Source organism: Gossypium hirsutum, chromosome A06, assembly GCF_007990345.1.
Source record: "Gossypium hirsutum isolate 1008001.06 chromosome A06, Gossypium_hirsutum_v2.1, whole genome shotgun sequence".
Classification (NCBI taxonomy): Eukaryota; Viridiplantae; Streptophyta; class Magnoliopsida; order Malvales; family Malvaceae; genus Gossypium; species Gossypium hirsutum.
The window spans coordinates 25115049-25187137 of record NC_053429.1 but is presented as its reverse complement, the minus strand read 5'-3'; the positions used below and the strand labels follow the sequence as shown (position 1 = coordinate 25187137).

The window sequence follows — 72089 nt, the reverse complement described above, 5'->3', positions numbered from 1 at the left end:
TTGACTCTATTGATCATACTACTCAAGACTCTTTTCAGGAAATTGTACAAAAGGACACGACAGAACTGTATCCAGCTCAAGAAGAGGAGACAGATGATGAACCTAATGAGCATTCTTCAAGTCGAGTAGAATATGATAGCATTAAGATAAATGATGAACTTAAACAATTACCAAACCACTTGGAATACGCATTCTTTGGAAATAATTCTACATTGCCAGCTATCATTGCTTCTAACTTGCAACCCAAGGAGAAAGAGGAATTAATCCAAGTATTAAAAGAACATAAAAAGGCCATAGCTTGAAAAATTTCTAACATTAAAGGAATCAGCCCTTCTTTTTGCACCCACAAAATTTTGATGGAAGATGAATACAAATCGTGTGTGCAAGCTCAAAGACGACTGAACCCCAACATGAAGGAAGTTGTTAAAGCCGAGGTAATTAAACTTCTAGATGCTGGAATTATTTATCCTATTTCTGACAGTTCTTGGGTATGTCCAGTGCAGGTTGTCCCTAAGAAAGGAGGCATGACGGTTGTGACCAACGAGAAGAATGAATTAATCCCAACAAGGACAGTCACAGGATGGAGAGTTTGCATTAACTATAGGAAACTGAATAATGCCATAAGAAAAGATCACTTCCCCTTGCCATTCATTGACCAAATGTTGGAAAGACTATCCGGGCACATATACTACTGCTTTCTAGACAGACTCTCCGGTTACTTCCAAATCCCAATAGCTCCTGAAGATCAAGAAAAGACGACATTCACATTCCCATATGGTACGTTCGTTTATCGTAGAATGCCTTTTGGATTATGTAATGCTCCTGCCACTTTTCAACGTTGTATGATGGCCATCTTTGACGAACTCGTGGAAGATATCATGGAAGTATTTATGGACGATTTCTCGATATTCAGTAACTCTTTCCATCTCTTCCTTAAAAATATAAAACAAGTTTTAATAAGATGTGAGGAAACGAATCTTGTGCTTAACTGGGAGAAATGTCACTTCATGGTTCAAGAAGGTATTGTATTAGGGCATAAAATTTCTAGTAAAGGGATTGAGGTGGAAAAATCTAAAATAGAAACAATTGAAAAGTTACCCCCTCCTAGTTCGGTTAAGGCTATTAGAAGCTTTTTAGGACATGCTGGTTTTTATAGAAGATTTATTAAGGATTTTTCTAAAATAGATAAGCCTTTGACTAAATTGCTAGAAAAAGATATACCTTTTAATTTCAATCGGGAGTGCTTAGAAGCATTTAATACTTTAGAGGATAAATTAATTAATCCTCCAATTATGATTGCACCTGATTGGAACTTACCATTTGAATTAATGTGTGATGCGAGTGACTTTGCAGTAGGTGCAGTATTGGGACATCGAAGAGACAAGCATTTCCAACCTATCTATTATGCTAGCAAAACTTTGACAGCTGCACAAGAGAATTATACTACTACAGAAAAAGAATTGCTAGCTGTGGTTTTTGCATTCGATAAATTTCGATCATATCTCATATTGTCTAAAGTAGTTGTTTACACTGACCATTCCGCACTTCGCCACCTTTTAACTAAAACTGATGTGAAACCTCGACTCATTCGATGGATTCTTCTATTGCAGGAATTTGACTTGGAAATTCAAGATAAGAAAGGAGCTGAAAATCTCGCGGCTGATCATCTGTCTAGGCTTGAGAACTCCAATACCAAGGAACTAGATGAAGTTGAAATAAATGATTCGTTTCTTGAAGAACAATTTTTTGCTATATCTGACTCCGAGGTACCTTGGTTTGCAGACATAGCAAATTTTTTAGCCGCTAACATTAGCCCAAAAGGGTTAACACACCAGCAAAAGAAGCAATTCTTTAATGATGTGAAAAACTACTTTTGGGATGACCCCTTTCTTTTTCGCATATGTGCAGATCAAGTCATTAGAAGATGCGTTACAAGATCCGAGCATCAAAAATACTGGAACATTGCCACTCAGAGCCAATGGAGGACACTATAGTGGAACTAAGACCGCACATAAAATACTTGAATTAGGTTTTTACTGGCCCTTGTTATTCAAAGACACTAACAGGTACGTTACTTCATGTGACAAATGCCAACGGACAGGTAACATATCTAAACGTGATGAAATGCCTTAAAATTATATGCTTTCATGTGAAATATTTGACGTGTGGGGTATCAATTTCATGGGCCCATTCCCCAGTTCATTTGGGAATAAATACATCTTAGTAGCAGTTGATTATATGTCCAAATGGGTGGAAGCCCAAGCTCTACCTACTAATAATGCTACAGTGGTAGTACGTTTCCTTAAGAAACTCTTCTCGAGATTTGAAACACCTAGAGCAATTATCAGTGACAAGGACACTCATTTTTGTAATACCCAATTTGAAAAACCTCTTAAGAAATTTCATCATAGAACAACCACCCCATACCATCCTCAAACTAACAAACAAGTTGAACTAGCAAACCGAGAAATCAAACGGATCCTTGAAAAAACAATAGAATGAAACAGAAAAGATTGGGCAATGAAAGTAGATGAAGCCTTATGGGCTTACAGAACTACTTTTAAGACACCCATAGGGATATCACCTTACAGACTTGTTTATGGAAAAAGTTGTCATCTACCATTCTAACTAGAGCATAAAGCTTTTTGGGCTATTAAATTTCTAAACCTTGATCCTGAACTTGCAGGAAAAAACAAGTTGATGCAGCTAAACGAACTTGATGAGTGGCAAGCCAATGCATACGAAAACTAACGCCTATACAAGGAAGCAACAAAGTGGCTCCCTGACACTCGTTTAAAGCAACAACAATTTGAAGTTGGAGATCTTGCCCTCCTATACAACTCAAGACTCAAATTGTTTCCTAGGAAACTTAAATAGCGATAGTCAGGACCTTTCGTAATTCAATTTGTTCTTCCATATGGCACAATAGAGGTAAGTCACCCATCACACGGTACTTTCAAAGTAAATGGACATCGTCTCAAACTTTATCACGAGGAGAATTTTAAAAACGATGGAGAGGAGCTACGACTCCATAAACCGCCCTGAATAAACCAACAAGGTAACAGTCGAGCTTAGATTATAAACAAGCGCTTCTCGAGAGGCAACCTGGGTACTAACGGTTTTAAATTATTTAAATTTAAATTTTCAAACATCTAGGTCACTAACAAAGTCTTTGAAGCATAGGTTCCTAACTCCACACGACCTATCACACGGTCGTGCTTAAGGCCGTGTGACCGCCACGGACGGAAACACAGTCGTGCGAGACGGTCGTGCGAAAACAAAGGTACAAGTTATCTTTCCCGACACGGGATGCGATAAGTGGCCATGGGCGTGCGACCTAGCCATGGTCAAATCTTCCAAATGCACACAGGCGTGCGACACGCCCGTGTCTATCACTCGTGAACAACACTGTTAAAATAACACGGGTGTGCGCAGAGCTACACGACCGTGGGAGAAGCGAACCACATCACACACGGTCGTGTAACATGATCATGTAGCCACACAGCCTAGACACACGAGCATGCCCGAAGGTCGTGTGACAACATCTCACTTCGCGACAAACACTGGCGAGGCACGATTCCCACGAGCGTGTGAACTGGCTGTGCCACTTGGAAAAAAACTTTAGATTATCGATTTTATATTATTTATTTTTGAAAATTTTTTTAAAACGGCTTATCTTTATGATTACTATCAAATTATTTCCCTAATTGTCCTTTTGTCCTTCAGAATCATGTTTGTCCTCCAGTTGTATTTCCAGCAACTCGCTCTCGTTAATCCAGGAATTTCATCAATTTTCAATTTAGGAAGTTTCACTTCTCTCCCTATCTTATTTTTATATTGTTATATCTATCTTTGTACATTGAGGGCAATGTACATCTTAAGGGTGGGGGGTATTTATTTCATTATCAAAAAAATCCCTGAATGACTACCTTGTTCTCTTGAAAAACTCTCATATCATATTCAGGATAAATTTTGATTGATTTTGGATTTTTGTTGATATATCTTGAATTAAAACATAGGAAATTATGCATTGATTGTTTAAACTTTAAGACATTAGAGAATCAAGCATGATAAGTTGATTTTTAAGACTTTAAAATCATAGGTTGTTTCCCCAAAGTTTAGGTATTACTTTGAGTTGGAATTCACAAGTTTTAAACATCAAAAAGCCATAATTTTTTAGAGATTTTTAAGCCTTTGAGCATCTATTAATTCTTTCATGCTCACTTTTATTATTGCTTTGAGTGTGTCAGTATTGAACTGTTATTCTAGAACTTGCTTGATTATGCATTTCGAGACCACACCATTTGATTTGATATGTCAAAATGGTTAAGGCACTTAGGATTAACCCACTCATGCCATGAAAAGCCTACCTCCACGATCAACCCCTAGTAAACCCCCTTGAGCCTAACAAGCCATTTCTTATATTACCCTTAATATTAACCCTTAACCCATTATTGTTGAAATCCCCTAAATTAATTTGATCCCTATTTTTGTAGAGATTTGAGTTGAATAAATTGCATAGCTATGTCTTGTTCTTAATAGTTAGTCTATGTTATTTAACTTGTTCTAAAAAAAACTATGTATAAACATTAGTAATTCCATATTCTGAGAAGAAGCTCTGTTCTACGCAAGTGATATTAACTCTTTTTCTAGTTAGGAAATTTTTCAATTCAATCTCGATTCTAACCCTTTCTTTCAACTTGTGACCACACCCCCTAACCAAGCCTCATTACAACCCTCTAAAGACCTTTTGATTGATGTTTCATCTGAATTTATCAGTGGTGGAGATTTGATTTTCATGCAAGACTATGGTAATGACTTTTCATTATTGACTATTGAGTGCTTCATTTATTGTCCCTAAAACACCTCGAGTGATTTGAGTGAATCTTTAGTGAGGATGTGAAACTCTATGATATTCCGAACTAAAGGCAATTACTTAGATGAGGGGAGACACCTATGTTTACATAATTAAATACTCAACTTGGAACGTTTGAAACTTTTATGTTTTCTTTTAGTTGAATTCTCAATGTATGATTACCTATGAATTATTTTGAGATATTATCGATAGAAATCATAAGTTGAGGAGAATTTATTTTGATTATGAGTTGAGAATTTTGCTTGAGGGTAAGCAAATGCTTAAGTGTGGGGGTATTTGATAAACCGTAATTTATACATATTTTTACCCCATGTTTAACACATTTTATGGATGATTTCCTATTAGAATATTGGTGAATTTGATTCTCCTAATGCTTTAATTTCATATTTTATACTTAGGAGAGCATAGGAGAGTGAAAGGAAAGAGAAATGGTCCAAAACCGGAGAAAATGGCCCAAAGTACAAAATCAACATGGCCTGGACCTCCTCATACAGGCAGACCACATGGCCATGTCAATTTGGCATGCTCGAGCATGGCTTGAAGTAATCGCACACGGGCGTGTTACAGGGCGTGTCCCTACCGTGCCCAGGTTGAGTCCAATTCGGAAATTTTGAGGGCTCTTAGGCATTCCAAAGCCTATAAATACTCCCTAGAGGAGGAATAAAAGAGAGGCACATATAGGGAGTAATTACTCCAAGGAAGCTGATTGATCCATCTCAGAAGTCGGATTCATCATCAAGACTAAAGATCTCTCCTAAATTTCCCCTTCAAGAGTTTTGGGTTTTCTTTATGTTTTGTATTCTTTATTATTCTGAGATGTTTTCCTTTTTAGTTATGAACTAAATCCCTTAAATACCTAAGGGGAATGAAACCTAAGACGAATCTTGTTATTATTTTCTGAATTGTATGATAAATATTTAACTTGCTCTTAATTATGTGTTCTGAATTATTGTTTTGATATCCCAGGATACTGATTCAAGATAAGCTCTTATTCAGAGGAGGAATAGACCCTGTCTAAGAGTACATTTGTTATAATTAAGCGGAGTTGATTGCAGGCCTAGACATAGGGTGACAATATTTTGACGGATTAGGGTGAAACCTAATAAGGGGATCCATAGATCAAGTTAATGCAACCCTAGAGTGTTAATTAGAAAAAGGTCTCAATTATTCAATCTAGGTATTAGATGTTATTAGTCTTGAATAAGGATAATAACATAACTTAGGGATCTTTACGGAACAAGTTAAATGAATAAATTGTCCTATTCAGAGCCAGAATAACAAGTACAGTCTAGGTGGATTTTTCCTTAGGTATTGTCTTAATTCAATTGATTTTCCCAAAAGAAATTCCCCAATTCTATTCTCTGTGAATTCTTAGTTTAGATAATAAAAAGACAGTCATTACTAGAACTTTTAGTTCCTTTGGGTTCGACAATCTGGTCTTGCTAAATCTATACTACTGTTCGATAGGTACACTTGCTTACATCGCGATAATAGTTAGTTTCAAGAATGATTAATTATAAATATTTAAAATCTATCACGAATTAACGCGATCATCAACCTGAGCGAGTAATTTAAATACTCGAGGATATGCTTCGTAATTGCATATTAGAGTTCGAAGGCAGCTAGGAGAAATATTTGCCATTTGTTAAATTCGGGTGTAATAATAGTTATCAGTCGAGCGAAAAGATGGCACCGTATGAAGCTCTGTATGGTCGTAAATGCCAAACTCTGTTATACTAGACTGAGCTCCACGAGAAAAGGATACATGGGGTTGATTTAATTCGTGAGGCTGAAAAAAAAGTAAAAGTGATCCAAAATAGTTTGAAAGCAACTTCAGATCGTTAGAAATCATATGCAGATCTTAAACGTAAAAGCATAGAATTTCAAGTCACTGACAAAGTATTCCTGAAAGTATCACCTTGGAAGAAAGTTCTTCGGTTCGGTTGCAAAGGAAAGCTAAGACTACAATTTATTGGGCCGTATGAGATTACTAAAAGAATCGAACCTGTTGCGTATCGATTAGATTTATTGTCAGAACTAGAAAAGATTCATAATGTCTTTCACGTGTCTATGTTACGACGGTACCAATCTGACCCTTCACATGTTATCTCCCTAACGGATATTGAAATTCAACCTGATATGTCGTATAGTGAGGAACAGATCTGAATTCTGGCATAAGAGGTGAAAGAATTAAGAAACAAGAACATAGCTTTAGTAAAAGTTCTCTAGCAATGAAACGGGACAGAGGAAGCCATCTGGGAACCTAAGGAAGCTATGAGAAAGCAATATCTAAACCTCTTCTCTAGTAAGAATTTTCGGGGACAAAAATCCCTTTAGGGGGAGAGTTGTAATAACCCGTTTTCAGTGAAATCAGAATAGTGGTTTTAGGACCACATATCCAATGTAGAAATAATTATTTTATTAATATTATAGGTCTAGAGCATGTTAGTAGTGTCTTATAGAAATTTTATGGTTTACATGCTTAATTTGATAAAAAAATGACTAAATTGCATAAGGTATAAATTTTGAGTTCTAAAAGTAAAAAAGTGTCAAATTGCTATGAATTTTGAATGTGGGTGGCCTGAAATAGTAATTAGACCTTTAGCATTATTAGTGGACAAATATAGGCACTTATCTCATGGTTTTAAAAGTTATTACTTAAGGTTAAATATGTAAATTAGTAAATAAATGAAATTAAACTAAAATGAAAGGCAAATGTATCATCTTTCTAACTCATCTTAAACCAAGAAAAAAGAAGGAAAAACTCCATTTTTGTGCTTTCGAAGGTTCAGGCATAGTATCCTTGCATGTAAGTGATTTTTTGTCTCGTTTTTAATGATTTCTATGTTCTCAGGATCGCTGTAGCTTAATCTAGCTAGCCAAGGGACTAGTTTGCAAAACTGTTGAATGTCTAAGGTTTTACCATGAATGCATTTTAGTTGTTTGTGATGTTTAATGGAGGAAAATGAATCCTTATTGTTAGATAAATAACTTTTGTTAAGTGATTTTTGATAAATTTGTCAATTAGAGGTTAAATTTAAAAATGTGAAACATTCATGTAACACCCCTTACCCGTATCCGTCATCGGAACAGGGTACGAGGTATTACCGAATCATAGTACATACCATTAAATAAAACCAAGACAAAAATATGGCATACAATTAGATCATGAATCATTATAACATATGCCTTTAATAATATTAGCCAATTTCAAAGGCTTCGTACAAAATAATCGATCAAATACTATACTTAATATTTTAAAACCTAGACAATTATGACACGTAACAAAATAACTAAGTCTACTATACATGCCATAATTAAAAATGTTTAGTTCAAATACCCAAAAATATTGATAGTGCAGGCAGATCTTCAACGATGCTTGACTCCTGTGCAAGCTCGACGACACTATAAGACAAAAGAGAGAAAAGAAGATAAGCTTATAGCTTAGTAAGCAAGTATGTAAATAATGAATAAAGAATCTAATATGTTTACACAATAACTCAAGTGCATCTACTTTTAATTTTACCATTTACTCCACTTTGGTCAAGCTGTCTCTACTGCATAATACTCACTAAATAAATCATAACTCGAGTTACAAAACTTGAAATTCAAATCCGTAAAATTTTCCTGAAACTAGACTCATATTATTTCTTACTAATTTGTTTCTAGAATTTTTCGTCCAGCCAATTAGTACAGTTTATTAGTTAAAATGTCCCCTATTATACAGCTCGACTGATCTGACCTCTGTTCACTATGAATTAAAGTTCTCCCAGTACACAATTCAAATAGCCATGAAATTTGTTTCATTTAAAACTAGACTCAATAAGGAATCTATAAATATAAACTATATTTCTTAATTAGTTTCGTACAATTTTTAATGATTTTTAAAATTTAGAATAGGGGATCACATAGTCATTCTGCGCAATTCACACACAAATATAAATATCTCAAAATATAGAGTTCCTTTACTTGCTCTGTTTCTTTTACATGAAAATAGACTCATTAAGATTTAAATTAATATCTCATTCAGCCTCTAATTAATTTCCTACTATTTTTGGTGAGTTTTCAAATTCACATCACTGCAACTGTCCAAAACAATATTATTGCTAATTCACTCTTTCACACTTTCTTTGTATTTACCTCATTTAGCCTACATATCACAATTCACTTTCACCACATTTCATACATCACAAGTGTAGGTTCATGATTACAATGTCACTATAAAATCATCCCGTTGAACAATTCGGATCAATCCTCGATACTTGGTGGTTTCAGCACACAGCTCCACATCATATTTCATATAATTTGGCTCTCTTGTACACATGGTGAACACTTAGTACCACCCATGTGACCTAGCCAATTTATTTCGTAGCTCTCTTGTGTACATGGTGTCCTTCACTTGGAACCACACATGCGACCTAGCTACATTTATCCTCTCCCGTAGCTCTCTTGTCTACATAGGATACATCCCATATCACACATGTGACCTAGCTACTACATAGTATCTCTTAGCTCTCTTGTACACATGATGTGCACTCAGCACCATACATGTGACCTAGCTACATTTCATCTATATTATTTAATCTTTCCGAAAGTTCAACGGGATTTCTCTACTATTACTTATTTCTATTCTTCCAATAGTCGATTTATGATTCAAAATCTACTAAATTATATAAAATAGGCTGAAATACAAAAATGTAAATGAAGTTAATGTATTATTTACATACAACTTACCTCGGTGCAAAATATGGAAATTTTGCAATTTAGTCCAAAACCTTTTCCTTCCCCCGTTTGAGGTCGATTCCATGCCTTTCTTGATCTATAACAACACATTTAGCTCATTTAACACTCATACTATTTATTTCAATCCAAAAATCACATTATCTTAAAATTATATTTTTGCCCCCTAACTTTTACAAAATTATGATTTTGCCCCTAGGCTCGGAAATTTAATTTCATCCCTTATTCTTATGTTTTAAGACATGCTGAACATTTTTCTCTTCTATAACAACATCAAATTCTCACTCTAACATGTACTTATGAGCATTAAGTATTTTTACCGATTATACCGTTTTGCTCGTTTTCGCTAAAAATCGCTTAGAAAAGATCGTTCTCCTAACCTCAAACATTCATATTCTACCATCAAATATCAAAATACATGCATATCATTCATGGGTAAATTTTTAAACATAAACCCTAACTCGAAATAATGGTAGAAATAGGTAAACCAAGCTACGAGGATTTCAAAAATGTAAAGAACATTAAAAACGGGGCTTGAATGCAGTTACTATTGAGCTTGAAAGTTTGGAAAAACCCTAGCTATGGTGCCTATGAGAGTTTCGGCCAACTTGATGAAGATGATACCAAATTTTGGTTTTGTTTTCCCATTTTATTATTTTATTTACCAAATGACTAAATTACCCTTCATTAAAAACTATGATGTTTTATCTTCCTTTAGGTATTTTGTCCAAACTAGTATAATGGTCTAATTACTATACAAGGATCTCCACTTTAAAACTCATTACTCACAAGTACTTAGTTCCTTTTTGAACTAGAACACACATTTTACAACTTTTGCAATTTGGTCCTAAATATCAAATTGGACCCTCTATCGATAAAATTTCTAAACAAAATTTTCACACAGTCATGAAATCATGTCATAGACCTTAAAATGATAATAAAACTATTATTTCTATCTCGAATTTATGGTTTCAAAACCACTATTCCGTTTTGGCCCTAAATCGGGCTGTTACAACTCTCCCCCCTTTAGGGAATTTCGTCCCTGAAAATCCTACCGGTAAAGAGGTTTGGGTACTATTTTCTCATGGCTTCCTCCGGTTCCCATGTAGCTTCTTCTACTCCATGTCTTTGCCATAACACTTTCACTAAAGCTATGCCTTTCTTTCTCAACTGTTTCACTTCTCGAGCCAAAATCTTAATCGGTTCTTCATCATAGGTCAAGTCAGATCGAATCTCAATTTCTGTTGGAGAAATTATATGTGAAGGATTAGAACGATAACGTCGCAACATTGATACATGAAACACATTATGAATTCTTTCTAACTCTGCCGGTAAAGCCAACCGATATGCCACTGGTCCAATCCTTTCAATAATCTCGTATAGCCCAATAAAACACGGACTCAACTTGCCTTTTCGGCCAAATCTTAGAATCTTTTTCCATGGTGAAACCTTCAAGAACACTTTATCACCCACCTGAAATTCAATCTCTTTTCTTTTTAAATCTGCATATGACTTTTGTCGATCTGAAGCAGCTTTCAAGCAATCACGAATTACTTTTACTTTCTCTTCGGTTTCTTTAACTAGATCAACTCCGTAAATCTGTTTCTCACTAAGTTCGGTCCAATATAAAGGAGTCCGACACTTGCGACCATACAAGGCTTCATATGGTGCCATCTGTATACTCGACTGAAAACTGTTATTGTAGGCAAATTCAACCAAAGGTAGATATTTCTCCCAACTGCCTTCAAATTCCAAAACACAGCATCTAAGCATATCTTCGAGTACTTGGATTACTCTTTCTGACTGACCATCTATTTGTGGATGAAACGCAGTACTAAAGTTCAATTTTGTGCCCAAAGCTTCTTGTAACTTTTTCCAGAATCTCGAGGTAAACCTCGGATCTCTATCTAATATTATAGACATAGGTACCCCGTGCAACCTCACAATTTCAACAATATATAATTCAGCTAATTTATCAAGTGAGTAATCGGTACGTACTGGTATAAAGTGAACCGACTTTGTTAACCTATCAACCACTACCCAGACAGCATCCTTCTTTCTAGGAGTCAGAGGCAAACCAATTACAAAATCCTTGGTAATCTTATCCCATTTCCACTCAGGCACCATTACCGGTTGGAGTAATCCTGAAGGCACTTGATGCTCAGCTTTTACTTGTTGACAGATCAAACACTTGGTTACAAATTCAGAAATGTCCCTTTTCATGCCTGGCCACAAATATAATTTCTTTAAATCATTATACATTTTTGTGCTACCAGGGTGAACTGACAAACAGCCACTATGCGCCTCATGTAATATTTTCTGAATCAATTCGTCATTTTTCGGTACACATATCCTGTCTCGAAACATCAAACAGTCATCTGGTCCAACTCAAAAATCTGAGTCGTAACCTAATTCGTACTGAGTTCTCTAGGTTCGCAACTCACTATCGTTCTTTTGAGCATCACAAATCAGCTGGAGAAATAACGGTTTAGCCCTCATCTCTGCTAAGATTGACCCATCATCAAACAATGCTAACCCCGTATTCATGGCTCTCAAAGTAAAAAGAGATTTCCTGCTCAAGGCGTCAGCAACTACATTTGCTTTTCCCAGATGATAGCCAATCACTAGCTCATAATCCTTCAATAATTCAAGCCATCTCTGCTGTCGCAGATTCAAATCCTTTTGATTCATCAAATACTTCAAACTTTTGTGATCAGTAAAAATTCGGCATTTTTCACCATACAAATAATGTTGCTAGATCTTCAAGGCAAAGACAATAGCGGCCAATTCCAAATCATGTGTAGGATAGTTCTTCTCATGCGGCTTTAACTGTCTCGAGGCATAAGCTACCCTCTTGCATCAATACACATCCAAGGCCTGTCAATGATGCATCACTATAATTTACGAACTCCTTCCCTGGCTCGAGCTGTACTAAAATTGGTGCTTCAGTCAATCGTGCTTTCAGCTTTTCAAAACTCTGCTGACATTTATCAGTCCATTCAAACTTAACATTCTTTTGCAGCAACTTAGTCATAGGAGAGGCAATCATCGAAAATCCCTCGACAAAACGTCTATAATACTCGGCTAAGCCTAAAAAGCTTCTAACCTCGGATATATTCTTTGGCGGTTTCCAATCAACGATCGCGGAAATTTTGCTCGGATCCACCCGAATGCCATCACCTGAGACTATATGCCCTAAGAATTCGACTTCACGAAGCCAGAACTCACTTTTACTAAACTTAGCAAATAATTTCTTTTCTCTCAAGATCTGCAATATGGTTCTCAAATGTTCGGCATGCTAAGACTCGTCCCGAGAATAAATTAGAATGTCATCTATGAACACTACTTCAAACTTATCCAAATATGACCGAAAGATTCGATTCATCAAGTCCATAAATATAGCTGGAGCATTTGTTAAGCCAAAAGGCATCACAAGAAACTCATAATGTCCATACCTTGTCCTAAAGGCAGTTTTCGGCACATTCGACTCCTTAACTCTCAACTGGTAGTAACCGGACCTCAAATCGATCTTTGAAAACACTGTTGCCCCCTTTAACTGATTGAATAAATCATCAATCCTCGGTAACGGGTACTTGTTCTTTATAGTCACCTTATTGAGCTAACGGTAATCAATGCAAAGTCTCATTGAGCCATCATTCTTCTTTACAAACAATACAGGAGCACCCCAGGGAGAGAAACTCGGTCTCACGAATCCCTTGTTTGTTAACTCTTTCAACTAAGCCTTCAATTCTTTTAATTCAGTCGGAGTCATTCTATATGGAGTAATCGAGATCGGTACAGTCCCCGGCAACAAATTAATGACAAACTCTATCTTTCTGTCTGGAGGCAACCCTGGCAATTCCTCTGGGAATACATCTGGAAATTCACAAACTATCGGCACTGATTCAAGCTTCAATTCAGACATCTCAGTATTCATTACATAGGTAAGATAAGCTTCACACCCTTTCCTTATGTATTTCTGAGCAGACATGCACGAAATCACCATAGGCAACTTATTTGATTCATCTGTTTCAACCCACAGAATTTCACCATTTTCACATTTCAACTCTAGTGTTTTCTGTTTACAATTTACCTTGGCATTATACAATGTCAACCAATCCATCCTCAAGATAACGTCAAACTCATCAAATGGTAACAGCATCAAATTAGTCGGAAAATAGTGACCTTGAATCATTAATGGGCAATTCTTGCAAACCTTATCAACTAGCACATATTGGCCTAAGGGGTTCGACACTTTAATCGTAAACTCAGTATATTCAACAGGCAACTTCTTATTAGATATTAAATTCACACAAATATAGGAATGAGTAGACCCGGGATCAATCAATGCAATAACAATAGTATCATAGAGAGAAAATGTACCAGTAATGCCATCGGGAGATGATGCATCCTCTCGGGCACGTATGGCATAAGCTCTAGTAGGCGCTCTAGCTTCTGATCTTACTGCTGAATCTTTCATCACAGTTTTACTGCTAGCCCCACCTCCAGTATTTCTTGGTGGTCTACCCCTGCTAGCGGTAGTACTCTGTCTAGCACTCTGAAAATTTTCTTCTTTAACTTTCTCCGAACAGTCTCTGATAAAATGTTTGTGAGAACCACACCTGAAACAAGCTAGCTCGTTTCCCCAACACTCACCAAAATGTTGCCTGCCACATTATTGACATTCGGGCTTTCTAGGCCACACATTACCCACACTTGCCACTGATGTAGCTTGAGCTTTAAACCCCGAATATGCCTTACCACGATCTCTGTGTGAGTCCCCAGCTGAGACTGTCATTCGAGGGTTTGTCTCTTTGGACCTCTTTGATTAAGATTGAAATGACTTTCTTATCGGCCTCTTTCTGGCATCTCGAGCCTCAATAGTAGCATTTCTTCTTTCTTTGTTCAGTTTTTCAGCTTTAAGAGCTCGATCAACCAATACTACAAATTCTTTCAGCTTCAAAACTCCCACAAGCACTTTAATGTCCTCATTTAGCCCATCCACAAATCTCTTACACATAATAGCTTCGATGGACACACATTCCTGGGAATACTTGTTGAGTCTTACAAATTCGCGTTCATACTCTGCCACAGACATCTTGCCCTACTTCAATTCAAGGAACTCCTTCCGTTTTTGATCAATAAATTGTTGACTTATGTATTTCTTTCTGAATTCTTCCTGGAAGAAATCCCAAGTAACCTTTTCTTTGGCACCACTGCTACCAAAGTCTTCCACCAATGGTAGGTCGAATCTCTCAAAAGTGATACATCACACTATCACTATCACAGTATATTTATGGCATGTATAGCTAGACTTTTACACACACTTTATTAGTTTGAGAACCGACTAAACTATAGCTCTGATACCACTAAATGTAACACCCCTTACTCGTATCCGTTGCCGAAACAGGGTACAAGGTATTACCAAATCATAGTACATACCATTAAATAAAACCAAGACAAAAATATGGCATACAATTAGATCATGAATCATTATAACATATGCCTTTAATAATATTAGCCACTTTCAAAGGCTTCGTACAAAATAATCGGTCAAATACTATACTTAATATTTTAAAACTTAGACAATTATGACACGTAACAAAATAACTAAGTCTACTATATATGCCATAATTCAAAATGTTTAGTTCAAATACCCAAAAATATTGATAGTGCAAGCAAATCTTCAACGATCCTTGACTCCTGTGCAAGCTGGACGACACTATAAGACAAAAGAGAGAAAAGAAGGTAAGCTTATAGCTTAGTAAGCAAGTATGTCAATAATGAATAAAGAATCTAATATGTTTACACAATAACTCAAGTGTATCTACTTTTAATTTTACCATTTACTCCACTTTGGTCAAGCTGTCTCTACTGCGTCATACTCACTAAATAAATCATAACTCGAGTTACAAAACCCGAAATTCAAATCCGTAAATTTTCCTGAAACTAGACTCATATTACTTCTAACTATTTTTTTTTAGAATTTTTGGTCGAGCCAATTAGTACAGTTTATTAGTTAAAATTTCCCCTATTATACAGCTAGACTGATCTGACCTCTGTTCACTAGGAATTAAACTTCTCCCAGTACACAATTCAAATAGCCATGAAATTTATTTCATTTAAAACTACAGTCAATAAGGAATCTATACATATTAACCATATTTATTAATTAGTTTTGTACAATTTTTAATGATTTTTCAAAGTTAGAATAGGGGATCACATAGTCATTCTGAGCAAGTCACACACAAATATAAATATCTCAGAATATAGAGTTCCTTTACTTGCTCTGTTTCTTTTACATGAAAATATATTCATTAAGCGTTAAATTAACATCTCATTCAGCCTCTAATTAAATTCCTACTATTTTTGGTGAGTTTTCAAATTCACATCACTGCAACTGTCCAAAACAGTATTATTGCTAATTGACTCTTTCACACTTTCTTTGTATTTACCTCATTTAGCCTACATATCACAATTCACTTTCACCACATTTCATACATCACAAGTGTAGGTTCATGATTACAATGTCACTATAAAATCATACCGTTGAACAATTCGGATCAATCCTCAATACTTGGTGGTTTCAGCACATAGCTCCACATCATATTTCATTTAATTCGTCTCTCTTGTACACATGGTGAACACTTAGTACCACCCATGTGACCTAGCCAATTTATTTCGTAGCTCTCTTGTATACATGGTGTCCTTCACTTGGAACCACACATGTGACCTAGCTACATTTATCCTCTCCCGTAGCTCTCTTGTCTACATGGGATACATCCCGTATCACACATGTGACCTAGCTACTACATAGTATCTCGTAACTCTCTTGTACACATGATGTGCACTCAGCACCATACATGTGTCCTAGCTACATTTCATCTATATTATTTAATCTTTCCGAAAGTTCAACGGGATTTCTCTCACTATTACTTATTTCTATTCTTCCAATAGTCGATTTATGATTCAAAATCAACTAAATTATATAAAATAGGCTGAAATACAAAAATGTAAATGAAGTTAATGTATTATTTACATACAACTTACCTCGGTGCAAAATATGGAAATTATGCAATTTAGTCCAAAACCTTTTCCTTCCCCCGTTTGAGGTCGATTCCATACCTTTCTTGATCTATAACAACACATTTAGCTCATTTAACACTCATACTATTTATTTCAATCCAAAAATCACATTATGCAAAAATTACATTTTTGCCCCCTAACTTTTACAAAATTATGATTTTGCCCCTAGGCTCGGAAATTTAATTTCATCCCTTATTCTTATGTTTTAAGACATGCTGAACATTTTTCTCTTCTATAACAACATCAAATTCTCACTCTAACATGTACTTATGAGCATTAGGTATTTTTACCGATTATACCGTTTTGCTCGTTTTCGCTAAAAATCGCTTAGAAAAGATCGTTCTCCTAACCTCAAACATTCATATTCTACCATCAAACATCAAAATACATGCATATCATTCATGGGAAAATTTTTAAACATAAACCCTAACTCGAAATAATGGTAGGAATAGGTAAACCAAGCTACGAGGATTTCAAAAATGTAAAGAACATTAAAAACGGGGCTTGAATGCAGTTACTATTGAGCTTGAAAGCTTGGAAAAACCCTAGCTATGGTGCCTATGAGAGTTTCGGCCAACTTGATGAAGATGATACCAAATTTTGGTTTTGTTTTCCCATTTTATTATTTTATTTACCAAATGACTAAATTACCCTTTATTAAAAACTATGATGTTTTATCTTCCTTTAGGTATTTTTGTCCAAACTAGTATAATGGTCTAATTACTATACAAGGATCTCCACTTTAAAAACTCATTACTCACAAGTACTTAGTTCCTTTTTGAACTAGAACACACATTTTACAACTTTTGCAATTTGGTCCTAAATATCAAATTGGACCCTCTATCGATAAAATTTCTAAACAAAATTTTCACACAGTCATGAAATCATGCCATAGACCTTAAAATGATAATAAAACTATTATTTCTATCTCGAATTTATGGTTTCAAAACCACTATTCCATTTTGGCCCTAAATCGGGCTGTTACAACTCTCCCCCCTTTAGGGAATTTCGTCCCTGAAAATCTTACCGGTAAAGAGGTTTGGGTACTATTTTCTCATGGCTTCCTCCGGTTCCCATGTAACTTCTTCTACTCCATGCCTTTGCCATAACACTTTCACTAAAGCTATGCTTTTCTTTCTCAACTGTTTCACTTCTCGAGCCAAAATCTTAATCGGTTCTTCATCATAGGTCAAGTCAGATCGAATCTCAATTTCTGTTGGAGAAATTATATGTGAAGGATTAGAACGATAACGTCGCAACATTGATACATGAAACACATTATGAATTCTTTCTAACTCTGCCGGTAAAGCCAACCGATATGCCACTGGTCCAATCCTTTCAATAATCTCGTATAGCCCAATAAAACACGGACTCAACTTGCCTTTTCGGCCAAATCTCAGAATCTTTTTCCATGGTGAAACCTTCAAGAACACTTTATCACCCACCTAAAATTCAATCTCTTTTCTTTTTAAATCTGCATATGACTTTTGTCAATCTGAAGCAGCTTTCAAGCAATCACGAATTACTTTTACTTTCTCTTCGGTTTCTTTAACTAGATCAACTCCGTAAATCTGTTTCTCACTAAGTTCGGTCCAATATAAAGGAGTCCGACACTTGCGACCATACAAGGCTTCATATGGTGCCATCTGTATACTCGACTGAAAACTGTTATTGTAGGCAAATTCAACCAAAGGTAGATATTTCTCCCAACTGCCTTCAAATTCCAAAACACAGCATCTAAGCATATCTTCGAGTACTTGGATTACTCTTTCTGACTGACCATCTGTTTGTGGATGAAACGCAGTACTAAAGTTCAATTCTGTGCCAAAAGCTTCTTGTAACTTTTTCCAGAATCTCGAGGTAAACCTCGGATCTCTATCTGATATTATAGACATAGGTACCCCGTGCAACCTCACAATTTCAACAATATATAATTCAGCTAATTTATCAAGTGAGTAATCGGTACGTACTGGTATAAAGTGAACCGACTTTGTTAACCTATCAACCACTACCCAGACAACATCCTTCTTTCTAGGAGTCAGAGGCAAACCAATTACAAAATCCTTGGTAATCTTATCCCATTTCCACTCAGGCACCATTACCGGTTGGAGTAATCCTGAAGGCACTTGATGCTCAGCTTTTACTTGTTGACAGATCAAACACTTGGTTACAAATTCAGAAATGTCCCTTTTCATGCCTGGCCACCAATATAATTTCTTTAAATCATTATACATTTTTGTGCTACCAGGGTGAACTAACAAACAGCCACTATGCGCCTCATGTAATATTTTCTGAATCAATTCGTCATTTTTCGGTACACATATCCTGTCTCGAAACATCAAACAGTCATCTGGTCCAACTCGAAAATCTGAGTCGTAACCTAATTCGTACTGAGTTCTCTAGGTTCGCAACTCACTATCGTTCTTTTGAGCATCACAAATCAGCTGGAGAAGTAACGGTTTAGCCCTCATCTCTGCTAAGATTGGCCCATCATCAAACAATGCTAACCCCGTATTCATGGCTCTCAAAGTAAAAAGAGGTTTCCTGCTTAAGGCGTCAGCAACTACATTTGCTTTTCCTAGATGATAATCAATCACTAGCTCATAATCCTTCAATAATTCAAGCCATCTCTGCTGTCGCAGATTCAAGTCCTTTTGATTCATCAAATACTTCAAACTTTTGTGATCAGTAAAAATTCGGCATTTTTCACCATACAAATAATGTTGCTAGATCTTCAAGGCAAAGACAATAGCGGCCAATTCCAAATCATGTGTAGGATAGTTCTTCTCATGCGGCTTTAACTGTCTCGAGGCATAAGCTACCACTTTACCCTCTTGCATCAATACACATCCAAGGCCTGTCAATGATGCACCACTATAAATTACGAACTCCTTCCCTGGCTCGAGCTGTACTAAAATTGGTGCTTCAGTCAATCGTGCTTTCAGCTTTTCAAAACTCTGCTGACATTTATCAGTCCATTCAAACTTAACATTCTTTTGCAGCAACTTAGTCATAGGAGAGGCAATCATCGAAAATCCCTCGACAAAACGTCTATAATACTCAGCTAAGCCTAAAAAACTTCTAACCTCGGGTATATTCTTTGGCGGTTTCCAATCAACGATCGCGGAAATTTTGCTCGGATCCACCCGAATGCCATCACCTGAGACTATATGCCCCAAGAATTCGACTTCACGAAGCCAGAACTCACTTTTACTAAACTTAGCACACAATTTCTTTTCTCTCAAGATCTGCAATATGGTTCTCAAATGTTCGGCATGCTAAGACTCGTCCCGAGAATAAATTAGAATGTCATCTATGAACACTACTTCAAACTTATCCAAATATGGCCGAAAGATTCGATTCATCAAGTCCATAAATATAGCTGGAGCATTTGTTAAGCCAAAAGGCATCACAAGAAACTCATAATGTCCATACCTTGTCCTAAAGGCAGTTTTCGGCACATCTGACTCCTTAACTCTCAACTGGTAGTAACCGGACCTCAAATCGATCTTTGAAAACACTGTTGCCCCCTTTAACTGATTGAATAAATCATCAATCCTCGGTAACGGGTACTTGTTCTTTATAGTCACCTTATTGAGCTAACAGTAATCAATGCAAAGTCCCATTGAGCCATCATTCTTCTTTACAAACAATACAGGAGCACCCCAGGGAGAGAAACTCGGTCTCACGAATCCCTTGTTTGTTAACTCTTTCAACTGAGCCTTCAATTCTTTTAATTCATTTGGAGTCATTTTATATGGAGTAATCGAGATCGGTACAGTCCCCGGCAACAAATCAATGACAAACTCTATCTTTCTGTCTGGAGGCAACCCTGGCAATTCCTCTGGGAATACATCTGGAAATTCACAGACTATCGGCACTGATTCAAGCTTCAATTCAGACATATCAGTATTCATTACATAGGCAAGATAAGCTTCACACCCTTTCCTTATGTATTTCTGAGCAGACATGCACGAAATCACCATAGGCAACTTATTTGATTCATCTGTTTCAACCCACAGAATTTCACCATTTTCACATTTCAACTCTAGTGTTTTCTGTTTACAATTTACCTTGGCATTATACAATGTCAACCAATCCATTCTCAAGATAACGTCAAACTCATCAAATGGTAACAGCATCAGATTAGTCGGAAAATAGTGACCTTGAATCATTAATGGGCAATTCTTGCAAACCTTATCAACTAGCACATATTGGCCTAAGGGGTTCGACACTTTAATTGTAAACTCAGTATATTCAACGGGCAACTTCTTATTAGATATTAAATTCACACAAATATAGGAATGAGTAGACCCGGGATCAATCAATACAATAACAATAGTATCATAGAGAGAAAATGTACCAGTAATGACATCGGGAGATGATGCATCCTCTCGAGCACGTATGGCATAAGCTCTAGTAGGCGCTCTAGCTTCTGATCTTACTGCTGAATCTTTCATCACAGTTTTACTGCTAGCCCCACCTCCAGTATTTCTTGGTGGTCTACCCCTGCTAGCGGTAGTACTCTGTCTAGCACTCTGAAAATTTTCTTCTTTAACTTTCTCCGAACAGTCTCTGATAAAATGTTTGTGAGAACCACACCTGAAACAAGCTAGCTCGTTTCCCCAACACTCACCAAAATGTTGCCTGCCACATTACTGACATCCGGGCTTTCTAGGCCGCACATTACCCACACTTGCCACTGATGTAGCTTGAGCTTTAAACCCCGAATATGCCTTACCACGATCTCTGTGTGAGTCCCCAGCTGAGACTGTCATTCGAGGGTTTGTCTCTTTGGACCTCTTTGATTAAGATTGAAATGACTTGCTTATCGGCCTCTTTCTGGCATCTCGAGCCTCAATAGTAGCTTTTCTTCTTTCTTTGTTGAGTTTTTCAGCTTTAAGAGCTCGATCAACCAATACTACAAATTCTTCCAGCTCCAAAATTCCCACAAGCACTTTAATGTCCTCATTTAGCCCATCCTCAAATCTCTTACACATAATAGCTTCGATGGACACACATTCCTGGGAATACTTGCCGAGTCTTACAAATTCGCGTTCATACTCTGCCACAGACATCTTGCCCTACTTCAATTCAAGGAACTCCTTCCATTTTTGATTAATAAATTGTTGACTTATGTATTTCTTTCTGAATTCTTCCTGGAAGAAATCCCAAGTAACCTTTTCTTTGGCACCACTGCTACCAAAGTCTTCCACCAATGGTAGGTCGAATCTCTCAAAAGTGATACATCACACTATCATTATCACAGTATATTTATGGCATGTATAGCTAGACTTTTACACACACTTTATTAGTTTGAGAACCGACTAAACTATAGCTCTGATACCACTAAATGTAACACCCCTTACTCGTATCCGTTGCCGAAACAGGGTACAAGGTATTACCGAATCATAGTACATACCATTAAATAAAACCAAGACAAAAATATGGCATACAATTAGATCATGAATCATTATAACATATGCCTTTAATAATATTAGCCAATTTCAAAGGCTTCTTACAAAATAATCGGTCAAATGCTATACTTAATATTTTAAAACTTAGACAATTATGACACGTAACAAAATAACTAAGTCTACTATATATACCATAATTCAAAATGTTTAGTTCAAATACCCAAAAATATTGATAGTGCAAGCAGATCTTCAACGATCCTTGACTCCTGTGCAAGCTGGATGACACTATAAGACAAAATAGAGAAAAGAAGGTAAGCTTATAGCTTAGTAAGCAAGTATGTCAATAATGAATAAAGAATCTAATATGTTTACACAATAACTCAAGTGTATCTACTTTTAATTTTACCATTTACTCCACTTTGGTCAAGCTGTCTCTACTGTGTCATACTCACTGAATAAATCATAACTCGAGTTACAAAACCCGAAATTCAAATCCGTAAATTTTCCTGAAACTAGACTCATATTACCTCTTACTATTTTTTTTCTAGAATTTTTGGTCGAGCCAATTAGTACAGTTTATTAGTTAAAATTTCCCCTATTATACAGCTAGACTGATCTGACCTCTGTTCACTACGAATTAAACTTCTCCTAGTACACAATTCAAATAGCCATGAAATTTGTTTCATTTAAAACTACACTCGATAAGGAATCTATACATATTAACTATATTTATTAATTAGTTTTGTACAATTTTTAATGATTTTTCAAAGTTAGAATAGGGGATCACATAGTCATTCTGAGCAAGTCACACACAAATATAAATATCTCATAATATAGAGTTCCTTTACCTGCTCTGTTTCTTTTACATGAAAATATATTCATTAAGCGTTAAATTAACATCTCATTCAGCCTCTAATTAAATTCCTACTATTTTTGCTGAGTTTTCAAATTCACATCACTGCAACTGTCCAAAACAGTATTATTGCTAATTGACTCTTTCACACTTTCTTTGTATTTACCTCATTTAATTCGTCTCTCTTGTACACATGGTGAACACTTAGTACCACCCATGTGACCTAGCCAATTTATTTCGTAGCTCTCTTGTATACATGGTGTCCTTCACTTGGAACCACACATGTGACCTAGCTACATTTATCCTCTCCCGTAGCTCTCTTGTCTACATGGGATACATCCCGTATCACACATGTGACCTAGCTACTACATAGTATCTCGTAACTCTCTTGTACACATGATGTGCACTCAGCACCATACATGTGACCTAGCTACATTTCATCTATATTATTTAATCTTTCCGAAAGTTCAACGGGATTTCTATCACTATTACTTATTTCTATTCTTCCAATAGTCGATTTATGATTCAAAATCAACTAAATTATATAAAATAGGCTGAAATACAAAAATGTAAATGAAGTTAATGTATTATTTACATACAACTTACCTCGGTGCAAAATATGGAAATTTTGCAATTTAGTCCAAAACCTTTTCCTTCCCCCGTTTGAGGTCGATTCCATGCCTTTCTTGATCTATAACAACACATTTAGCTCATTTAACACTCATACTATTTATTTCAATCCAAAAATCACATTATGCAAAAATTACATTTTTGCCCCCTAACTTTTACAAAATTATGATTTTGCCCCTAGGCTCGGAAATTTAATTTCATCCCTTATTCCTATGTTTTAAGACATGCTGAACATTTTTCTCTTCTATAACAACATCAAATTCTCACTCTAACATGTACTTATCAGCTTTAGGTATTTTTACCGATTATACCGTTTTGCTCGTTTTCACTAAAAATCGCTTACAAAAGATCGTTCTCCTAACCTCAAACATTCATATTCTACCATCAAACATCAAAATACATGCATATCATTCATGGGTAAATTTTTAAACATAAACCCTAACTCGAAATAATGGTAGAAATAGGTAAACCAAGCTACGAGGATTTCAAAAATGTAAAGAACATTAAAAACGGGGCTTGAATGCAGTTACTATTGAGCTTGAAAGCTTGGAAAAACCCTAGCTATGGTGCCTATGAGAGTTTCGGCCAACTTGATGAAGATGATACCAAATTTTGGTTTTGTTTTCCCATTTTATTATTTTATTTACCAAATGACTAAATTACCCTTCATTAAAAACTATGATGTTTTATCTTCCTTTAGGTATTTTTGTCCAAACTAGTATAATGGTCTAATTACTATACAAGGATCTCCACTTTAAAAACTCATTACTCACAAGTACTTAGTTCCTTTTTGAACTAGAACACACATTTTACAACTTTTGCAATTTGGTCCTAAATATCAAATTGGACCCTCTATCGATAAAATTTCTAAACAAAATTTTCACACAGTCATGAAATCATGCCATAGACCTTAAAATGATAATAAAACTATTATTTCTATCTCGAATTTATGGTTTCAAAACCACTATTCCATTTTGGCCCTAAATCGGGCTGTTACAACTCTCCCCCCTTTAGGGAATTTCGTCCCTGAAAATCTTACCGGTAAAGAGGTTTAGGTACTATTTTCTCATGGCTTCCTCCGGTTCCCATGTAGCTTCTTCTACTCCATGCTTTGCCATAACACTTTCACTGAAGCTATGCTTTTCTTTCTCAACTGTTTCACTTCTCGAGCCAAAATCTTAATCGGTTCTTCATCATAGGTCAAGTCAGATCGAATCTCAATTTCTGTTGGAGAAATTATATGTGAAGGATTAGAACGATAACGTCGCAACATTGATACATGAAACACATTATGAATTCTTTCTAACTCTGCCGGTAAAGCCAACCGATATGCCACTGGTCCAATCCTTTCAATAATCTCGTATAGCCCAATAAAACACGGACTCAACTTGCCTTTTCGGCCAAATCTCAGAATCTTTTTCCATGGTGAAACCTTCAAGAACACTTTATCACCCACCTGAAATTCAATCTCTTTTCTTTTTAAATCTGCATATGACTTTTGTCGATCTGAAGCAGCTTTCAAGCAAATCACGAATTACTTTTACTTTCTCTTCGGTTTCTTTAACTAGATCAACTCCGTAAATCTGTTTCTCACTAAGTTCGGTCCAATATAAAGGAGTCCGACACTTGCGACCATACAAGGCTTCATATGGTGCCATCTGTATACTCGACTGAAAACTGTTATTGTAGGCAAATTCAACCAAAGGTAGATATTTCTCCCAACTGCCTTCAAATTCCAAAACACAGCATCTAAGCATATCTTCGAGTACTTGGATTACTCTTTCTGACTGACCATCTGTTTGTGGATGAAACGCAGCACTAAAGTTCAATTCTGTGCCCAAAGCTTCTTTTAACTTTTTCCAGAATCTCGAGGTAAACCTCGGATCTCTATCTGATATTATAGACATAGGTACCCCGTGCAACCTCACAATTTCAACAATATATAATTCAGCTAATTTATCAAGTGAGTAATCGGTACGTACTGGTATAAAGGGAACCGACTTTGTTAACCTATCAACCACTACCCAGACAGCATCCTTCTTTCTAGGAGTCAGAGGCAAACCAATTACAAAATCCTTGGTAATCTTATCCCATTTCCACTCAGGCACCATTACCGATTGGAGTAATCCTGAAGGCACTTGATGCTCAGCTTTTACTTGTTGACAGATCAAACACTTGGTTACAAATTCAGAAATGTCCCTTTTCATGCCTGGCCACCAATATAATTTCTTTAAATCATTATACATTTTTGTGCTACCAGGGTGAACTGACAAACAGCCACTATGCGCCTCATGTAATATTTTCTGAATCAATTCGTCATTTTTCGGTACACATATCCTGTCTCGAAACATCAAACAGTCATCTGGTCCAACTCGAAAATCTGAGTCGTAACCTAATTCGTACTGAGTTCTCTAGGTTCGCAACTCACTATCGTTCTTTTGAGCATCACAAATCAGCTGGAGAAATAACGGTTTAGCCCTCATCTTTGCTAAGATTGACCCATCATCAAACAATGCTAACCCCGTATTCATGGCTCTCAAAGTAAAAAGAGATTTCCTGCTCAAGGCGTCAGCAACTACATTTGCTTTTCCCGGATGATAATCAATCACTAGCTCATAATCCTTCAATAATTCAAGCCATCTCTGCTGTCGCAGATTCAAATCCTTTTGATTCATCAAATACTTCAAACTTTTGTGATTAGTAAAAATTCGGCATTTTTCACCATTCAAATAATGTTGCTAGATTTTCAAGGCAAAGACAATAGCGGCCAATTCCAAATCATGTGTAGGATAGTTCTTCTCATGCGGCTTTAACTGTCTCGAGGCATAAGCTACCACTTTACCCTCTTGCATCAATACACATCCAAGGCCTGTCAATGATGCATCACTATAAATTACGAACTCCTTCCCTGGCTCGGGCTGTACTAAAATTGGTGCTTCAGTCAATCGTGCTTTCAGCTTTTCAAAACTCTGCTGACATTTATCAGTCCATTCAAACTTAACATTCTTTTGCAGCAACTTAGTCATAGGAGAGGCAATCATCGAAAATCCCTCGACAAAACGTCTATAATACTCGGCTAAGCCTAAAAAGCTTCAAACCTCGGGTATATTCTTTGGCGGTTTCCAATCAACGATCGCGGAAATTTTGCTCGGATCCACCCGAATGCCATCACCTGAGACTGTATGCCCCAAGAATTCGACTTCACGAAGCCAGAACTCACTTTTACTAAACTTAGCAAACAATTTCTTTTCTCTTAAGATCTGCAATATGGTTCTCAAATGTTCGGCATGCTAAGACTCGTCCCGAGAATAAATTAGAATGTCATCTATGAACACTACTTCAAACTTATCCAAATATGGCCGAAAGATTCTATTCATCAAGTCCATAAATATAGCTGGAGCATTTGTTAAGCCAAAAGGCATCACAAGAGACTCATAATGTCCATACCTTGTCCTAAAGGCAGTTTTCGGCACATCCGACTCCTTAACTCTCAACTGGTAGTAACCGGACCTCAAATTGATCTTTGAAAACACTGTTGCCCCCTTTAACTGATTGAATAAATCATCAATCCTCGGTAACGGGTACTTGTTCTTTATAGTCACCTTATTGAGCTAACGGTAATCAATACAAAGTCTCATTGAGCCATCATTCTTCTTTACAAACAATACAGGAGCACCCTAGGGAGAGAAACTCGGTCTCACGAATCCCTTGTTTGTTAACTCTTTCAACTGAGCCTTCAATTCTTTTAATTCAGTCGGAGTCATTCTATATGGAGTAATCGAGATCGGTACAGTCCCCGGCAACAAATTAATGACAAACTCTATCTTTCTGTTTGGAGGCAACCCTGGCAATTCCTCTGGGAATACATCTGGAAATTCACAGACTATCGGCACTGATTCAAGCTTCAATTCTGACATATCAGTATTCATTACATAGGCAAGATAAGCTTCATACCCTTTCCTTATGTATTTCTGAGAAGACATGCACGAAATCACCATAGGCAACTTATTTGATTCATCTGTTTCAACCCACAGAATTTCACCATTTTCACATTTCAACTCTAGTGTTTTCTGTTTACAATTTACCTTGGCATTATACAATGTCAACCAATCCATTCTCAAGATAACGTCAAACTCATCAAATGGTAACAGCATCAGATTAGTCGGAAAATAGTGACCTTGAATCATTAATGGGCAATTCTTGCAAACCTTATCAACTAGCACATATTGGCCTAAGGGGTTCGACATTTTAATCGTAAACTCAGTATATTCAATAGGCAACTTCTTATTAGATATTAAATTCACACAAATATAGGAATGAGTAGACCCGGGATCAATCAATGCAATAACAATAGTATCATAGAGAGAAAATGTACCAGTAATGACATCGGGAGATGATGCATCCTCTCGGGCACGTATGGCATAAGCTCTAGTAGGCGCTCTAGCTTCTGATCTTACTGCTGAATCTTTCATCACAGTTTTACTGCTAGCCCACCTCCAGTATTTCTTGGTGGTCTACCCCTGCTAGCGGTAGTACTCTGTCTAGCACTCTAAAATTTTTCTTCTTTAACTTTCTCCGAACAGTCTCTCATAAAATGTTTGTGAGAACCACACCTGAAACAAGCTAGATCATTTCCCCAACACTCACCAAAATGTTGCCTGCCACATTACTGACATTCGGGCTTTCTAGGCCGCACATTACCCACACTTGCCACTGATGTAGCTTGAGCTTTAAACCCCGAATATGCCTTACCACGATCTCTGTGTGAGTCCCCAGCTGAGACTGTCATTCGAGGGTTTATCTCTTTGGACCTCTTTGATTAAGATTGAAATGACTTGCTTATCGGCCTCTTTCTGGCATCTCGAGCCTCAATAGTAGCTTTTCTTCTTTCTTTGTTCAGTTTTTCAGCTTTAAGAGCTCGATCAACCAATACTACAAATTCTTTCAGCTCCAAAATTCCCACAAGCACTTTAATGTCCTCATTTAGCCCATCCTCAAATCTCTTACACATAATAGCTTCGATGGACACACATTCCTAGGAATACTTGCCGAGTCTTACAAATTCGCGTTCATACTCTGCCACAGACATCTTGCCCTACTTCAATTCAAGGAACTCCTTCCGTTTTTTATCAATAAATTATTGACTTATGTATTTCTTTCTGAATTCTTCCTGGAAGAAATCCCAAGTAACCTTTTCTTTGGCACCACTGCTACCAAAGTCTTCCACCAATGGTAGGTCGAATCTCTCAAAAGTGATACATCACACTATCACTATCACAGTATATTTATGGCATGTATAGCTAGACTTTTACACACACTTTATTAGTTTGAGAACCGACTAAACTATAGCTCTGATACCACTAAATCTAACACCCCTTACTCGTATCCGTTGCCGAAACAGGGTACAAGGTATTACCGAATCATAGTACATACCATTAAATAAAACCAAGACAAAATATGGCATACAATTAGATCATGAATCATTATAACATATGCCTTTAATAATATTAGCCAATTTCAAAGGCTTCGTACAAAATAATCGGTCAAATACTATACTTAATATTTTAAAACTTAGACAATTATGACACGTAACAAAATAACTAAGTCTACTATATATGCCATAATTCAAAATGTTTAGTTCAAATACCCAAAAATATTGATAGTGCAAGCAGATCTTCAACAATCTTTGACTCCTGTGCAAGCTGGATGACACTATAAGACAAAATAGAGAAAAGAAGGTAAGCTTATAGCTTAGTAAGCAAGTATGTCAATAATGAATAAAGAATCTAATATGTTTACACAATAACTCAAGTGTATCTACTTTTAATTTTACCATTTACTCCACTTTGGTCAAGCTGTCTCTACTGCGTCATACTCACTGAATAAATCATAACTCGAGTTACAAAACCCGAAATTCAAATCCGTAAATTTTCCTGAAACTAGACTCATATTACCTCTTACTATTTTTTTTCTAGAATTTTTGGTCGAGCCAATTAGTACAGTTTATTAGTTAAAATTTCCCCTATTATACAGCTAGACTGATCTGACCTCTGTTCACTACGAATTAAACTTCTCCCAGTACACAATTCAAATAGCCATGAAATTTGTTTCATTTAAAACTACACTCAATAAGGAATCTATACATATTAACTATATTTATTAATTAGTTTTGTACAATTTTTAATGATTTTTCAAAGTTAGAATAGGGGATCACATAGTCATTCTGAGCAAGTCACACACAAATATAAATATCTCAGAATATAGAGTTCCTTTACCTGCTATGTTTCTTTTACATGAAAATATATTCATTAAGCGTTAAATTAATATCTCATTCAGCCTCTAATTAAATTCCTACTATTTTTGCTGAGTTTTCAAATTCACATCACTGCAACTGTCCAAAACAGTATTATTGCTAATTGACTCTTTCACACTTTCTTTGTATTTACCTCATTTAGCCTACATATCACAATTCACTTTCACCACATTTCATACATCACAAGTGTAGGTTCATGATTACAATGTCACTATAAAATCATACCGTTGAACAATTTGGATCAATCCTCAATACTTGGTGGTTTCAGCACATAGCTCCACATCATATTTCATTTAATTCGTCTCTCTTGTACACATGGTGAACACTTAGTACCACCCATGTGACCTAGCCAATTTATTTCGTAGCTCTCTTGTATACATGGTGTCCTTCACTTGGAACCACACATGTGACCTAGCTACATTTATCCTCTCCCGTAGCTCTCTTGTCTACATGGGATACATCCCGTATCACACATGTGACCTAGCTACTACATAGTATCTCGTAACACTCTTGTACACATGATGTGCACTCAGCACCATACATGTGTCCTAGCTACATTTCATCTATATTATTTAATCTTTCCGAAAGTTCAACGGGATTTCTCTCACTATTACTTATTTCTATTCTTCCAATAGTCGATTTATGATTCAAAATCAACTAAATTATATAAAATAGGCTGAAATACAAAAATGTAAATGAAGTTAATGTATTATTTACATACAACTTACCTCGGTGCAAAATACGGAAATTTTGCAATTTAGTCCAAAACCTTTTCCTTCCCCCGTTTGAGGTCGATTCCATGCCTTTCTTGATCTGTAACAACACATTTAGCTCATTTAACACTCATACTATTTATTTCAATCCAAAAATCACATTATGTAAAAATTACATTTTTGCCCCCTAACTTTTACAAAATTACGATTTTGCCCCTAGGCTCGGAAATTTAATTTCATCCCTTGTTCTTATGTTTTAAGACATGCTGAACATTTTTCTCTTCTATAACAACATCAAATTCTCACTCTAACATGTACTTATGAGCATTAGGTATTTTTACCGATTATACCGTTTTGCTCGTTTTCGCTAAAAATCGCTTAGAAAAGATCGTTCTCCTAACCTCAAACATTCATATTCTACCATCAAACATCAAAATACATGCATATCATTCATGGGTAAATTTTTAAACATAAACCCTAACTCGAAATAATGGTAGAAATAGGTAAACCAAGCTACGAGGATTTCAAAAATGTAAAGAACATTAAAAACGGGGCTTGAATGCAGTTACTATTGAGCTTGAAAGCTTGGAAAAACCCTAGCTATGGTGCCTATGAGAGTTTCGGCCAACTTGATGAAGATGATACCAAATTTTGGTTTTGTTTTCCCATTTTATTATTTTATTTACCAAATGACTAAATTACCCTTCATTAAAAACTATGATGTTTTATCTTCCTTTAGGTATTTTTGTCCAAACTAGTATAATGGTCTAATTACTATACAAGGATCTCCACTTTAAAAACTCATTACTCACAAGTACTTAGTTCCTTTTTGAACTAGAACACACATTTTATAACTTTTGCAATTTGGTCCTAAATATCAAATTGGACCCTCTATCGATAAAATTTCTAAATAAAATTTTCACACAGTCATGAAATCATGCCATAGACCTTAAAATGATAATAAAACTATTATTTCTATCTCGAATTTATGGTTTCAAAACCACTATTCCATTTTGGCCCTAAATCGGGCTGTTACAACTCTCCCCCCTTTAGGGAATTTCGTCCCTGAAAATCTTACCGGTAAAGAGGTTTGGGTACTATTTTCTCATGGCTTCCTCCGGTTCCCATGTAGCTTCTTCTACTCCATGTCTTTGCCATAACACTTTCACTAAAGCTATGCTTTTCTTTCTCAACTGTTTCACTTCTCGAGCCAAAATCTTAATCGGTTCTTCATCATAGGTCAAGTCAGATCGAATCTCAATTTCTGTTGGAGAAATTATATGTGAAGGATTAGAACGATAACGTCGCAACATTGATACATGAAACACATTATGAATTCTTTCTAACTCTGTCGGTAAAGCCAACCGATATGCCACTGGTCCAATCCTTTCAATAATCTCGTATAGCCCAATAAAACACGGACTCAACTTGCCTTTTCGGCCAAATCTCAAAATCTTTTTCCATGGTGAAACCTTCAAGAACACTTTATCACCCACCTGAAATTCAATCTCTTTTCTTTTTAAATCTGCATATGACTTTTGTCGATCTGAAGCAGCTTTCAAGCAATCACGAATTACTTTTACTTTCTCTTCGGTTTCTTTAACTAGATCAACTCCGTAAATCTGTTTCTCACTAAGTTCGGTCCAATATAAAGGAGTCCGACACTTGTGACCATACAAGGCTTCATATGGTGCCATCTGTATACTCGACTGAAAACTGTTATTGTAGGCAAATTCAACCAAAGGTAGATATTTCTCCCAACTGCCTTCAAATTCCAAAACACAGCATCTAAGCATATCTTCGAGTACTTGGATTACTCTTTCTGACTGACCATCTGTTTGTGGATGAAACGCAGTACTAAAGTTCAATTCTGTGCCAAAAGCTTCTTGTAACTTTTTCCAGAATCTTGAGGTAAACCTCGGATCTCTATCTGATATTATAGACATAGGTACCCCGTGCAACCTCACAATTTCAACAATATATAATTCAGCTAATTTATCAAGTGAGTAATCGGTACGTACTGGTATAAAGTGAACCGACTTTGTTAACCTATCAACCACTACCCAGACAGCATCCTTCTTTCTAGGAGTCAGAGGCAAACCAATTACAAAATCCTTGGTAATCTTATCCCATTTCCACTCAGGCACCATTACCGGTTGGAGTAATCCTGAAGGCACTGGATGCTCAGCTTTTACTTGTTGACAGATCAAACACTTGGTTACAAATTCAGAAATGTCCCTTTTCATGCCTGGCCACCAATATAATTTCTTTAAATCATTATACATTTTTGTGCTACCAGGGTGAACTGACAAATAGCCACTATGCGCCTCATGTAATATTTTCTGAATCAATTCGTCATTTTTTGGTACACATATCCTGTCTCGAAACATGAAACAGTCATCTGGTCCAACTCGAAAATTTGAGTCGTAACCTAATTCGTACTGAGTTCTCTAGGTTCGCAACTCATTATCGTTCTTTTGAGCATCACAAATCAGCTGGAGAAATAACGGTTTAGCCCTCATCTCTGCTAAGATTGACCCATCATCAAACAATGCTAACCCCGTATTCATGGCTCTCAAAGTAAAAAGAGATTTCCTGCTCAAGGCGTCAGCAACTACATTTGCTTTTCCCGGATGATAATCAATCACTAGCTCATAATCCTTCAATAATTCAAGCCATCTCTGCTGTCGCAGATTCAAATCCTTTTGATTCATCAAATACTTCAAACTTTTGTGATCAGTAAAAATTCGGCATTTTTCACCATACAAATAATGTTGCTAGATCTTCAAGGCAAAGACAATAGCGGCCAATTCCAAATCATGTGTAGGATAGTTCTTCTCATGCGGCTTTAACTGTCTCGAGGCATAAGCTACCACTTTACCCTCTTGCATCAATACACATCCAAGGCCTGTCAATGATGCATCACTATAAATTACGAACTCCTTCCCTGGCTCGGGCTGTACTAAAATTGGTGCTTCAGTCAATCGTGCTTTCAGCTTTTCAAAACTCTGCTGACATTTATCAGTCCATTCAAACTTAACATTCTTTTGCAGCAACTTAGTCATAGGAGAGGCAATCATCGAAAATCCCTCGACAAAACGTCTATAATACTCGGCTAAGCCTAAAAAGCTTCTAACCTCGGATATATTCTTTGGCGGTTTCCAATCAACGATCGCGGAAATTTTGCTCGGATCCACCCGAATGCCATCACCTGAGACTATATGCCCCAAGAATTTGACTTCACGAAGCCAGAACTCACTTTTACTAAACTTAGCAAACAATTTCTTTTCTCTCAAGATCTGCAATATGGTTCTCAAATGTTCGGCATGCTAAGACTCGTCCCGAGAATAAATTAGAATGTCATCTATGAACACTACTTCAAACTTATCCAAATATGGCCGAAAGATTCGATTCATCAAGTCCATAAATATAGCTGGAGCATTTGTTAAGCCAAAAGGCATCACAAGAAACTCATAATGTCCATACCTTGTCCTAAAGGTAGTTTTCGGCACATCCGACTCCTTAACTCTCAACTGGTAGTAACCGGACCTCAAATCGATCTTTGAAAACACTGTTGCCCCCTTTAACTGATTGAATAAATCATCAATCCTCGGTAATGGGTACTTGTTCTTTATAGTCACCTTATTGAGCTAACGGTAATCAATGCAAAGTCTCATTGAGCCATCATTCTTCTTTACAAACAATACAGGAGCACCCCAGGGAGAGAAACTCGGTCTCATGAATCCCTTCTTTGTTAACTCTTTCAACTGAGCCTTCAATTCTTTTAATTCAGTCGGAGTCATTCTATATGGAGTAATCGAGATCGGTACAGTCCTCGGCAACAAATCAATGACAAACTCTATCTTTCTGTCTGGAGGCAACCCTGGCAATTCCTCTGGGAATACATCTGGAAATTCACAGACTATCGGCACTGATTCAAGCTTCAATTCAGACATCTTAGTATTCATTACATAGGCAAGATAAGCTTCACACCCTTTCCTTATGTATTTCTGAGCAGACATGCACGAAATCACCATAGGCAACTTATTTGATTCATCTATTTCAACCCACAGAATTTCACCATTTTCACATTTCAACTCTAGTGTTTTCTGTTTACAATTTACCTTGGCATTGTACAATGTCAACCAATCCATTCTCAAGATAACGTCAAACTCATCAAATGGTAACAGCATTAGATTAGTCGGAAAATAGTGACCTTGAATCATTAATGGGCAATTCTTGCAAACCTTATCAACTAGCACATATTGGCCTAAGGGGTTCGACACTTTAATCGTAAACTCAGTATATTCAACAGGCAACTTCTTATTAGATATTAAATTCACACAAATATAGGAATGAGTAGACCCGGGATCAATCAATGCAATAACAATAGTATCATAGAGAGAAAATGTACCAGTAATGACATCGGGAGATGATGCATCCTCTCAGGCACGTATGGCATAAGCTCTAGTAGGCGCTCTAGCTTCTGATCTTACTGCTGAATCTTTCATCACAGTTTTACTGCTAGCCCCACCTCCAGTATTTCTTGGTGGTCTACCCCTGCTAACGGTAGTACTCTGTCTAGCACTCTGAAATTTTTCTTCTTTAACTTTCTCCGAACAGTCTCTGATAAAATGTTTGTGAGAACCACACCTGAAACAAGCTAGCTCGTTTCCCCAACACTCACCAAAATGTTGCCTACCACATTACTGACATTCGGGCTTTCTAGGCCGCACATTACCCACACTTGCCACTGATGTAGCTTGAGCTTTAAACCCCGAATATGCCTTACCACGATCTCTATGTGAGTCCCCAGCTGAGACTGTCATTCGATGGTTTGTCTCTTTGGACCTCTTTGATTAAGATTGAAATGACTTGCTTATCGGCCTCTTTCTGGCATCTCGAGCCTCAATAGTAGCTTTTCTTCTTTCTTTGTTCAGTTTTTCAGCTTTAAGAGCTCGATCAACCAATACTACAAATTCTTTCAGCTCCAAAATTCCCACAAGCACTTTAATGTCCTCATTTAGCCCATCCTCAAATCTCTTACACATAATAGCTTCAATGGACACACATTCCTGGGAATACTTGCCGAGTCTTACAAATTCGCGTTCATACTCTGCCACAGACATCTTGCCCTACTTCAATTCAAGGAACTCCTTCCGTTTTTGATTAATAAATTGTTGACTTATGTATTTCTTTTTGAATTCTTCCTGGAAGAAATCCCAAGTAACCTTTTCTTTGGCACCACTGCTACCAAAGTCTTCCACCAATGGTAGGTCGAATCTCTCAAAAGTGATACATCACACTATCACTATCACAGTATATTTATGGCATGTATAGCTAGACTTTTACACACACTTTATTAGTTTGAGAACCGACTAAACCATAGCTCTGATACCACTAAATGTAACACCCCTTACTCGTATCCGTTGCCGAAACAGGGTACAAGGTATTACCGAATCATAGTACATACCATTAAATAAAACCAAGACAAAAATATGGCATACAATTAGATCATGAATCATTATAACATATGCCTTTAATAATATTAGCCAATTTCAAAGGCTTCATACAAAATAATCGGTCAAATACTATACTTAATATTTTAAAACTTAGACAATTATGACACGTAACAAAATAACTAAGTCTACTATATATGCCATAATTCAAAATGTTTAGTTCAAATACCCAAAAATATTGATAGTGCAAGCAGATCTTCAACGATCCTTGACTCCTGTGCAAGCTGGACGACACTATAAGAGAAAAGAGAGAAAAGAAGGTAAGCTTATAGCTTAGTAAGCAAGTATGTCAATAATGAATAAAGAATCTAATATGTTTACACAATAACTCAAGTGTATCTACTTTTAATTTTACCATTTACTCCACTTTGGTCAAGCTGTCTCTACTACGTCATACTCACTAAATAAATCATAACTCGAGTTACAAAACCAGAAATTCAAATCCGTAAATTTTCCTGAAACTAGACTCATATTACTTCTTACTATTTTTTTTCTAGAATTTTTGGTCGAGCCAATTAGTACAGTTTATTAGTTAAAATTTCCCCTATTATACAGCTAGACTGATCTGACCTCTGTTCACTACGAATTAAACTTCTCCCAGTACACAATTCAAATAGCCATGAAATTTGTTTCATTTAAAACTACACTCAATAAGGAATCTATACATATTAACTATATTTATTAATTAGTTTTGTACAATTTTTAATGATTTTTCAAAGTTAGAATAGGGGATCACATAGTCATTCTGAGCAAGTCACACACAAATATAAGGGCACGTTTGGTTCGCTGTATTGGATTAGAGGTGTATTGGATTAGAGGTGTATTGGGATTAGAGGTGTATTGGATTAGAGGTGTAATAGCTAATCCACTGTTTGGTTGAATGTAATGGAATAGAGGCGTAATAGTAATCTTGTGTTTGGTTGAATGGAATAGAGGTGTAATAGCATAATAGAAAAAACTAAAATGACTAGAATACCCTTAGCATAAATTTGTTTTGGTAAATGATTTTTGTTATTGTTATTTAAATTATAACAAGATTTTTATTATCAATAATAAATAATTTAATCATATTTAAACATAATTATTATTAAATATATTTTAATTAAAATATATAATTTAATAAAATTCTTAATAATTAATATTCTTATATTAATTTACTGAAATCATAATATATGATACTGTAAAATATAAATTAACATAATTATTATTAAATATATTTTAATTAAAATATATAATTTAATAAAATTCTTAATAATTAATATTCTTATATTAATTTACTGAAATCATAATATATGATACTGTAAAATATAAATTAACATAATTATTATTAAATATATTTTAATTAAACTATATAATTTAATAAAATTCTTAATAATTAATATTCTTATATTAATTTACTCAAATCATAATATATGATACTGTAAAATATAAATTAACATAATTATTATTAAATATATTTTAATTAAACTATATAATTTAATAAAATTCTTAATAATTAATATTCTTATATTAATTTACTCAAATCATAATATATGATACTGTAAAATATAAATTAACATAATTATTATTAAATATATTTTAATTAAAATATATGATTTAATAAAATTCTTAATAATCAATATTCTTATATGAATTTACTAAAATTATAATATATGATACTATAAAATATAATTTGAAATAATTATTATTAAATATATTTTAATTAAAATATATGATTTAATAAAATTCTTAATATTAAATATTCTTATATGAATTTACTAAAATCATAATATATAATACTATAAAATATAATTTAAAATAATTATTATTAAATATAATTTTTCTAAATATAATTTAATATTTTTTTCTAAATATTTTGTAAAAAGAAATAAATTTAGTGGCAGCTTACTTAGTGTTAAAAGTCAAATTAAGCCGCAAAGAAGAGTAATTTGTGTTAGTGAAAATTACATTTCTCTAAGATCCTATAAACTGTGGCAGCATATACTCATTGAAACATTTATAAATTCCAACTTTAAATATGAACTTATGGAAATCAAAGGCATTTATGCAGCAAGTATATTATGGGAATCTAATATAAATTTGCTGCTTTATAGTGAGCTTGTTAATTTTGAATAACTTTAACACTTCCACACTCCTCAAAGTTTTACAAAACCTATGGCATTCCATAAACCAACAGCATCTCTCTAATGCTTCAAACAAACAACATCAAGTAACCCGTCCTGGAGCATGCGACGAACCAAAACCGTTTCCCGATCGCTTTTCTCATGAGTCATCATATTCTGGATCTGCTGTACAATCTGCCAACAAACTGAAAATTAGTACCATGGCAACAAATTCACCATAATCGATTCTTCCATTCTGTAGAAGCAGAACATAAATTGCTACAAAGTAAAGACATTAACAACATGAATGCAGTAACGTCTCAATATCTGAATTGCCAACATATCAAAATTTATATAAATATAGAATATTTTGAATACAATTACGGCACAGCAATATATATATATAAACATGATACGGATACAACAGTAAGTCTCATGATTCAATCATTCTCATTAGTCCCCTACCTAGAGGAACACAAGCAAAATCAGACTCGTTAATTTCCAAAGGAAGGCCTTATAATGGCTACTTCCTCCACAATAAATAAAAGAAATAGAAGACTATTTTCCTTCAACATGTAACTGTCATAAACTACCATTAATATATATATAAAGAAAAAATGAAAAAGAAAACAAATAATACTAAAATGTTCTACTAAAATCTGTGCAGCCCAAAAACTTTTGAGTACTGCTCCAAAAGGTTTCAGCAGAATACAGAAATTGATCAATTCTGAATAATCTGCAAACAGTAACTTGAAAGATTCCAGTGGTTCCAGGCAGTTAAATGAAGAGGCAAACATCATAAAATACTGTAGAATTAAGTCCAATCAACTTGGAACCAAACAAGCAAATGTTGAGAGGATCTGCACTGACCAAACGGATAGGAAACCTCTAGTTCCAGTCTAGATTCTTTTCTAACAACTCTAAAACAACAATACATGGAACCTGTGAGTGTTCATATCTGTGTTGACAGTGCAAGCATGTGAGATGTGCATCGAATCTCATGGATAACCAGTTCTGATGAGAGCTCCTAAATCAGATATAAACAGGTTTAACATCATTGGCACCAAAGCTTGCAGCACAAACCGGACACTTGCGGTGACGATTTTCGGTGACTTTATGCACACAAGGGTTGCAGAAGAGATGGTAGCATTTTGTAATAACAACCTGAAGAACGGAATAATCTATAAGCAAATTTGGAAATAGATGGAGAAAACAGGCCAAATAAAAAACAGTGTCCAAAACAGAATCGAACAAACCATAGCTGTATGCTATGTTACTTGAACTTGGGAGTGTGCATCAGATAGGGGCATGTGCCCAACACAAGTATGGCCAATTTTTCTAAGTTTTTCCATATACTTGGAGAATCATACCGACACCGTAATATGTTTCAGATACTGCTGTCGGACAAAGGTAATTCAAGGAAAATGAGGAAAGCAACATAGGCTACATGTTATGAAGTATTTCTTCTCTAAGTAACAGGTACAAAACCATTCTTAATGTAGTCAAATGGCACAGAAGCAAGTTTTTCCAATTGTCAGGAAATGAGAACAAGAGCTCAAACTACAACACTGAAGAGCCTAGTTGAAGAACTGCTACCTTGAAATACTAGATCATAATCTGTCTTTAAATTAAAATTACAAGATCAACATCATTTTTTATTTTTGCAAATTTCAGTAATGTTTGGGCCAATAAAACCCTCATCCTTGATATATTTGGAGGAGTTAGGCTATTCAAAAATCTCAGTGCCTGCCAAAAATAAATGAAATCTCAATAAAATTTTACATTAATGAAAATGGGCACTTAGTTATCACAAGTCCAACCAATCATATCAGATGACCAGCCAAAGAGAATACCTATGAATCTTCACACCGACAACTAACACCCAAATGGAGACCAAGAACTGAACCCAGCTTCCCAAGTTCTATCTCATGTTTAACTCAAGGGAAATGATGATTGTTAGCTTCTGTGATTGGTTACCAAGTAAAAATTTCTATTCCATGATCAAACATCTATGAGTATATGAAGCACCGTTCACCTCTAAGTACACGGCTGGCAGTGGTAGCTAGTGACAACTGGATGCTTGAGGGTTTAAAAAAGGCAGAGTTATACAAAATCAATTTAAAACTAGTCAGCATAAAGACATAGTTACAGAAAACTTATCAAGAGACCATCGTTTTATGGCAGTAAGTAGCAAAAAAGGAAAAAAAAAGAAAGAAAGAAAGAAAAGGGTACAATGATGCTAGTGCATAAACTTTCAATGGATCTCTGAATATCATAAACCAAATAATTGATTACCTTGATGTTATAGTCATCTCTTTCAGTAATTTGCTGCAATAGCTACTGGTTTTGAGTTTGCATATCATCATATGCCTGTCCAATTGACTGAGGAAAACCAAACTAATGGTGTAATGAAAACATCATGAAAGTACCAAAGGCAAAGCCAAGACTAAATGACAAGAAGCTAACCTCTATTTCAGATAAGTAAGCCTCATTTTCTTCAATTTTGGCTTTTAAAGAATCAGTAAGCCTAGATTTATCCCTGAAATAACAGCATAATTAACACTTTTCACTTGCTAGGCGTAAACCCATTGTTTGATAAATGAAGGTAGCGACAACATAAATACCAGCTACACAATTTCTAATACATCTACATTCTGGTAATGAGAATTTCAACAGAATAATGTGTGGTGGAATTCTCTAGGCACATCAAATAAACATTTTACGAATAGCAGCAGGTTTGCAGAGATCTAGGCAAAATCCGCTTCCAGAAAGAAAAGGAATATTAAAATAATAAACCTGAATCAGTGACATCAAAAGGTAATCTAATATAAAGAAAAAGAAACAAGTAAACTGTAACCTCTTAGAAGCCTCCAATTTGTGTCGCAACTCAGCAATTTCAGCTTCTGCAGCAGCCAACTTTTGCTGGGATATTGCTTCAGCTTCATTAGCTGTCTTAACACGCAATTCCAAATTATGCTCATCAAGACAGGATTTCAAACTTTGAACATGCGCCCATGCCTTTTATACGATTGAATGTACAAAAACAGGATCAGATCAAGCAAATCAGCACCAACGGAATCAACATCGTCGAAGCGCGAGGTGACGAGAAGGTCGGATTCGGAGTGAAGCACCGAGGCGAGAGTGTCGAGGACGAGACATGCATGGTCCAAAGAGATCTCGAGGGCGTCAGCGAGGGCCGCCGAGTCGACTCGTTGAGTGGAGGAAGATACGAGCTTTTGCTTCAGAGAGGTTAGGGCCTGGAGTGGGTCAGTGAATAGAAATGAAGGAAATCGGATGAAGGAACAGAAGAGAAACAAGGGGATGGGGGGAGGGCAAATCAGGGAGGTGATGTTCAATCGGTAGCTAATCTGGGCAAAGAGGAGGGAATAGAAATCGGTGGTTTTCACCGATTAAGAAGGTAATGGATTAGGTGCGTATTACCAATACATCAAACCAAACGACGTGTTACACCCGGATTAGGTGGGGCCCACCGATTAGGGGTGTATTGGCTATGCCAATACACCAAACCAAACAAGCTGTAAATATCTCAGAATATAGAGTTCCTTTACCTACTATGTTACTTTTACATGAAAATATATTCATTAAGCGTTAAATTAATATCTCATTCAGCCTCTAATTAAATTCCTACTATTTTTGCTGAGTTTTCAAATTCACATCACTGCAACTGTCCAAAACAGTATTATTGCTAATTGACTCTTTCACACTTTCTTTGTATTTACCTCATTTAGCCTACATATCACAATTCACTTTCACCACATTTCATACATCACAAGTGTAGGTTCATGATTACAATGTCACTATAAAATCATACCGTTGAACAATTTGGATCAATCCTCAATACTTGGTGGTTTCAGCACACAGCTCCACATCATATTTCATTTAATTCGTCTCTCTTGTACACATGGTGAACACTTAGTACCACCCATGTGACCTAGCCAATTTATTTTGTAGCTCTCTTGTATGCATGGTGTCCTTCACTTGGAACCACACATGTGACCTAGCTACATTTATCCTCTCCCGTAGCTCTCTTGTCTACATGGGATACATCCCGTATCACACATGTGACCTAGCTACTACATAGTATCTCGTAACTCTCTTGTACACTTGATGTGCACTCAGCACCATACATGTGTCCTAGCTACATTTCATCTATATTATTTAATCTTTCCGAAAGTTCAACCGGGATTTCTCTCACTATTACTTATTTCTATTCTTCCAATAGTCGATTTATGATTCAAAATCAACTAAATTATATAAAATAGGCTGAAATGTAAAAATGTAAATGAAGTTAATGTATTATTTATATACAAACTTACCTCGGTGCAAAATATGGAAATTTTGCAATTTAGTCCAAAACTTTTTCCTTCCCCCGTTCGAGGTCAATTCCACGCCTTTCTTGATCTATAACAACACATTTAGCTCATTTTACACTCATACTATTTATTTCAATCCAAAAATCATATTATGTTAAAATTACATTTTTGCCCCCTAACTTTTACAAAATTATGATTTTTCCCCTAGGCTCGAAAATTTATTTTCAGCCCTTGTTCTTATGTTTTAAGACATGCTGAACATTTTTCTCTTCTATAACAACATCAAATTCTCACTCTAACATGTACTTATGACCGTTAGGTATTTTTACTAATTATACCGTTTTGCTCTTTTTCGCTAAAAATCGCTTAGAAAAGATCGTTCTCCTAACCTAAAACATTCATATTCTACCATCAAACATCAAAATACATGCATATCATTCATGGGGAAATTTTTAAACGTAAACCCTAACTCAAAATAATGGTAGAAATAGGTAAACCGAGCTACGAGGATTTCAAAAATGTAAAGAACATTAAAAACAGGTCTTGAATGTAGTTACTATTGAGCTTGAAAGCTTGAAAAAACCCTAGCTATGGTGTCTATGAGAGTTTCTGCCAACTTGATGAAGATGATACCAAATTTTGGCTTTGTTTTCCCATTTTATTATTTATTTACCAAATGACTAAATTACCCTTCATTAAAAACTATGATGTTTTATCTTCCTTTAGGTATTTTTGTCCAAACTAGTATAATGGTCTAATTAGTATACAAGGACCTCCACTTTAAAAACCCATTACTCACAAGTACTTAGTACCTTTGTGAACTAGAACACACATTTTACAACTTTTGCAATTTAGTCCTCAATATCAAATTGGACCGTCTATCGATAAAATTTCTAAACTTAAAGATTATGACTGTTCGCTTGAATACCATCCTGGTAAGGCCAACATGGTGGCCAATGCATTGAGCTGTCGGGCTATGGCTGATCTAAGAGTAATGTTTGCTCATCTTAGTTTGTTTGAAGGTGGTAGCTTGTTGGTTGAGCTTCAAGTTAAACTAGTGTGGTAATGCTGTCATTGGGTCTTCGGTTCTGTCAGATCGAGAATGGTAATGCTGTGGATTTTAGGCTAAATAATGAAAGGGTACTTTGTTTCTCAAGGCAAAATTTGTGTACCTAAGGATAGTGATTTGAGGTAGACTTTACTGTGAAAGGCCTATAGTAGCCCCTATGTTGTGCACCCAGGGGAAAATAAGATGTGTAAAGATCTCTGTGAGATTTATTGGTGGCCGAGTCTTAAGTGAAAGATAACCAATTTTGTGGGGAAATGTCTGACTTTCCAACAAGTTAAAGCAGAACATCAGTTGCCTTCTGGATTGCTTCAGTCAATTAAGATTCCGCTATGGAAGTGAGAAAGAGTAAATATGGATTTTGTGAGTTGGCTAACCCTAACACCTTCTAAGAAAGATTCAGTATGGGTTATCGTGTATCGGTTGACCAAAACTGTTCATTTTATATCGGTTCGCACAGATTATTCATTACAGAAACTGGCTAAGCTGTATGTATCCGAGATAGTGAGACTGCATGGGGTACCAGTTTCTATAATATCATATAGAAATCCTCGCTTTACGTCTCGGTTCTGGAAGAACTTAAATGAAGCTCTAGGTACACGGTTGGTCTTCAGTACTGCGTTCCATCCTCAAACAGATGGTCGATCGGAGAGGGTGATTCAGATACGGGAGGACATGTTAAAAAGTTGTGTAATTGACTCCGAGGTAGATGGGAGCAGTTCTTGCTACTAGCAGAGTTTACTTATAACAATAGTTACCAGTCTAGCATACAGATGGCACCTTACGAAGCACTATATGGTCGTACGTGTCGCACTCCATCATATTGGACTGAGTTGGCCGAGCGGTGTGCTCTGGGTCTTGAGTTAGTATCTGATACCAAGGATAAGGTCAGATTAATTCGGGATCGACTGAAGACGGTATCAAACAGGAAGAAGTTGTATGCGGATTTAAGGCGTAAAGAAATTGAATATTCTGTGGGAGATTTTATGCTTCTGAAGGTCTCACCATGGAAGAAGATATTGAGATTTGGGCGTAAGGGCAAGTTGAGCCCAAAGTTTATTGGGCCTTACCGTATATTAAGGTGAATAGGACCAGTTGCTTACCAGTTGGAACTACCTCCGAAATTAGAGTGGATTCATGATGTGTTCCACATCTCTATGTTGAGACGCTATCGTTCTGATCCTGCTCATGTTGTGCCGATTGAGGAGATTGAAGTTAGACCAGATCTGACATTCGAGGATAAACCAGTCCAGATTTTGGATCATGAGGTAAAGGTCTTCAGGAAGAAATTGATTCTGTTGGTGAAAGTTCTTTAGTAGAATCACAGTTCTGAGGAGGCTACGTGGGAACCCGAGGAGGCTATGCGAAAACAACACCCTCATCTATTTTGATTAGGTAAATTTTGAGGCCGAAATTTTCTTTAAGGAGGGTAGAATTGTAACGCCTCAAATCTCGAAAACCCTGTTAAAATTCTTCTTGGGTGTTTGCGATATAGATGTATGTCTGATTTAGTGGTTTGGTGTTATGTGAGTATCTGTGAAGTCGTGGGTTCAAGCCTTGGCTTGAACAAAGTTTGTGCTTTTACTTTAGTTAACCTTTGTCTCCTGATAGTAGGCTTCTTAAAATAATGTGAGTGTGGCATGACAAGGTAGGGCCTGCAAGTCCAGTGGTATGTGGCGTGTGTAGTGCTTCTTGAGGTCTGGGGTTTGAGGTGTGGCAACGCTTAGGAGCCTATTATTTTGCTATGGTGCCATGGGAGTGTCCTTAGTTGACCGAAATTATTGTTGGAAGGAAAATGGAGGTAAGTTAGGAGGGGATCATGGGATATGGTGGGTGGTTGGAGTGAATTTAGGAGAATTTTGAGGGATTTTGAATGACAGGGGGGTTGTGGTACCGAATTTGAATTCCTAGAGAAAGAGTTTCGGTTAAGGTTGGAAAGCTGGGATGAGGCAAGTATGCAGTTTCTGTAGGGGCCTTGCTAAACTTGGAGTAGCTTTTTGTCAAAATCGGCATTAGTTACTCTTTGCCTTAAGTGCCGAAAGTGAGCCTCTATGGTATTTTTTTTCCTTTGCTTCTCGTTTTGGTATTCGCCTCTTTTTGTATTTCTTTTCTTGGTTGACTACTTCGGATTTTTACTTCTTTTTTTTCTGTCTCTCTCGGTCGTTCCTCTCTTAGACCGAGCATTCTTTGCTTCCCCTTAAGCATGTGCCGAATTCTTGGTAACACTCTTTCTTTTGGTTCTAAGTCGGCATCACCATCTTTTGTGCTTGTGTTGGATATCCTTGATCCTTTTCCCTATTTTCTTATTCGGCTTCCTTCAAGTTCTCCCTTCATTACTAGCCGAGTCTCTCCCACATTGGTTACGGTAATTGAGCTTTTGTTTTAGGTTACCAAATTCTTAGCCATAACTGAATCTTGCTATTGCCGTCATCTCTGTGGGGGTTCACAATTGATTTGTTCTCTCTTTCTTTTTCTGGGTCGTAGTAGTTTTCTCTCTAACTTTTTCTTCTCCCTGTCGATTACTGCCAAGGGTGTGACTGTGCCATTGCGTATCTCGATAGTAGGGTGTTGTAACGCCTCAAATTTTGGCCTAGGAGTATTGGGCCTTGAGTATGGGTCCGTAAGGAGGTTATATATAAGCATTTAATTGCACAAGGAACTGACACAATTAAATGTCTGCTTTGGTGGTTAATGGTCCTAAGAAGTGTTGGAGAAATATTGGGTTCAAACTTGGGCTGTAGCAAAAATTTTGGTTTTAAGTGAATAAAACCCTGGGTGCTTGGATGAAGGCCTTTTAAATTATTGTGGTAAATAAATGACACAAGGAAGCTTGTGGTCTAGTGGTTGTGGCGTCGTTAAGGTTGCAACGGAGCCTGGGTTCAAGTCTTGGCTCTTGCAATTTATTTTGGTTTTTCTTTTAAAGAAACCTGGACTTTGGCCTATAGACCTTATAATTAATTGAGGATAAAATTGACACAAAAAGAGCTTGTGGTGGAGTGGCAAGGTGGCGTGTTGTGTAACTGTGAGGCCTAAGGTTCAAGTCTTGGAATGCGAAATGGAGTATTTTTTTTGCTGTTTGAGCTGTGTAAGGGGTGGAGTTGGACTAGAACTCTGTAGTTGAAGTGGTCATAAGAAACTAAGGAATTTTCTTAGTGGTTGAAAGTAATCCCACATCAGGAAGCTAACATGAGAATTGGTGAGAAGTTGGCTTTAAATAGAGCGAACCAATGAGATGGGGAGCAAGACTCAATGCAGGATGTGCCAAGGTTGGTGATCGTGGACTTCGGCGCATTCTCATAAACAGGTGTGTATTTCACACAACTCTAGCTGCAGAACGGCAAATGCCGAAATGCCTGTCACACGTCTATGGCAGCCACTTGAGCATGCGAGCACACGTGTGGGAGCTTTGACGTGATGGTTGAGGCCATCATGAGTGCTCTCGTGGGCTTAGGTTACTTTGGGCCGTGTGGGCCCACAGGCCCAAGTGGATAAATTCTATAATTGTGTAGTAAATATTGGATTGGACTATGTGAATCTCATATCTGTAGGCTAGTATTACTGAAATGCCCTTGTAGGGTAGAATTACTGAAATACCATTGGTTTACAAAATTACCAAAATACCCTTGATTAGTAAAATTACCAAAATACCCCTAGTTTGGAAAATTACTGAAATACCCCGATTTGTAAAATTATTGAAATACCCTTGTAGTGTAGAATTACCGAAATACCTTCGATTTGTAAAATTAACGAGATACCTTTGATTTGTAAAATAACCGAAACACCCTCGTAGTGTAGAATTATCGAAATACCTTCAATTTGTAAAATTACCGAAATACCTTCGATTTGTAAAATTATCAAAATACCCTTGTAGTGTAGAATTATTAAAATACCCTTGATTTGTAAAATTTTCGAAATGCCTCCAATTTGTAAAATTATCAAAATGTCCCTAATTTGTAAAATTATCGAAATACCCTTGCAGTGTAGAATTATCGAAATACCCTCGATTTGTAAAATTACCGAAATACTCTTGATTTGTAAAATTATCGAAATACCCTCGATTTATAAAATTATCGAAATACCCTTTTTGTGTAGAATTATCGAAATACCTTTGTAGTCTAAAATGACCAGCATACCCCTGTAGGGTAAAATGACTGTTTTGCCCTTATGGGTAAATGACTGACTTAGACTTCGAATTTGACTGTGGTTGTATGACTGATATGCTCTTAACATATGTTTAAAAGACTGTTACTGAGTATGGCCATTCTGCATACACGTGTGATGATTGAGCATGACATACAGGATATATTGCATGGGTTGGGAATTATGGAACAGAGGAAGTATATGAGGATCGCATGGTTGCTTGACGACCGTGGATCCACCGATTGAGGATCACATGGTTGCTTGACGACCGTGGATCCACCGATTGAGGATCGCATGGTTGCTTGATGATGTGGATCCACCGGTGGCTTTTAAGCCCAATATATGATTATTGACGACTCTATGTCGATCATATTTACCCAAGGCTATGTGCCGACTATATTATCATCACTGATGCTATGTGCCTAACATGATACAGTTTCCGATGACTTAAAGCCAATTATTCTGATCATGGCTCTGTGCCAACCTAAATATGGCTTTGTGCCATCTTGACTATGGCTTCGTGCCAAACGTATTTACCTGTGGCTATCTGCCTAACATACTTGTTGATGACTCTGTGTGATCATATTTACCGAAGGTTGTGTGCCGATTATATTACCGTCGCTGATGGCTATATGCTAAACTTATTACAGTTACCGATGGCTTTGTGCCAATTATAATACTACTTCTGAAGGCTCAAAGCTGTATATATGCTAGCAGCTTTGCTGCGATTTCGGGTAGTACCGCAACTGGGCTACCATTGATGTGTATCGGATGGGTGGGTCGATATTTATATCCCTATATTATGTGTACAGGGGGATGGAGTTGGTGTGTAGCGGTTGGATTATTGGGGTGGGTTGCACAACATTGTATGTATGATATTACTGTGATATTATTGCAATTTTGGCTTTGGCCCAACTAAGGCTAGGATGGGCTAGGCCCAATTGATTCTGTTATGGGCTGTGGCCCAAATGATATTGTAATGGGCTTTGGCCCACGTATGCTCTGAACTAGACTCTACTGTTACTGTTAAAGGGCTCTGGCCTAGACTGTTTTTGTTTCTGTTTTTGTATACTGACTGTTACTCTAGTAAGGGAATTACACACTGAGTTTTCGTAAACTCACCCAGTTTATTAACTGTGCAGGTAATCCCTAGCGTTAGGTGGATCGATATCGCAGAGGGACTCGGAGCCGACCACACAACTACACATGTTTTTTTAATTCATTTATTTAGATAAGCACTTTGGTTTTTGATTTGGGTTGTAATAAGGCCTCTTTATTTTCTTAACTTTTTTTGGGAAAATTTATCTACTATGTTTGATCTTTGTTAAAAGTAGATTACGGTTTTCCAAAACAATACCAAAACACTATGTTTTAGCAACTTAACTTTTAAACATCATGTTTTTGTAAATCGATTACTTTTCGAATTAGCTTCCGCAAAGTACAAAGGAATTCTTTTTTGGAAATGAAATTAAGAAGTTTTCAATGTAGTATGTTTTAAATAAGAAGGGTTTCTAATGAAAATGTGGTTTTCAAAAAACACTTCAATGTGACACGCCAGATTAGGGTCTAACTTCTGGGCCGGGTTTGGGTGTTACAGGTGTGCTGTTGTAGGCCGATGCTGCCTTTCTCCATTCTTGGTTCTACATTACGGTAGGTCACTCTTTTCTTTTAGGTTGATTACGTTTATGGTATTTATTAACAAGATTGGATTGTAATTCAAATCTCGCCAATGGCTTGGAATCAACCTTTATCAGTGGTTTAAGCGTATTATTCACACTTGTTCAAATCAAGGCAAGTATCCATATTAGTTAGATTAGGTATTGAAGTGGGGTGTTTACCCTAATAGTGATTAGTGACTAATCGAAGTATTGATTGTGATAGGTTGGAGTACTCGTGGGATGGTAGTGCACTCTCACAATCAGGTGTGTGTGTAACCACACTTCAATATTCATAAATCGACAAAAGCTGGAAATGTTAATGCCATACAAGCGCGCCCATGCATGTGATCGTCCCTGTACACTCAAACGAGGGCGTATGAACATAATTGGCCGCCATGAGCGATTTCATGGGCTTTGGCCAGTTTGGGCCACGTTACGCCAGAAACGGGCCGTGTGGCCCCCACACTAGTAAACCACATGGATATGTGGAGATTAGCGAACCAGGCTGTGTAGTTCACACGGCCAGGTTAGTTTTGGGTTTACTGGGCCACACGAGTGTATGGGCCTTCATGGGCCGTAACATGGTCTAAAGGCCTATTAGCATTGATTGACTGATAAGGTTGCACGGGTCACTCAAGACGACTGTGGACCTACTGTAGGGTCGGTAAGTACAGCTAGATCCCATACTAATGAAATGACCATTATACCCCTATGAAGTAAATTTACTGAACTACCCCTGTATTATATATGAACGTTTTGAGCATGACATTTCTGCATACACGTATGATATTATGATGCATTACATGGGGTGGGATATATGTTTTGGAGGAAGTGTACTAAAAGGTTATAAGCCTATTACTGGCAGCTCTGCTACAAATACTGCTTAGTACCGAGTACAGAACGTTTTGGTGTGTAGGGCTGGGTGGGTCGACTTTGTCCCCACATGGTGTGTAAGGTTGGTACGGAGTTGGTGTGTAGCGGATGGATTGGGTAGGATTCTTTGTCTGCATACTGTACTGATATGGGCTAAGGCCCAGACTGATTTTATCACTGAAAAGGGCTAAGGCCCAGACTGCTTTTATCACTGAAATGGGCTAAGGCCCAGACTGCTACTGTTACTGAAAAGGGGGTTAATGCTCCTATTTGAAACTAAAAGGGCTTAGGCCCAGTTTGCATTACTCTGATTGTTTGTTATTTTGGGTTTTCACACACTGAGTTTTGGTAAACTCACCCATCTATTATCTGTGTAGGAAATCCCCAAGCTTAGACGGATCAAGGCGACAGAGGACTCAGAGGTGGCCACTCAACCTAGTTATTTCTTTTCTTATAATTGAGATTTTATATTGGGTTGTTATTATGTAATAAGGCCGCTTTAATATTTAGTTAATTTGGGAGATTTAATTATCCTATTTTGTTATTACACCTGTTAGTATTACGACGCTGATTTCCATGAAAATATAAACAAATGTTTTTCTGAAAATATCACGCTTGTGCAACACGTTTAAAAAGCTTCCGTAACAAATACGGTTTTAAAGTTAGTAATAAACTGGTTTAAATAATATTTTACCTAAAAAACTTGAGTTTTCACAATGAGCTAGGCCTCTTAACCTTTTTTTACAAATCTAAAGTAGTGTTTTTCAAGAACAGCTCTTTCATCAATCAATGTTTTGGAAAACATCTCCAATGTGACATTACAGATTCAGCCATAACGTCTAGGGCGGGTTTGGGGTGTTACATTAGTGTCAAACGTACCCCAACGATAGTTAAAAACCTTCAAGTACTCCCTTTTATAAAATCATGGTTTTTGTTGTTAGCTTTGGAAAACGCCCATTTACTTAGCCTAGCCATGCTTAGGTCAAAGTAGCGAATTAGATGAGTTTTTTGTAAAACCTTACTGACGATGTTCTCTTTTAAAAATCATTTTGTTATCTTCTTAGTAGTGAAAATGTACCATTACTAGTCAAATTATTAATTTAGCCATATGTACCATTGCTAGTTAAATTATTAATTTAGCCATACATCATGCATAGTCCATTTCAACATATTTATAAAAGCCGTGTATCTATTCCAAATATACGTGTCATGCATGCATTAAAAACCCCAAATTCTTAAACAGTCCCAAACCACAATTTAAAGAAACTTTACAATCCAAAATCAAATAATAATAATAAAATAACCTAAAAATATAATTAAATTAAAATAATATGACGTAGTAAAGCCCGAAGTCTGTTGTACGCTCGCATGTCAATTCCGATCCTAAGTTCGATCATTACCTGAGAAGTTGAGGTAATGAGGTGAGCTTAACAAGCTCAATGTGAGACTAAACAAGTATTAGGCATTCATACATGCAATTTCATAGAGATACCAAAAGCACAATCAAACATTATCAATAATAATTTCAAATGCACATGTAAGATCCTATCCATACCATCCGCTGCACACCATGAGTTCCCTAGAACCCGTCTACCAAATGCCAACGTATGTGAGCAAAGCTGGATATGGTAAAACCTCTAATAATCAATAATGCAGTGAAACTGCCAAATAAATAATGCGATAAAATCACCAAACCCCTTATTACTCCAAATGCAATTCACTAACTACAAATATATGTGGACTTAATATGTCACCGATACTCCACGGAACTACTCCAACAACCACAAAATCCTATCCCAATGCACATGCAATATGTCATACAAATTCATACATAATCATATTTCAATACTTTTCACATTTATTACAATGTTCAACATGTCCTCAATAATCACATACTTTTAGAAAAAGGAAGCAGTGTTCCAATTTTCAAATTACCATTAATATGGTATTTATCAATATCGTTCAATTTGCATACTTTAAGAAATTCATTGTGCACCAATACAAACCTTGCGTATATATATCATAGTAAATATTTCATGCATTTAAATCATGCATAAATCTTATATCTCAACATTTCATACCATTCAATCAGACATTCTCATATCACATAAATATAATTATGCATAACAATCTCAACTACACATTCAGTTAAACTAGCTATTTTGCCAACACATCTATCTTTTAAGGCTCGAAACGTACTTGGTTCGGCCACTAGAAAAACTAATATTTTGGATACTATGTCAAACCAATAAGCAAGCTAATTTATCAAATATAACATAACATTTATCATTATCATACAAATTTTACAAGTTTAGGACCCACACCTTATTTTTCGCTTTCTCACAACACCTTAGTAAATCTTCCAATTTTCCTTAATAAACCTTTATACGATACTGAACCAAAATTCATATAAATTCAATCAATTTACCACTTAAACAACTCCAAATTACCCACGTATGGATTCAAACCAATTTTCAAATATATTGGAAAATCAGTTGATTCAAGGTGCTTGGTTCAGCACCTAATTCCATAATATATTGGAAAATCAGTAGCTAATAATTATTAAATTCCTTCATTTAATCAACCAATAACATTTACCCTATAATTATGTCGAAACAACCATTACTTTTATGCTTAACATCACTTACGCTTCCCGATTGTTAGTTTCAAATGCCCAAACGATCAATAATGTTTTTCCCTAATTGAAATGGGTTTAATAGATGATTAGGAGGGTTAAAGAACACAAAATAAGGTCAAAATTAATTGGGAAAGATTCAAGAAACAAAATAGCCCCCTATTCTACAAATATGCACACGTACCACCACCCATGGTGGTTGACATTGGTGCTGAATTTTAAAATGGTTTGAGACCTCATTAAAATATGGAAAAATCCATTTAAAAACATTTAAAATCTCCCAAATTCTAGATCTAGAAATTTTGGTTTTTAATTGACAAGATTAACCAAAATTGAAGAGAAAAGAGATCTTACCTAAGCTAGTTGAGAGAAACGGCAATGACACCTTCTTGGTAATGTTTGGGATCGATTTTGGAGTTCAATACTTCAGATATAGGGCTGATTTATTTGGGGAAAATTCTCATCATTATAGTAAAGGATATGGTTCACAATCTTGATGCAAAAAGAAGAAAAAGTAGAAAAAGGTAAAAGGGGAGGTGTAGGCAACGACAACAATAAGGGGAAAAGGGAAAAGAATAAAAAATAAAGATGAAGAGAGGGAGGGAGGGGTTTAGGGACGGTTAAGGTAGAAGAAAAAGGTATTCAAAGGCTGATTGTTTTGATAAAAAAATGTATTTATACCTAGGTTTACTAGGCTTGGATGGCAACACATGAAAAAAAAGGGAATTTGCAAAAATCAATTTATTTTGTAAGAGTTGAGACTTGAACTTAGAACCTCCAACTAACTTTCATGCTTTCACATTAAATAACTAACCATTGGGTAGATTCCATATTTTTTATATGCTTCTAAATTTTATGGAGCTAAATATGGGATGTTACATAGGCAGTCAATTCTGCAAGTGGCGACCCATCATCTAACATGCGAACACTCACTCGAAGGGATGCTAAAGCTACTACAGTCTTCCTGCTTAAGGCGTCCACCACTACGTTAGCCTTACCAGGGTGGTACACTATAGCTAGGTCATAGTCTTTAAGTAGCTCCATCCAACTTCACTGGTGTAAATTTAAATTCTTCTGTGTCATCAAGTACTTTAAGCTCCTGTAGCATGAGAACACGAGACACTTCTCCCCATAAAGATAATGTCTCCAGATCTTTAGTGCTAGTACTATAGCTACTAGCTCCTAATCATGCATTGGATATTTCTTCTCGTGTGGTTTGAGCTGGCGAGATGCATACACCACGACCCTTCATCCTTACATGAGCACACATCCCAACCCATTCAGGGATACGTCGGTGTACATAGTGTACTCTACACCATTCTATGGTTGGGCCAAAACTAGGGCCTCCATTAGAATTGCCTTTAGTTTGTCAAAGCTTTTCTAACATGCTTTTGTCCACTTGAAAATTTCCTTATTTCTTAACAGATATGTGAAAGGTGTTTCCAACATGGCAAACCCTTTTAATAATCGTATGTAGTAACTCGTTAAAACTAGGAAACTATGTACCTCAGTGACATTATTTGGTAGATTCCAATCAAGCATGGCCTTGATCTTATCAAGATCTACTATGATGCCTTTCACAGAAATAACGTGACCCACGAAATGAGCTTCTCTCAGCCAAAATTCACACTTACTAAATTTTTCTTACAACTTATTTTCTCGCAGAGTCCTTAGCACAATTTCCAAATGTTTTTCATGATCCACCATGCTTTTAGAATAAACCAAAAGTCATTGATAAAGACAACAACAAAATGGTGCAAATAGGGTTGGAACACTATTCATTAGATTCATGAATATTGTTGGTACACTTGTTAATTTGAACATCACTAAGAACACATAATATCCATAGCATGAATGAAATGTAGTCTTTGAAACATCATCACCTTTAATATTCACTTGATAGTAACCAGACTACAAATCAATTTTGGAGAAAAAAATACCTCCACTTAGCTGATCGAAGAAGTCTTCTATATGAGGTAATGACTACTTATTCTTTATAGTTACCTTGTTTAATTGGCGATAATCAATGCACAAACGAAGAGTCTCATCCTTTTTCTTTACAAAAAAGATTGGTGCATCCCATGGTGAGACACTTGGTCAAATATAGCCTTTATCCAAAAGGTCTTATAGCTATTTCTTTAGCTCATTTAACTTTAATGGCACCATTCGATACAGGGCACAAGACATGGGTGCAGTACCAGCTGCTACTTCAATTGAGAACTCTACCTCTCGATCTGGCAGCATGCCTAGGAGTTCCTCAGGAAACACATTGAAGAGCTCATTCATAATTGGTACTTGGCTAATATCCTTCCTCGCCTCAGACGAATCCATAGTATACACCAGGTGTGACAGCCCAAAATTGACCCTAGTCGGGAAGTGGTTTCGGGACCGCTAAACCGAGTCACCGAAATGTTTGAATGTGATATTTATTGTCTAGAATATGTAATTATGAATGTGTGAAAATTTCAAGCTTCGATTTAGTCGATTGCATGTGAATTCAGTTAGTAGGATTTGTGTGACACTTTTGAAATGTTATAGGCTAATCTATAAGGATCTAATAGTGCATGTAATAAAAAGGGAGGACTTGCATGTCAAATTCCCCCCTAATTAGTAGTGGCCGGCCATGCTATGAGTGGAAACATGTCACAAACATGTTATGTTAGTGAGGTATGTTAGGAAAAATAAAATAAGGAGTATCGGTAATAAAGAAATGGAAAAAAAGAAAGAATGTGTGTGAGTGTTCCCCCCCCATTGCCGTGAGTTGAAGAAAAGAAAAAAAAATTTTGTTCATCCTTTTTCATTTCTTTTGGCCGAAAATTCTAAGGAAGGAGGAAGGAGTTCTTGCTTTATGTTTGGTTTGGAAGAGGATTAGGAGGAGGTTTGGCCATACTTGTATCTAGATTAAGGTATGTTTGAGGTTGTGCCATGAGATTCATGCATGTTTTTAGTTGCTAGCTTGAGTTCTAATTAGCCCATGGTTCAAATCTTTGCTATGTCATAGGGATGATATTCGGCCTAGGTGGATTTTGTGTTAATGCCATTGCATGCTAAATATGAAGCTTGTTAATGATACATGTGATGGTGGATTGATGACTCTTGGATTTTCTTTTTCGCATTTTTGAGTGAGACATTAAGTTCTTTGTTTAACCATGACCAAAATTGAAATGGTATTGGTGTTGTGATGTATTCGGCCATGGTATATCCATAAGTATGATTTATGCTTATTGCATGGTAGGTAAGATTTGTGTTTTGGATTTATGTTCATGTTTAGTTATAATCAACTTTGAGATTCGGCTCTTGCACATATATATATATGTTTGCACATGACGTATTGGTATGACATATACAATATCTCAAGGTATATATTTACATATGATGGTGTTTCGGTTATGGAGTACATGATGGATGCGTATTGAGTTATAATATGTAATGCATTAGTTAGTAAAAGGTATGCCATTTGTGTGTGGTATTGAGTATATAATTGGCCTCAACATAGACATGCATAATCGGCCACATGAATGAGTACATAGGTTGATGTGTTGTTCGGCCATAGGTAAGCATATTGAAGGCTTTATCTTGACTTAGAAAATTCGGCTAAGGAGAGTATTAACTAATGTGTTGAGTTTGATTCATGATTCCGTACATATGTGACTTTAATGTCTAATGAATATATGTGGGCCAAGTACCTTGAGTTCCTCTTTTCGATGCTCAAATGATTAAATCAATTTATTTGTTAAATTAAGCTCAAGAGCAAAGGGGAACTAAATCCGATAAAGGGAAGGAAAAAGCGGTCGAATAGCCATCGGAATCGTTCGACAATATCCGAGGTAAGTTTTCGAGTAATGGGACTTAAATTATGATTCGATTAGATTATGTCTTAAGTAAATCAAAATCATGCTCTTGTATGTGGCTATTGAGCCGAAATTGTAAATGTGATAAGTGTCTTGTGTTTGAGCTTTGGTAATGAAAATGAAATATGAATGTGTCATGATTTATTGATATATGTGCATGGTTACTCGAATGATATCCGGGCTAAGTCCCGAAGGCTTTTGTGCTAAGCGACTACATCCGGACTAAGATCCGAAGGCATTTGTGCTATCGACTATATCCGGGCTAAGTCCCGAAGGCATTTATGCTAGTGACCATATCCGGGTTAAGACCCGGAGGCCTTGTGCGAGTGGTTATATCCGGCTAAACCCCGAAGATGCTTGATTTGGGAACGAGCGATCTTGCTGTAAAAATTTAAATTAATACGCTCGTAAAATCCCAGCGATGAGGTATGTTTCGTGTGTGCTTTGAATTAGTTGATCCCTTACAAATCTGTATTCGCTCAGTCGATAAATGAGCTACCGACCTTTGGCTAAGTTGATCTTTTGTGTATGAACATAAGGGTTGGTATGTGAAGTAAGTATGATATTGAGAATTTGTGCATATGAAATTATCCGTTTAGCTATATGAATGCTATACTTTTGTTGTGCTGGAATCCCTTGCTCGAAACTTACTAAGCATAAATTGCTTACTCCGTTTCTTTGTTTCTCTGCTTTATAGATTTTGGCTCGTCAGCTATCGGACTCGGGATTTTTGGAAGTCGAAGTCTCCCACACTATCAAAGCCCCCTTTTGGTACAATTTTGGTTGAACTTTGAAATGGCATGTATAGGACTACCCTTCTTGTTGTTGGTCATGTACCCATGGATTTTGTGTAAATTTGGATAGCCATGCGAAAATGGCTTATATACGTTTTTAGCATAGTACTATAATCGTTTTGTATGTTGATCACTAAGAGGTATGGAAATGTTTGGAAATGATTAGCCATTGGAATGGTTAATCATGATTATACTTTGTGCTATGTATGCAAAAAAAAGGGCTAATTGAATCATGGAAACTATGAAATAGGTAAAGTCTACCTTAAAGGCAGATGCTGACAGCAGCAGCGATGTGGATGTGAAAAATCACTAAAAATAGTAGGAATGGAATTAAATAGTGAATAAATTATGTAAATGAACCTTGATGAATCTACTTTCATATAGAAGAAACGAAACGGTCATATGAGTTGTATGTTAATAGATATTTAGGTTTTCGTGAAATAGGGCCAGAACGGTTTCTGGATTCCCTATTCCGACTTTGGAAATTCATTATAAATTAACCAGAGATAATTAGGAGTCATTCCATATATGTATAGATTCCTATTTGAGTCTAGTTTCTATAGGAACAAACGACATCAGTATTGAAGCCCTGTACAGGGAGATATCCAAGTTGTAATGCGAAAAGGTCAGTGTAGTCGATCCCTGTAACATGGGAGACTTTAACTAATAAACTGTACTAATTGGCCCAACCAAAAATTATAGAAAAAAATTTTTAGATGCATATATGAGTCTAGTTTCAGGAAAAAATCACGAAACTGATTTTGGAGTTGTGGAACTAAAGATATGATTTTTAAGGTGACAGTGACACAGTTAGCCAACTGTCTGGAAATTTTTAAAATGAACTGTGCAAGTAAATGAATTAAGTCGGTCAGCACCTCGTGTTCGACTCCGGCAACGGTCTCGGGCACGGGGTGTTACAATTTCATTGGTATCAGAGCTACGGTTTAGTCGATTCTAGGACTACCGTAATACGTTTGGGTCTAGCTATACATGCCATTTTGTGATTATTTGATAGTGTGGTGATTTCTAACGATTGAAAATGTGTTTATTTATAGTAATGGATCCCAATCCTGACCGAGCGGTAGCTGATGATCTTGAGAGTGTGGCGGCTGCTCCCACACAAGGGACAGCTCCGGCGGACTCTCAACCGATTGCTAGTAATCCGAATGACGAAGCTAGACAAGCTTTCTATAGCGTAATGAATGATTGGTTCAACCAATACATTCGAACTAATACAGCTGTTCCACAACCTCCATTCCCGACTAATGCCACCCCCGCACCTACAATACCTCCGGCAACTGACCAAATAAGGTCAAATAAGCCCCCAGTTGACAGAATCTGAAAACACGGGGCTACTAAATTTAAAGCTACAGACAGCGATGATGCCAAGCAAGCTGAATTTTGGTTGGACAACACTATCCGGGTACTCGACGAGCTATCTTGCACACCCGATGAGTGTCTAAAGTGTACTATCTCCTTGCTACGTGATTCTGCCTACTATTGGTGGAATACGTTGACTTCTGTTGTGCCTAGAGAGCAAGTAACTTGGGAGTTTTTCCAAACCGAGTTTCGAAAAAGGTATATCAGTCAGAGATTCATTGACCAAAAACGGAAGGAATTTCTTGAACTCAAACAAGGTTCCATGTCGGTTACCGACTATGAACGAAAATTTGTGAGGCTTAGCCGGTATGCACGAGAATGCATTTCTTCAGAAGCTGTGATGTGTAAACATTTTGAGGATGGACTAAATGATGATATAAAGCTGTATGTTGGCATCTTGGAAATCCGAGAATTTGTGGTACTTGTTGAGCGAGCTTGTAAAGCCGAGGAGCTAAGTATGGAGAAAAGAAAAGCTGATATGGGAGCAAAGGAGTTTCGTAAGAGGTCTTCGGGGAAGCCCTTCCCACAGTCATCGAAGAAATTTAGAGATGACTTAGGCCGGTCTAGGGACACTTCGGGTTTCTCTAGACGAGATCGCGATCGACCCCCTGTGAGCACACGAGTCACTTCGGTCGCCAGTGTTGGAAATGATCGTCGGGACAGAACGGAATGTCGATATTGCGGTAAATGGCATTCGGGGAGTTGTAGATTCCATGACCACTCTTGTTACAAGTGCGGATCAGTTGACCACTTCATTAAAGATTGCCCGAGGTTGTCTGAACAGAATGTAAATCAGAGTGGGAAACCGGGTGCTACCACTGCTCGAGGTAGACCATCTAGAAATACGGGCAATGCTAGTGGTGGTCAGAGAGGATCTAGACATGCTATGACCAGATCCGAGGCTCGCGCTCCTACTAGGCCCTATGCTATACGCGCACGCGAGGATGCTTCCTCGCCAGATGTTATTACCGGTACTTTTACTCTCTTTGATACTAATGTGATTGCTTTGATTGACCCTGGTTCTACTCATTCTTATATATGCGAAACCTTAGCATCCAGTAAGACTTTACCTATTGAGTCTACTGAGTTCGTAATTCGGGTGTCAAATCCCTTGGGTCGTTACGTGCTTGTCGACAAAGTGTGTAAGAAATGTCCCCTAGTAATTCGAGGTTCCTATTTTCCAGCGGACTTGATGCTTTTGCCGTTTGATGAATTTGATGTTATTCTTGGTTTGGATTGGTTGACCGTGCATGATGTGGTTGTGAATTGCAAAAGCAAGACTATGGATTTGAGGTGCGCAAATAACGAGATGATCCGAGTTGAGTCTACGGACTTAAAGGGGTTGCCAGCTGTAATATCATCAATGTTGGCCCAGAAATATGTAAGAAAGGGGTGCGAAGCATACCTTGCGTATGTACGTGATGATAAGGAGTTCGAAATAAAACTCGAATCTGTGCCGGTGGTTTGTGAATACCCGGATGTTTTTCCCGAAGAATTACCGGGTTTGCCACCTGTTCGGGAGATAGAGTTTGGTATTGAGCTTGTACCTGGGACTACGCCGATTTCGATAGCTCCGTATCGTATGTCACCAACCGAGTTAAAAGAGTTGAAAGCTCAGTTGCAAGAATTGACGGATAGAGGTTTCGCTCGACCAAGTTTCTCACCTTGGGGTGCACCAGTATTGTTTGTGAAAGAGAAGGACGGAACCATGAGGTTGTGCATTGACTATCGTCAGCTGAATAAAGTGACGATAAAGAATAAATATCCGTTACTGCGTATTGATGATTTGTTTGATCAACTAAAGGGAGCCTCAGTGTTTTCAAAGATAGATTTGAGATCGGGTTATTATCAGTTGTGGATTCGAGATTCGGACGTACCCAAAACTGCTTTCAGAACGAGGTACGATCACTACGAGTTCTTAGTGATGCTATTCGGGCTCACTAATGCCCCTGCGGTATTTATGGATTTGATGAATCGGATCTTCAGACAGTATTTGGACCAGTTCGTAGTTGTGTTCATTGATGACATCTTGGTCTATTCAAGAGATGAGACTGAACATGCTGAGCACCTGAGATTAGTGTTGCAAATTTTGCGGGATAAGCAGTTATATGCTAAGTTCAGTAAGTGTGAGTTCTGGTTAAGAGAGGTTAGCTTCTTGGGTCATGTGGTATCCGCATCGGGTATTCGAGTTGACCCGAGCAAAATTTCAGCCATACTTAACTAGAAGCCTTCGAGAAATATTACTGAGGTTCGGAGCTTTTTGGGACTTGCCGGTTACTACCGACGGTTTGTAAAAGGTTTCTCGATGATAGCCACACCAATAACGAAACTGCTTCAGAAAGATGTTAAGTTTGAATGGACAGAAAAGTGTTAGAAAAGTTTCGATCAATTGAAAACTCATTTAACGGAAGCTCCAGTACTAGTGCAGCCCGAATCCGGCAAAGAGTTTGTCATTTATAGTGATGCCTCCCTACTTGGGTTGGGTTGCGTATTGATGCAAGAAGGTCGAGTTGTGGCCTATGCGTCGAGACAATTAAAGCCACATGAGAAAAATTATCCGACCCATGATCTCGAATTAGCTGCCATCATATTCGCTTTGAAAATATGGCGACATTACTTATTTGGTGAGAAGTGCCATGTGTTTTCGGATCACAAAAGTCTCAAATATTTGATGACTCAAAGAGACTTGAATCTGCGACAAAGGCGTTGGCTTGAGTTGTTGAAAGATTATGAGCTTGTCATTGATTATCACCCGGGAAAGGCTAATGTGGTTGCGGACGCCTTAAGCCGGAAATCACTGTTTGCTTTACGAGCGATGAATGTACACTTGTCTGTTCTACCCGACAATGTGTTAGTAGCTGAATCAAAGGCCAAACCATTATTGATTCATCAAATTCGTGAAGCTCAGAAAGTCGACGATGAATTGGTTGCAAAACGGGCTGAATATGTTCCGAATATGGAATCTGAATTTCAAATTGATGATGACGATTGTTTGAGGTTCAGGAATCATTTGTGTGTTCCAAGAAACTCAGAACTTATTTCGATGATTCTGAATGAAGCTCATTGTAGCCGAATGTCAATCCACCCGGGGAGTACGAAAATGTACAACGACCTAAGACGTCAGTTTTGGTGGTATGGTATGAAACGAGACATTTTCGACTTTGTTTCGAAGTACTTAGTATGTCAGCAAGTGAAGGTGGAACATCAAGTGCCCACGGGTTTGCTTCAGCCGATCATGATACCTGAATGGAAATGGGAACGAGTCACGATGGATTTTGTATCTGGGTTGCCAGTGTCGGCAAGTAAGAAAGATGCGATTTGGGTCGTCGTTGATAGATTGACTAAGTCGGCTCATTTTATCCCCGTACGCATGGATTTCTCAATGGATAAACTAGCTGAATTGTATGTTTCTCAGATTGTGAGATTACACGGGGTACCTATTTCTATCGTGTCGGATAGAGATCCGAGATTCACCTCACGATTTTGGAAGAAATTGCAAGAAGCTTTGGGTACCAAGCTGCATTTTAGCACTGCTTTTCACCCCCAAATCGATGCTCAATCCGAGCGGATAATTCAGATACTTGAGGATATGTTGAGATGTTGCATCCTCGAGTTCAGTGGTTCATGGGAACGGTATTTACCTTTGATTGAATTCGCTTACAACAATAGTTTTCAATCAAGTATTAAGATGGCACCTTACGAGGCTTTGTACGGTCATAAATGCCGTACACCATTGTTTTGGACCGAGCTCAGTGAAAGTAAAATTTTCGGAGTTGATTTGATTAAAGATGCCGAACAGAAAGTAAAGGTAATCCGTGAAAGTCTGAAGGCAGCCACAGATCGTCAGAAATCGTATGCGGATTTGAAACGAAAAGACATTGAATATCAGGTGGGAGATAAAGTGTTTCTTAAAGTTTCGCCTTGGAAAAAGATACTCAGATTTGGCCGTAAGGGCAAGTTGAGCCCGAGATTCATTGGGCCGTACGAAACCTCCGAACGAGTTGGTCCAGTTGCGTATAGATTGATTTTGCCCCCTGAACTTGAAAAAATTCACGACGTCTTTCATGTTTCGATGCTTCGACGTTATAGATCCGATCCGTCACACGTGATTAATCCATCAGAAGTTGAAATTCAATCTGACTTGAGTTATGAAGAAGAACCGATTCGTATCCTAGCTCGTGAAGTGAAAGAGTTGCGAAACAAAAGGGTTCCGTTAGTAAAAGTGTTATGGCTCAAACACGGAGTCGAAGAAGCTACTTGGGAAACCAAGAATGCCATGAAAGAACGATACCCAAACTTATTTACCGGTAAGATTTTCGGGGACGAAAATATCTTAAGTGGGGGAGAGTTGTGACAGCCCAAAATTGACCCTAGTCGGGAAGTGGTTTCGGGACCGCTAAACCGAGTCACCGAAATGTTTGAATGTGATATTTATTGTCTAATTTGAATGTGATATTTATTGTCTAATATATGTAATTATGAATGTGTGAAAATTTCAAGCTTCGATTTAGTCGATTGCATGTGAATTCAGTTAGTAGGATTTGTGTGACACTTTTGAAATGTGATAGGCTAATCTATAAGGATCTAATAGTGCATGTAATAAAAAGGGAGGACTTGCATGTCAAATTTCCCCCTAATTAGGAGTATGGGTAATAAAGAAATGGAAAAAAAGAAAGAATGTGTGTGAGTGTTCCCCCCCATTGCCGTGAGTTGAAGAAAAGAAAAAAAAATTTCTTCATCATTTTTCATTTCTTTTGGCTGAAAATTCTAAGGAAGGAGGAAGGAGTTCTTGCTTCATGTTTGGTTTGGAAGAGGATTAGGAGGAGGTTTGGCCATACTTGTATCTAGATTAAGGTATGTTTGAGGTTGTGCCATGAGATTCATGCATGTTTTTAGTTGCTAGCTTGAGTTCTAATTAGCCCATGGTTCAAATCTTTGCTATGTCATGGGGATGATATTCGGCCTAGGTGGATTTTGTGTTAATGCCATTGCATGCTAAATATGAAGCTTTTTAATGATACATGTGATGGTGGATTGATGACTCTTGGATTTTCTTTTTAGCATTTTTGAGTGAGACATTAAGTTCTTTGTTTAACCATGACCAAAATTGAAATAGTATGGTGTTGTGATGTATTCGGCCATGGTATATCCATAAGTATGATTTATGCTTATTGCATGGTAGGTAAGATTTGTGTTTTGGATTTATGTTCATGTTTAGTTATAATCAACTTTGAGATTCGGCTCTTGCACATATATATATATGTTTGCACATGACGTATTGGTATGACATATACAATATCTCAAGGTATATATTTACATATGATGGTGTTTCGGTTATGGAGTACATGATGGATGCGTATTGAGTTATAATATGTAATGCATTAGTTAGTAAAAGGTATGCCATTTGTGTGTGGTATTGAGTATATAATTGGCCTCAACATAGACATGCATAATCGGCCACATGAATGAGTACATAGGTTGATGTGTTGTTCGGCCATAGGTAAGCATATTGAAGGCTTTATCTTGACTTAGAAAATTCGGCTAAGGAGAGTATTAACTAATGTGTTGAGTTTGATTCATGATTCCGTACATATGTGACTTTAATGTCTAATGAATATATGTGGGCCAAGTACCTTGAGTTCCTCTTTTCGATGCTCAAATGATTAAATCAATTTATTTGTTAAATTAAGCTCAAGAGCAAAGGGGAACTAAATTCGATAAAGGGAAGGAAAAAGTGGTCGAATAGCCATCGGAATCATTCGACAACATCCGAGGTAAGTTTTCGAGTAATGGGACTTAAATTATGATTCGATTAGATTATGTCTTAAGTAAATCAAAATCATGCTCTTGTATGTGGCTATTGAGCCGAAATTGTAAATGTGATAAGTGTCTTGTGTTTGAGCTTTGTTAATGAAAATGAAATATGAATGTGTCATGATTTATTGATATATGTGCATGGTTACTCGAATGATATCCGGGCTAAGTCCCGAAGGCTTTTGTGCTAAGCGACTACATCCGGACTAAGATTCGAAGGCATTTGTGCTATCGACTATATCCGGGCTAAGTCCCGAAGGCATTTATGCTAGTGACCATATCCGGGTTAAGACCCGAAGGCCTTGTGCGAGTGTTTATATCCGGCTAAACCCCGAAGATGCTTGATTTGGGAACGAGCGATCTTGCTATAAAAATTTAAATTAATACGCTCGTAAAATCCCAGCGATGAGGTATGTTTCGTGTGTGCTTTGAATTAGTTGATCCCTTACAAATCTGTATTCGCTCAGTCGATAAATGAGCTACCGGCCTTTGGCTAAGTTGATCTTTTGTGTATGAACATAAGGGTTGGTAATGTGAAGTAAGTATGATATTGAGAATTTGTGCATATGAAATTATCCATTTAGCTATATGAATGCTATACTTTTGTTGTGCTGGAATCCCTTGCTCAAAACTTACTAAGCATAAATTGCTTACTCCGTTTCTTTGTTTCTCTGTTTTATAGATTTTGGCTCGTCAGCTATCGGACTCGGGATTTTTGGAAGTCGAAGTCTCCTACACTATCAAAGCCCCCTTTTGGTACAATTTTGGTTGAACTTTGAAATGGCATGTATAGGACTACCCCTCTTGTTGTTGGTCATGTACCCATGGATTTTGTGTAAATTTGGATAGCCATGCGAAAATGGCTTATATACGTTTTTAGCATAGTACTATAATCGTTTTGTATGTTGATCACTAAGAGGTATGGAAATGTTTGGAAACGATTAGCCATTGGAATGGTTAATCATGATTATACTTTGTGCTATGTATGCAAAAAAAAGGGCTAATTGAATTATGGAAACTATGAAATAGGTAAAGTCTACCTTAAAGGCAGATGCTGATAGCAGGAGCGATGTGGATGTGAAAATCACTAAAAATAGTAGGAATGGAATTAAATAGTGAATAAATTATGTAAATGAACCTTGATGAATCTACTTTCATATGGAAGAAACGAAACGGTCATATGAGTTGTATGTTAAGAGATATTTAGGTTTTCGTGAAACAGGGCGAGAACGGTTTCTGGATTCCCTTTTCTGAATTTTGGAAATTCATTATAAATTAACCAGAGATAATTAGGAGTCATGCCATATATTTATAGATTCCTCTTTGAGTCTAGTTTGTATAAAAACAAACAGCATCAGTATTGAAGCCCTGTACAGGGAGATATCCAAGTCGTAATGCGCGAAGGTCAGTGTAGTCGATCCCTGTAACATGGGAGACTTTAACTAATAAACTGTACTAATTGGCCCGACCAAAAATTATAGAAAAAATTTTTAGATGCATATATGAGTCTAGTTTCAGGGAAAAATCACGAAACTGATTTTGGAGTTGCGGAACTCAAGATATGATTTTTAAGGTGATAGTGACACAGTTAGCCAGCTGTCTGGAAATTTTTAAAATGAACTGTGCTAGTAAATGAATTAAGTCGGTCAGCACCTCGTGTTCGACTCCGGCAACGGTCTCGGGCACGGGGTGTTACACCAGGTATGCATCTACGCCTTTAACTATAAGCTTCTTTGTGGGTAATATCGAAATAATGCTTCCTGCCAAACTGGTCTACACGTTAGGCAATAACACTTCTTTTCCTTCTGCAGTTAAAAGACAAATGGCTCTAGTTGGACAGTCTACCACAGCATTGTGTCCAGTTAGCTAGTCCAACCCAAGGATAGCATTGAACTCACAAAAACTTAGCAGCAATAAATCTGCCTCTATGAACTTTGTACATATGTATGAATGGGTTGACCTATGGTATATTAATACATGAATTTCATGTCCTAATAAGAAAAATTGACCCATAATAACCTCTAGTAAGTTTGCATATTCCTTAGTCTTCATCACATAAGCTCTGGTAGAAACCCCGGAGGTGGGCTTAGTGTAGCTCTTCCTTCAAGTTCCCTGTATTGATCCTGACATTCCAACTATTTCAAATCTTGCCTTGCACTGAGTATTTGGAGCCCTACTTACGAATTGTTCCAAGACGATATCAGCCTTTAAGGGGCAGTCCTTAATCTAATGATCCATTAATCCACAAGCAAAACAATCCTCTTTTCTGTTTCCAGTAGTCACATCAATGATTTCTTCCATAGTGCTTGCATACAAGATCCCTCATCACCCTAGATCCTCCAGTACTCGCCATTGAGGTGGCTTGTCGTATGCCTCCTTCCCATCATAAACTCAAGGGTGGAAAATCCCACATTGGAGTAGAGAAGCTTTTATCTTTCGATCTCTTGAAATTTGTTGAGAGTGGTGGACTAAAGAATCCCTATTTCATTCTTTTCCTATCTTGTCCTTTATTCATTTCTTAAATAATTGTTTCCATTTTCTAAGCCTTAGTTGTCATGGCTGCTAAACTTTGGACTTCTAATGCTGCTAAACATCAGGTTGACATACCTTTCTCTGAACTTCGTCAAGAAAAACTCCTAATCGATCTGTTCTTCTAGGGTTACACTTACCAACGTTTCCCACCATTAATATGTTTCCCCTTCCAATAAGGAAACGATGCATAATAGACTATTAGTCGACGTACATGTCAGTTCTGTAATCACTCTGCCCATGCGTGATAGCCATTGTTCTGTTGCAGTAAGGTCATCACTTTTATCATTAAGAAATTATTTAGCATCACGTTTACAGATTTCTCTCTCGGAATCTCCTTTAAATTGATTGGTGGCTGGTGCCGGAGGTGTAGGAGGAACTGGTTGTACCATCTAAAGTTAATGTTGTTATGGTTGGGGTGTTTGGGTTGTCCCTATGAACTAGTAAAACATCTAGCTCATTATTATGATGAAAACTGTATGAAAAGCATTTTTGGTCACACCCGAATCAATTGCAGGAGCTTGTCCTTGCTCTAGCGGTACATGACTCTCAATTTCTTCTCCTGTTGCTTCTCTTGAGCTTTCAAACTTAACAACAACAAAACTTAAATATATCAAAACCACAGGAACTAAGCCAGAGATATAACATGCATGGTGGGCATAACTTAATCCTTGGTTTTCCAAGAATCCTCTAAACCTAAGCTTTGATACCAAACACTAGTAACACCCATTAGCTTGTTAGGAAGACATGCTGTATACCAAACAACCAACAGTCCACCCATCAAACTAGGGCGTTACTAACAAATTCAAAACCCTGAACTTGTTTCAAAGTTTGACAAAAATAGTTATAAGGATTTCCTATTATGTTAAAACTTTAATCCTTTTGATCACTTGATTTCGTGATAAGTTTTAAATATTTATAATTAATCGTTCTTGAAACTAACTATTATCGTGATGTAGGCAAGTGTACCTATCGAACAGTAGTATAGTTTTAGCAAGATTGGATTGTCGAACCTAAAGGAACTAAAAGTACTAATAATGACTGTCTTTTTATTATCTAGCCTAAGAATAAAGAGGTTTTGTTTTTAACTAACTAATTGTCTAAACTAAGAATTCACAAAGAATGGAATTGGGGAATTGCTTTTGGGAAAATCGATTGAATTGAGACAATACCTAAGGAAAAATCCACCTAGACTGTACTTGTTATTCAGGCTCCGAATCGGACGATTTATTCATTTAACTTGTTCCGTAGAGATCCCTAAGTTATGTTATTATCCCTATTCAAGACTAATAACGTCTAATCCCTAGATTGAATAATTGAGACCTTTCTCTAATTAACACTCTAGGGTTGCATTAACTCGATCTATAGATCCCCTTATTAGGTTTCACCCTAATCCAGAAAAATCTTATCACCCTATGTCTAGATGAGCAATCAACTCTGCTTAATTATTACAAATGTACTCTTAGACAAGGTCTATTCCTCCTCTGAATAAGAGTTTATCTTGAATCAGTATCCTGGGATATCAAAGCAAGAATTAAGAACACATAATTAAGAACAAGTTAAATATTTATCATACAATTCAGAAAATAATTACAAGATTCGTCTTAGGTTTCATTCCCCTTCGGTATTTAGGGGATTTAGTTCACAACTAAATAAGAAAACATCTCAGAATAATAAAGAATACAAAACATAAAGAAAACTCAAAACTCCTGAAGGGGAAATTAATGAGAGATCTTTAGTCTTGATGATTAATTTGGCTTCTAAGATAGATCAATCGGCTTTCTTGGAATAATTCCTTACCCCCTATTCTCCGTCTCCATTTTCTTCCTCCTCTAGGGTGTATTTATAGGCTTTGGAATTCTTAAGAGCCCTCAAAATTAGCCTTTTCTGAATTGGACTCAACTTGGGCTCGGCAGGGACATGCCCGTGTGACACGCCCGTGTGTGATTATTTTAGGCCGTGTTTGAGCCTGTTAGAATGGCACGGGCATGTGTTATACCCATGTGAGTCATGCTTCAATTCTGCCAAATTGACACGGCCATGTGGGCTACCCGTGTGAGGAAGTCCAGGCCGTGTTGATTTCGTACTTTAGCCCATTTTCTCTGTTTTTGTCCCATTTCTCGTTCCTTTCGCTCTACTATGCTTTCCTAAGTATAAGACATGAAATTAAAGCATTAGGAGCATTGAATTCACCAATCGTAATGGAAAATCATCTATAAAATGCATTAAAAAAGGGGTAAAAATATGTATAAATTACGGTTTATCAAATACCCCCACACTTAAGCATTTGCTTGTCCCCAAGCAAAATTCTCAACTCATAATCAAAATAAATTCTTCTCAATTTATAATTTATATCGATAATATCTCAAAATAATCCATAGGTAATCATACATTGAGACTTCAACTAAAAGAACATAAAAGTTTCAAACATTCCAAGTTGAGTATTCAATCATGTGTCTCCCCTCATCTAAGTAATTACCTTTGATTCAAAATATCACAGAGTTTCATATCCTCACTAAAGATTCACTCAAATCACTTGAGGTGTTTAAGGACAATAAATGAAGCACTCAATAGTCAATAATGAAAAGTCATTACCATAGGCTTGCATGAAAATCAAATCTCCACCACTATAATTTAAGATGATACATCAATCAAAAGGTCTTTAAAGGGTTGTAATGAGGCTTGGTTAGGGGGTGTGGTCACAAGCTGAAAGAAAGGGTTAGAATCGAGATTGAATCGAAAAATTACTTAGCTAGAAAAAATATTTAATCATCACTTGCATACAACAAAGTTTTTCTCAGACTATGGAATTTAAATACTGAAGCTTACAAACAGAAGATCACTACGAATATGTATACATGTTTTTTTTTAAGAATAAGTTAAATAACATAGACTAACTATTAAGAGCGAGACATAGCTAAGCAATTTATTCAACTCAAATCTCGACAAAAATAGGGATTAATTTAGGAGATTTCAGCAATAATGGGTTAAAGGTTAATATTAAGGGTAATATAACAAATGGCTCGTTAGGCTCAAGCGGGTTTAGTAGGGGTTAATTATGGAGGTAGGCTTCTCATGGCATGAGTGGGTTAATCCTAAGTGCCTTAATCATTTTGACATATCAAATCAAATAGTGTGGTCTCAACATGTATAATCAAGCAAGTTCTGGAATAACAGTTCAATACTGATGCACTCAAAGAATAATAAAAGTGAGCATGAAAGAATTAATAGATGCTCAACAAGCTCAAAAATCTCACAAAAATTATGGCTTTTTGATGTTTAAAACTTGTGAATCCCATCTCAAAGTAATACCTAAATTTTGGGGAAACAACCTAAAATTTTAAATTCTTAAAAATAAACTTGTCATGCTTGATTCTCTAATGTCTTAAAGTTTAAACAATCAATGCATAAATTCCTATGTTTTAATTCAAGATATATCAATTAAAATCATAAATCAATAAAAATTTATCCTAAATATGATATGAGAACTTTTCTAGAGAACAAGGCAGTTATTCAGGGATTTTTCTGATAATGAAATAAATGCCCCCCACACTTAAGATGTACATTGCCCTCAATGTACAAAGATAGATATTAGAATAAAAATAAGATAGGGAGTGAAGCGAAACTTCCTGTATGATGAATTCCTCGAACTGGAGTTTTGGAGAGTGATCGGTTGGAGAGTGGAGGAGGATACTCCGGCAGTCATAGAGGTTCATTAGTCCATAAGTCCTGCACCAAAAGAATATTATATCTAGTGGTAGCTATGGTCGTGGTCGATCAGGACATGGCAGTTGTGGAGAACCTTTCCCGGTGGAGTTTTTAGTTCCTATGCGATGATTAGCTTTAAGAGCTCTATATAACTGTGATAGGATCAGGAACTTTTTAGGGGATATTAGGAAGAATAATTATTCATAAAGAAATAACCGAAATTGATAATTAAAAATAAAATTTTAAAATCTAATCAAAATAAAAAGTAGTTTTAATAAAAATTAAAAACATAAAATAATAAATAAATATTTTTAAACATCTTCATCGCTGGATAGTTTGCAAGGTGGGACTAGCGATGAGATGTGGAGGTGCTGACAAATTTGCTGTAGAGTGGCATCAATGTTGTCAAATCATTGAAAACACTACTGCTTGAACCGAGTGAGGTAATCAGAGATGTCAGCATATGAAGCCGCCACATGAACTGGACGAGAGGGTGGTGGTAGCTGAGTCAGTGGCTTCTCGTGTTGCAGAGGGACATCATCAGGAACATCCTTGTAAGCCTTCTCCTTGGTAGATTGGGTGAGACGATATTGAAGAGGGTAGGTTCCTCGACACCTCTCAATCATCCTCATGCTAATCGTGCTCGAGATGCCTTGTGGAGACATCTGGCCGATGAAGTTCAAAGACGATTCTTGGGCCTCAGTGTCGAGCCAATCGTGTCACATAGGGGCCAATGGAGATGACCCCCTTCCTATGCTGCTCCATCTGGTGCTGAATTACAAGTGTGATGAAATAGGAAAGGTCGATGACTGCCCATGCGACATACACCATAAAAAGCAGGCGTCGTGAGTGTTGACAACGCCAGTGCTCTCTCGCCTTCCTGTAATCGTGTGAGCCATAATGGCGTGTAGGTACCTCAGGGAAGGTGGAAGAACTGATGCCTTGGAGCGGCTAGGATTGTAGGAGGCAGCGCCAATGGCAAAAGTGTGCCAGCACTTCAAGGGAGAGAAGTGTATGTGGCGAGTGAGAGCATGTAGTTCATCCTCCTCCTTGAACTC

General features: G+C 36.8%; 1 long non-coding RNA gene across 2 annotated transcripts; it reads right to left on the bottom strand.

The window, feature by feature from the left end:
* Window positions 1-38205: 38205 nt before the first annotated feature.
* On the bottom strand, window positions 38206-41670 carry LOC107963008 (uncharacterized). Of its 2 annotated transcripts, none has more exons than XR_005928713.1 (4): window positions 41107-41670; window positions 40716-40788; window positions 40545-40631; window positions 38206-40328 (listed from the first exon to the last, which is right to left on the bottom strand). It is a non-coding gene; the product is annotated as an uncharacterized lncRNA (long non-coding RNA). The 2 variants fall into 2 exon arrangements; XR_005928712.1 differs by having other exon boundaries at window positions 38206-39413; window positions 41107-41665.
* Window positions 41671-72089: the final 30419 nt, after the last annotated feature.